The sequence below is a fragment of the Aegilops tauschii genome, chromosome 2 (assembly GCF_002575655.3).
Source record: "Aegilops tauschii subsp. strangulata cultivar AL8/78 chromosome 2, Aet v6.0, whole genome shotgun sequence".
NCBI lineage: Eukaryota > Viridiplantae > Streptophyta > Magnoliopsida > Poales > Poaceae > Aegilops > Aegilops tauschii.
The window spans coordinates 12,789,859-12,861,947 of record NC_053036.3 but is presented as its reverse complement, the minus strand read 5'-3'; the positions used below and the strand labels follow the sequence as shown (position 1 = coordinate 12,861,947).

At 45.2% G+C, this 72,089-nt stretch overlaps 1 protein-coding gene, 2 long non-coding RNA genes and 1 pseudogene across 4 annotated transcripts; 3 read left to right on the top strand and 1 right to left on the bottom strand.

Annotated features, from left to right (window-relative positions):
* The first annotated feature begins 16,646 nt into the window (after positions 1 to 16,646).
* Positions 16,647 to 18,296, top strand: LOC120974353 (uncharacterized). 2 transcript variants are annotated; one of them, XR_005769754.2, is made up of 3 exons: positions 16,647 to 16,950; positions 17,063 to 17,186; positions 17,996 to 18,296. It is a non-coding gene; the product is annotated as an uncharacterized lncRNA (long non-coding RNA). The 2 variants fall into 2 exon arrangements; XR_005769753.2 differs by having other exon boundaries at positions 16,653 to 16,751.
* An 11,805-nt stretch (positions 18,297 to 30,101) lies between these two features.
* LOC109752469 (uncharacterized) lies at positions 30,102 to 32,577 on the bottom strand. The gene is made up of 4 exons (XR_005770231.3): positions 32,209 to 32,577; positions 31,729 to 31,772; positions 30,958 to 31,078; positions 30,102 to 30,466 (listed from the first exon to the last, which is right to left on the bottom strand). It is a non-coding gene; the product is annotated as an uncharacterized lncRNA (long non-coding RNA).
* Positions 32,578 to 35,483: 2,906 nt separating this feature from the next.
* On the top strand, positions 35,484 to 38,161 carry LOC141041914 (protein FAR1-RELATED SEQUENCE 5-like; annotated as a pseudogene).
* Positions 38,162 to 42,228: 4,067 nt separating this feature from the next.
* On the top strand, positions 42,229 to 46,682 carry LOC109752467 (anthranilate O-methyltransferase 2). Its single transcript, XM_020311357.4, has 4 exons — positions 42,229 to 42,384; positions 42,482 to 42,901; positions 45,415 to 45,684; positions 45,999 to 46,682. Exons 1-4 carry the CDS (start codon positions 42,310 to 42,312, stop codon positions 46,368 to 46,370), a joined length of 1,137 nt encoding a protein of 378 aa, XP_020166946.1. The 5' UTR covers positions 42,229 to 42,309; the 3' UTR covers positions 46,371 to 46,682.
* Positions 46,683 to 72,089: the final 25,407 nt, after the last annotated feature.

Genomic DNA, 72,089 nt, shown 5'->3' with positions numbered 1-72,089 from the left:
CCAGTTTATAAGCCCGTCCCTCTATGCCTTGTTGAGCTTCTCTTAAAGTGAAAATTGATGCCCTTAGGGAATTTCACCTAAATTCACAGTAAATTGAAATTTACTCTGAATTTAGGTTTAATTTTCTCTATAAGCGCATCTATGTTCATTTTTTTATATTTATAAAATAAATAAACCTTAATAAAATAAATAAAACTAAATAAACCTTAATAAAATAAAATAAACTATAGTAACTACAATAAATAAACCTTAATAAATTAAGTAAAAATAGCAGCAGTAAAATAAATAAACATAGCAGCAGTAAAATAAATAAAAATAAAATAATTAAAGTAAAATACATAAGTAATTAGAAATAAAATAAATAAGTTTTTTGTTGTAAGTAGAAACAAAACAAAAAAATAAAGCAAAAGGGAAAAAAAACACGAGCCATCAACTCCATAACCGCCATATCTGGGATAGAGAAGGGCGATCCCTAGGAGTGGGATTCACATACAGTTGCCCGTAACATCTACCATTCGAGCCTAGCAGGTGGAACTCGGATCTGTCAACAGTGTCAAAGCGGCAAATAGCAGGCGGAGGAGAAGCCACCGATGTCATGCGTAGATCCCTTCTAGGTCTTGCGGATCGTGCTATTACAGCAATTTGGTTGGTTGATCCCAAAAAAAAAGGAATTTGGTTGGTTTTCTTGAAGCCCTAGCTTGTTGTGCCGTCCTATTCTCTCAATGCAATTTAGCAAATGCTACTACAGTACAGTAAAGGGCACAAAGAAAAAGCACGCCGTGAAGGAAAATACCTCCATATCAAAGCTGCTACTTATCTTGTTGGTTATCAGGATGTGGATATGTAGAATTTTCTCTAGCCACGGCAACAGACATGCATTCATCGAGGGGGTTCACTACAGAACAAAATAAATGCTGACGTTAGTTGTTGAGGGTACGTTTGACATCCCTGAGAGACTAGATAATGAAAAGATGAATTGTCAAACCTGGATGAACAAAGACGCTACCAAGTGGATGAATCTGATGGCCTGTCCTCCCTTGAAGATCATGCGTCCTCCCTTGAAGGTGCCACCAGGGCCATGGACGCCTCATACACCGCCGCCGACGTGTTTTAGTGATGAGGTATCGTGCAGGATCTGACACAGGATCACCTTCAGGCAAGATGAATAGGTCTTCAGGGGCACGACGGCCGGCCACAGCAGGCCCCTGCCATGGACGGCGCCGCCTGAGCCACAGCCGCTCGCCAGCTCGCCTCTGGAGCAGTCCAAGCTTATCCGCGAGCTCGTCCACTAGTGCCCGTCGCCGCCACGACGTCCTGCAGGCTAGAGAACGGCGGTTCGCCGTTCTTATCCACGGCCACCGTTGGAACCGACTCCGGCCGCCTATATAAGGAGCCCCCGAGTCCGTCCAGTCCCTCAGGTGACCTCAAGCCACCCCACCTAGCACCCCCATAGCAGGCAATCGACCAGGGAGGGTCTTCTTCCCCATCTCCGGCCAGTACAGCCGTCGCCGCCCTCCGGTCCATTCAGTCGCAACCAGAGCCCCCCGTCCGTATAGCACCACCATCCTCCTCCCCTCGACCGTGCGGGGAACCACCGTAGGCCAAAGCCCCAAACCTCCCGAAGCTGTTGTCCGCCACGGAGCTCGCCGCCGGCGACTCCCTCCATCCCCGCCACCTCCTCGACCACCGGGAGGACCGCCCCGGCCTGGCGGATCCATCCCCGCCCTCAGGACCCCGCGAGGAGCCGCCATTCACCGGCGTTGATCGCCGGAGCCCCGCCTCTGTTCGGCCAGAGGAGGAAGGAGGCGGGGGCGACTGGTCAAACCTGACCAGTGGGCCCAAGGGACCCACTGTCAGTGACCCACGAGTCGGTCCACGCGGGTTAAGTGGAGGATCTGACACAGGATCACCTTCAGGCAAGATGAATAGGTCTTCAGGGGCACGACGGCAGCGGCGGCGCCATGGCCGGGACTGGTGACGACAGCGGCGGCGAGCGAGCGGGAGGGTGGCGGCGGCTGCGTGCGAGTGGGAGGCCGGAGGATCACCACTCATTGTGCTCGACATATCACTACAAGAAACCTGTTAATCCATGACGGATTTCTAATGACATTTTTGGAAACTCTCATCGATGACCTGGTAAAACCCCACAAGCCCGGTGAAAGCCCGCTAAAGCCCGTCTAACCGTTCCCGTATAAAAACTTAACCCTAAATTCCCTCCTCGGCCCCTGCATCGTGTCCCACAGCACGTCGCCACCCCTCGTCCCTCCCACAGCTCGTAAACCTTAATAAAATAAAATAAAATAAACTATAGTAACTACAATAAATAAACCTTAATAAATTAAGTAAAAATAGCAGCAGTAAACTAAATAAAAATAGCAGCAGTAAAATAAATAAAAATAAAATAATTAAAGTAAAATACATATGTAATTAGAAATAAAATAGATAAGTTTTTTGTTGTAAGTAGAAACAAAACAAAACAAATAAAGCAAAAGAGAAAAAAAAACAGAGGAAAAAAAGTATGCCACCTACCACGGCCTGAATACGACTAGAAACCCATCCATGGGCCAGGATTCAGTCCCGCAGAAGGCCCAGTAGGCCCACAGGCAAATAGTGACAGAATAGGCCCGTAAGCCTGCATTTGAGAGGAGCTCGAAGTGGTCAGCGCAACTGCGCTTATAAACCACTGTCGAAGCCTCTCGGCTAGCGAGGTGGGACTAAACATCCCACCGAATCGCGCCAGTTCCAGCACAAGGCCTTTGATCCCGGTTGGTGCCACCAACCAGGACTAAAGGGGGCATTGGTCCCGGTTCGTGGCACCAACCGGGACCAAAGGCCTTTAGTCCCGGTTGGTGCCACCAACCGGGACCAATGAGTTCCCTATATATACCCCATCGCCACAGCAGAGCACTCCAGAGTGCTCAGTTTTTTCTGGCCGGCGAGGGGAGGGCATTTGGGTGCTCTAGCTCACCTCCTATGCACATGAGGTGTTCGATGAAATGTCTGAGCCACACTAGTTAATCTTTGTCCTCTCGAAACTCGACCTCCGAGCTCCATTTTCCCCGAGATTTGTCTAGGTTTAGCGGTCCGTCACGTCCCGTCCCCGTCTTCACCGCCGTCGATCGCCCGCGCCGATCTCGTCGCCAGCACCACCGTGGTGAGCCTCTTGTTCTTATCTTCTTTCTGAAAGGAAAAAATTCTTACTTTAGATAGTTACTTGTCTAATTTTGTTACTTTTATTATTCCTTCTTATTACATAGTGCGATGGTTTTGGTATCCGCCCCCGTCGGCCCTCGTCCTGTCTATGATTCGGATGTGGTATATATTATCTTTTTATAACTATTTGGTTCATTTATTGTTTATGACAAATATACCGACCAACGTGGCATAGATTTTATTTATCTAGGAGGTGGTTGAACCAGAAATTCTAACCGACCCTATTGTCGAGAGGTTAAATTTAGTTGAAGAAGAAAACAATTACTTGAAGGAAAAAATAAAAAAAATTGAGGAGGAGAGATGATATTGGAGTTGCATGTTGCGGATGTCGTCGATGATCACAAGATCAAGATGGATGCAATGCGCTTGAAGATTAGAAAGATTAGAAAATATGCCATTCATACCGAGGCTTGGTATCATTATGCCGTTGGATCAATTGTTACCTTGGTTGCAATTATGATTGCATTTGTTTTCGCATTGAAATGTTTTACATAGTTTCAATGTATGGTTTAATTAATTAGATGCTCTGAGAGCTATATATATGTTGTTAGATGAGAACTATGTATGTACTTTGGTTCTAATGTGATGATGAACTTCTATTAATTTGGTCACTTAATTATCTATTCATGACGTTCTGTAATGGTTTTTGACACACTGAATTATATAATGCACGCAGATGAACCGGCAATGGATGTACGGTGACAGACACACCTCCGAGTACATTAAGGGCGTGCATGATTTTCTCGAAGTGGCTGAGGCAAACAAGCAGAATGGTTTTATGTGTTGTCCATGCCCTATATGTGGGAATACGAAGTCTTACTCTGACCGGAAAATCCTTCACACCCACCTGCTTTACAAGGGTTTCATGCCACACTATAATGTTTGGACAAGGCACGGAGAAATAGGGGTTATGATGGAAGACGGCGAAGAAGAAGAGGACGATGACAACTATGTGCCCCCTGAATACGGTGATGCTGCAACGGGGGAAGCTGCTGAAGATCAAGAGGAACCAGACGATGTGCCCAATGATGCTGCAAGGGGGGAAGCTGCTGAAGATCAAGAGGAACTAGTGCCCGATGATGATGATCTCCGCCGGGTCATAGTCGATGCAAGGACGCAATGGGAAAGTCAAAAGGAGAAGCTGAAGTTCGATCGCATGTTAGAGGATCACAAAAAAGGGTTGTACCCCAATTGCGAAGATGGCAACACAAAGCTCGGTACCGTACTGGAATTGCTGCAGTGGAAGGCAGAGAATGCTGTGCCTGACAAAGGATTTGAGAAGCTATTGAAAATATTGAAGAAGAAGCTTCCAAAGGATAACGAATTGCCCGACAGTACATACGCAGCAAAGAAGGTCGTATGCCTTCTAGGATTGGAGGTGCAGAAGATACATGCATGCCCTAATGACTGCATCCTCTACCGCGGTGCGTACAAGGATCTGAACGCATGCCCGGTATGCGGTGCATTGCGGTATAAGATCAGACGAGATGACCCTGGTGATGTTGACGGCCAGCCCCCCAGGAAGAGGGTTCCTGCCAAGGTGATGTGGTATGCTCCTATAATACCACGGTTGAAACGTCTGTTCAGAAACGAAGAGCATGCCAAGTTGATGCGATGGCATAGTGAGGACCGTAAGAAAGACGGGAAGTTGAGAGCACCCGCTGACGGGTCGCAGTGGAGAAAAATCGAGAGAAAGTACTGGGCTGAGTTTGCAGCTGACCCAAGGAACGTATGGTTTGGTTTAAGCGCGGATGGCATTAATCCTTTCGGGGAGCAGAGCAGCAATCACAGCACCTGGCTCGTGACTCTATGTATGTATAACCTTCCTCCTTGGATGTGCATGAAGCGGAAGTTCATTATGATGCCAGTTCTCATCCAAGGCCCTAAGCAACCCGGCAACGACATTGATGTGTACCTAAGGCCATTAGTTGAAGAACTTTTACAGCTGTGGAATGGAAACGGTGTACGTACGTGGGATGAGCACAAACAGGAGGAATTTAACCTGCACGCGTTGCTGTTTGTAACCATCAACGATTGGCCCGCTCTCAGTAACCTTTCAGGACAGACAAACAAGGGATACCACGCATGCACGCACTGTTTAGATGACACTGAAAGTATATACCTGGACAAAAGCAGGAAGAATGTGTACCTGGGCCATCGTCGATTTCTTCCGACCAACCATCAATGTCGAAAGAAAGGCAAGCATTTCAAAGGCGAGGCAGATCACCGGAAGAAGCCCCCCATGCGTACCGGTGATCACGTACTTGCTATGGTCAATGATTTACACGTAATCTTTGGAAAGGGTCCCGGCGGACTAGCTGTTCCGAATGACGCTGAGGGACACGCACCCATGTGGAAGAAGAAATCTATATTTTGGGACCTACCCTACTGGAAAGAGCTAGAGGTCCGCTCTTCAATCGACGTGATGCACGTGACGAAGAACCTTTGCGTGAACCTGCTAGGCTTCTTGGGCGTGTATGGGAAGACAAAAGATACACCTGAGGCACGGGAGGACCTGCAACGTTTGCACGAAAAAGACGGCATGCCTCCAAAGCAGTATGAAGGTCCTGTCAGCTACGCTCTTACGAAAGAAGAGAAAGAAATCTTCTTTGAATGCCTGCTCAGTATGAAGGTCCCGACTGGCTTCTCGTCGAATATAAAGGGAATAATAAATATGCCAGAGAAAAAGTTCCAGAACCTAAAGTCTCATGACTGCCACGTGATTATGACGCAACTGCTTCCGGTTGCATTGAGGGGGCTTCTACCGGAAAACGTCCGATTAGCCATTGTGAAGCTATGTGCATTCCTCGATGCAATCTCTCAGAAGGTGATCGATCCAGAAATCATACCAAGGCTAAGGAGTGATGTGGCGCAATGTCTTGTTAGTTTCGAGCTGGTGTTCCCACCATCCTTCTTCAATATCATGACGCACGTCCTAGTTCATCTAGTCGACGAGATTGTCATTCTGGGGCCCGTATTTCTACACAATATGTTCCCCTTTGAGAGGTTCATGGGAGTCCTAAAGAAATATGTCCGTAACCGCGCTAGGCCAGAAGGAAGCATCTTCATGGGCCATCAAACAGAGGATGTCATTGGGTTTTGTGTTGACTTCATTCCTGGCCTTAAGAAGATAGGTCTCCCTAAATCGCGGTATGAGGGGAGACTGACTGGAAAAGGCACGCTTGGAGGGGGGGACTCAACAATATGCAGGGACGGATATTCTTGGTCTCAAGCACACTACACAGTTCTACAGAACTCTACCTTGGTGACCCCGTATGTCGATGAACACAAGAACAGTCTGCGCTCCAAACACCCGGAGCAGTGTGACGACTAGATTACATGTGAACACATCAGGACTTTCAGCAGTTGGTTGGAAACACGTCTCAGAGGTGACACCACTGTTTGTGATGAGTTGTACTCGTTGTCCAGGGGACCATCTTCGACTGTATTGACTTACAAAGGATACGAGATAAATGGGAATACATTTTACACGATCGCCCAAGATCAAAAGAGCACCAACCAAAACAGCGGTGTCCGCTTTGATGCAGCAACCGAGAGGGGAAAGGACACATATTATGGTTACATAATGGACATATGGGAACTTGACTACTGACATGATTTTAAGGTCCCTTTGTTTAAGTGCAAATGGGTCAATCTGTCAGGAGGCGGGGTACAGGTAGACCCACAGTATGGAATGACAACAGTGGATCTGAACAATCTTGGGTACACTGACGAACCGTTCGTCCTAGCCAATGATGTGGCACAGGTTATCTATGTGAAGGACATGTCTACCAGACCGAGGAAAAGAAAAGATAAGGAAGCGAATACATCATACGATGAGCCAAAGCGGCACATAGTTCTTTCAGGAAAAAGGGACATTGTGGGAGTGGAGGGCAAGACAGACATGTCTGAAGATTATGAAAAGTTTCATGAAATTCCTGCCTTCAAAGTCAAGGCTGATCCAAGCATCCTGATAAACGATGAAGATTATCCATGGTTACGGCGCAATAAGCAAATGACACAAGCGAAGAAAAAGTGAAGACTTTCCCCCGCAACTATTATGATGATACCATGCCAACTTTGTAATAGACGAGTATGATACCATTGTCCATTTTATACAAGAAGTGCACCTAGTTTTTGCCGTAACCCTCTCAACTTTCTTGCACATGCTATGTGGATGAAATGATGATACCATGCCAACTTTGAACCTTTTCAGAGTTCATTTGAAATGGTTTTCAATTTTAGGGTATTATAGCTCAAAGTAATTAGTAAATGCATGAAAAATAACAGGCCAAAAATTAAAAATTATGCCACCTACTGGGCCACCACGGCCTGAATACGATTAGAAACCCATCCATGGGCCAGGATTCAGGCCCGCAAAAGGCCCAGTAGGCCCACAGGCATGTATAGAGAGGTTAGGCCCATAAGCCTGCTTTAGAGAGGAGCTCGACAGCTCAGGCGCACCGCACCTTATAAACATGTGCGGCTCTCTCTTAGCTAGCGAGGTGGGACTAAACTCACCACCACGCCGTTGTGCAAGGCCATTGGTCCCGGTTGGTGGCACGAACCGGGACCAATTCCACCCTTTGGTCCCTGTTGGTGCCACGAACCGGTACTAATGAGGCTGTGGCCCCACGAGCACCTTTAGTACCTGTTCGTGGCACGAACCGGTACTAGAGTTTCTTACTAAGCAGTTTTTTAGTCCCACCTCGCTAGCTGAGAGGCACTAGGAGCGGTTTATAAGCCCTGAGTGCAGAGACGATGAAGAAGAGGCGCAATGCTCACGTTGCTTAGCTTTAAGCCTTGAGGAATAAGGTAGACTGCATCGAGCTATGTGCAGTGCAGTCTACACTATTCTGAAAGGCTTGAAGCAAATCAACGAGCATTGCGCCTCTTTTTTATTTTTAATCATTAAAAGCAAAAAGAATTTTCATAAAAAACTTTTTTTGATAGAAACTTTAATAGCAAAAAGAATTATCATAAAGTAAAATAAATAAGTAATTAAAAACAAAATAAATAAGTTTTTTGTTGTAAGTAGAAACAAAACAAAATAAATATAGCAAAAAAGAAAACAAAAAAACTAAATACAGCAAAAAGAATTTTCATAAAGAACTAATGGCACTAATAGAAAGTTTATAATTTTTCTAAAACTAATGGCACTAACAGACAGTTTATAATTTTGCTGACCTAAAAGCAAAAAGAATTAAAAAATAAAGCAAAAAACAAAAGAAAATAAATAATGCAAAAAACAGAACCAAAAAACTGGAAAAAAAATTTAAAAAACTGCCACCTATTGGGCCACCACGGCCTGAATACGACTAGAAACCCAACCTGGGCCAGGATTCAGGCCCGCAGAAGGCCCAATAGGCCCACAGACAGCACAGTGTGACATTAGGCCCGTAAGCCTGCATTTGAGAGGAGCTCGAGAGGGCAGCCGCAGTGGGGCTTATAAACCACTCCGAGCCCTCTGAACTAGCGAGGTGGGACTAAACTTTTGGCCGCGGGCAGCGCAAGGCCTTTGGTCCCGGTTGGTGGCACCAACCGGGACCAATGCCCCCCCTTTAGTCCCGGTTGGTGCCACCAACCGGGACCAAAGGCCGCCGCTTCCCGCCCTTTGCGCTGCTGAAAAGGGACCTTTGGTCCCGATTGGTGGCACCAACCGGGACTAAAGGGTGGCATTGGTCCCGGTTGGTGCCACCAACCGGGACCAAAGGTGTGCCTATATAAGCCAACACTTGGGAAATTTTCAGATCCCTCGCCAGTTGCCCCCGACGCCGCCAGGCTACCCGTGCTCGCCGTCGCCGCCCGCTCCTCGTCGCCGTCGCCCCGCGCCCTTGCCTCGACGGTCGCCGCCCAGTGCTCGTCGCCGTCGCCCTGCCCCCACGCGCCGCCCCGCCTCGTGCTCCCCTGCTCGCGCGCGCCGCCTCGGCGCCCCGAGCCCCTTGCCCGGCCCGCGCGTGCTCGTCGGCGCCCTCGCCGCCCCCGCCCCGTCCCGCCCCCGCGCGCTGGCGCCCTCGCCGCCCCCGCCGTCGCCATCGTCCTAGCCGCCCCCGCTGTGAGAGCCGCCGCCCCGGCTCTGTTTTTTTGTTAGTTTAATTGTTTTTTGATCATATATATATAATGTATATGTGTATGTATGTGGCTATATGTTTTTGTTCATATGTGGCTATATGTTTTTTATTTTTATTAGTTTAATTTTTTTGTTCATATGTGATGTATATGTGTATGTGGCTATAATGTATATGTGAACCAAAAAAAATTGTATGTATGTAGATGTTCAAAATGTATGAATATATATGTCAAAAATGTTTTTTTGTTCATATATAGAAAGTTTTTATATATGACAATGGATATATATTCGATATATATGAGAAATGATGATCCATGGAAAAGTTTTATATATGCAAAAGTTACAATTTTAGAAAAGTTTTATATATCTAGCTAGGAAGGGAAGAAGAAGAAAAAGAAGGATAGGAAAGAAGAAAATAAGGAGACGAAAGAAAGAAGAAGAGGAGAGGAAGAAGAGGAGAAATAAATAAGAAGAGGAAAAAAGAAGAAAAAGAAGAGGAGAAGAAGAAAGGAATAGAGGAGGAGAAGAAGTTTCTTCTTCTCCTCTATTCCTTTCTTCTTCTCCTCTTTTTTTTGTCTTCTTCTTTTTCTTCAATCCTCTCCTCTATTCCTTTCTTCTTCTCCTCTTTTTATTTCTTCTTCGTTTTCTTATGTTTTATCGGGTCTGTCGTCGTCGATATATACCCCTCCCGATAACTTCAACACGAGGGGGGATAACTTCAACACGAGGGGGGGGTCGATATACCCCCTCCCCGATAACATTATTTTCCCGTGTATATATGTCGTCGTTGTCGATATAACCCCCTCCTGATAACTTCAACACGTGGGGGGGGGGGTCGATATACCCCCTCCCCGATAACATTATTTTCCCGTGTATGTATGTCGTCGTTGTCGATATTACCCCCTCCCGATAACTTCAACACGAGGGGGGTCGATATACCCCCTCCTCGATAACATTATTTTCCCGTGTATGTATGTCGTCCTTGTCGATATAACCCCCTCCCGATAACTTCCACACGTGGGGGGGGGGTCGATATACCCCCTCCCCAATAACATTATTTTCCCGTGTATGTATGTCGTCGTTGTCGATATATATAACTCCCTCCCAGATAACTTCGACATGATGGACGGTCGATATGTATAACCCCTCTCGACCGTGATAACTTATACCACGGGAGCACCTCCCGGCCCTCTCGCTCGACCAAAACTCTCGAGGACACCCAAACCCTAGAAAAAAACGATGTCGGTCTCCTACCCCCTCCCGCCGCGCCCCTACCCTTGAAGCGTTGCCTAGGCCACCCCAAACCCGGAATAAGCTAGGTCTACGTTTGCACTAATATATCCACCTGCTGTCATGTTTGTGTAATAATTGCCATGTTGTAATATTTGCAGAAACAATGGAGCACGGACGAGATGAGCAAGCAGAAGAGGTGTTGGGGGACATAATCTTAGCCGGAGGTGATATCTTGTCGTATCTTAACGACAATGATGGTCTAGAAGAACAGGGTGAAGAAGCAGGCTACGGTGATTGAAGAGTGGAGGAGGAAAGACATGATTATGATGGCTCCGGTGACCCAATGCTGGTGCAAGAAGGAGCCCGTGGTGACGGCTCCGGTGACCGAACAGAGTCCGGCCAGGTAAATATATTAGTTAAGCCTGTGCTGACTAGCTAATTGATGCATTCATTGTTTTGGTATGTACACATATTAATTAACACTCGTCTTTCTTCTTTTTTCTAGCCTCCGGATCGAGCACAACTTCGGTAAAGAGACGAGGCCCAAAGAGAAAGTTGCGCTCGGATGAAAGGTTTGAGATCACAGCAATCGCGCGCGACGGCCAACCGATTGAACCCCTCCGGACAAAGGATGCTTTTGCTGCTCAGTGCGGGGTTCTAGTTAGGGACAAGATCCCGATCAACATCCACCAATGGTATAAGCCTAAGAAGGAAGACCCTGAGGTGTCTTATGTCAATGATATGCAGAAAGATGATCTTTGGACTGAGCTGAAGGCAAATTTCACCCTACCGCCAGAGGAGGATCCGGAGAAGCCAGTTATAGAGCAATTAATCAAGTCTCATGCTCTTAAGAAGATGGCAGACCTATTCAGGAGGTGGAAGAATGAGCTGAAAACGTTTGTCGACAAAGAAGAGACACCAGAATTCATCGGCCGGTATGAGAAGAAAAAAGATCACTGGCCCGCATTTGTGGCCCACAAGACATCGGAAAAGAGTAAGAAGATGTCAGCGACAAACAAGAAGAATGCTGCGAAGAAGAAGCTTCACCATCGCACGGGGTCAGGTGGCTACCTCAAAGCCCGACCTAAGTGGGCCAAGGCTGAGAATGATCTGCTTGAAAAAGGGATCGAACCACAGACAATGAACTGGACAGACCGTTGCCGGACTTGGTTCTTCGGGGCTGGCGGAACCTTGGACCCTGTAACAGGGAGGTGCGTTTGGACGAACGAGCTTTTGAGAATACCAGTCAAGAAGATTCAGCAATATATCGATGCAGCGCAGCAAGGGACGTTCGTTCCAGACAGAGAGAACGACGAGCTCACAATGGCCCTCGGGAATCCTGAGCACCCTGGACGGACACGAGGCACGCCAGGCTCCGTTCCGTGGATGGCTGGTTTTCCGGACGCGGGCGGTTACAAAACCCAGGAGAGGAGGAAAAAAGTGGAGCAGATCCAAATTCAGAAGCTGCACGAAAGGGTTCAAGCGCTAGAGGAACGAGACGGCAATCGAGATGCCGAAACTGCCCCCGAAGCTACACCGCCATCTCAGCGGAGAAGCAGCGTGGCTTCCACCGAGCTGCTTCAGCTGGAGCATGCGGCTCCTGCTAGCTACCCCGTGGATGCTATCACGGAGTCTCAACATTGCCACCTTATGGCGGAATGGCAGAACTTCAAAGTCAAGGCGGCTGTTGGCTCTGTTTTACCTACTGAACCTGGCGCAACCTACCACTGCCGGCCGATTCCAGAAGGATATGCTAGGGTGATGGTGGATGAAATAACGGAGGGATTTGAGGAGCTCCAGCTTGACCACCCTACCGGTGAAGGGGAGACTCGGCTGGGTTCTGCTCTGAAGACTCCATGCCTATGGCGGAAGGAGCTCATCAAGCTTCCGAACTTGACGGCTCCGGCAAGTAAGGGCACTCCGCCTCCTCCTCCGCCTCCTCCTTCGGCGAGTGATCAGGGCACTCAGCCTCCTTCTCCGGCGCGTGGCGGCACTCTGCCTCCTTCTCCGCCAGCGCCGGCGCGCCAGAGCAGCCAGCCTCCTCCTTCTCCGCCTCGTCAGCAAGGGCGGAAGAGACCCGCCGCCGCTGCGGCTGCTCCGGCGCGTCGTAGTCCTTCTCCTCCGCCTCGTAAGCAAGGAGAAAAGACAGCCGCAGCCGCTCCGTCTGCTCTGCCGGCGTCTAGCAGTACAGCTGCAAGAGGCGGGAGGCAATACAGATTCGGTCCTTCTCTGAAGACTCCAGAGAAGTTACCATACGAGAGGACCGAGGAGGAGAACGCGAAGATCGTGCGAGCCGAAGTGAAGAACTTCTTTGAAGGGGTGAAAGCAACGAAACATCCACCTCCGGAGGAGAAGGTAGATCCGGTGAAAGCAAAGCACACTCTGGCTGCCCTGACAAAACCACCAAAGTCTCCGCCGAGAGGCAACTATGAGCGCGTTCTTGCAAATACATATGCCGAAGCGGAGCGGTCGGGAAGTACTGTCAGTGATAAAAGGATGAAAGAACGACGAGCTGGGAAAAAAATTGCCCAGCTCGGCGAACAAGCGAACCAATCGTGCCCCCCGCTCAAGGTGTTAAAAGACATCGTCGCTAATGATCCGAGTATGGTGCCCGGTTATAGCAATCTTGGAGATTACCTGCCCGACGATGTACATTATGAAATCATGGAGGTGGACGAACACAAATACCATTACGGGAAGCCTCTCATCAAAGATGAAAGATCTCTAAGCACGATGATGCGAAGACTACATGATTGGTACATGAAAACCTGCAGAGAGTCTGATGGGATGGATACTTTGACGCTGAGAGTTAAACCGGAGCATGACCTCGTTGGAATTGATCTGCTGAGTGTTCCATTTGAGGATTTCTTCCAGTTTACAATCAAAAGGCCCTCGATAAAACAACGATCACTTGCTACTGCCTGTAAGTAGTACTACTTCTGTCATTAAGTCTCTCTATATAGGTCAGCTCTTTCATTGCATGTATTTATAATTATCCTCACTATATTATGCAGATTGAAGATCGCCGAATTGAAGAAAAGACAAGTCGGTGATATTGGGTTCATTAACACAAATCTCATAGATGCATATACGGTTGAAAAACATCCCAAAGAAGCCGAGGCCAACTTGCTACAATCATTGGTATTAAATCAAAACAAAGATATAATACTCTTTCCTTACAACTTCAAGTGAGTGTTACTGTCTTGTGCATATTCGGTTTCCCTTATTAGTCCAGGTTATGGTAATGTAATTGATGACTTATGCATGCATGCGCAGCTTCCACTATATTCTCCTAGAGATTAAGCTTGAGCAGGGAGTAGTAACCGTCTTAGACTCGAGACGAAAAGATCCCCAGGACTATGCGAACATGACTCAAATGCTCGAGAAGTAAGTTAAATCGATCATTATCCACCATATCAGCAACTTTGTTCATTTCCTGATATCAAGTAATTGTTTTCTTTGTCTGGCAGGATTTGGAGAAAATTCACCTCAAAAGCTCCGGGACTGCCGAAGAAGCTGCAATTTAATCACCCGAAAGTAAGTACTATAGTAGCATGTTCCGCGCATCTCCTAATGATTCAAGCGCTAGTTTCATCAATACCATTTAGCATGCTTGCTTATCAGTTTGATTGACCTCTATTTCTTGTAAAGTGGTTGTGGCAGGAACCCGGAAATAATTACTGTGGATACTACGTTTGCGAGTCCATCCGCTACACGACCTGTAAGCGGGGCTATACTGAAGAACAATATGAAGTGCGTAAGCAATAGTATTCACAATTTTATTTTATTACCATCATTTGTGTTGAGTTTCATTTATTCATATATATATGTATTGACCCCCTTCTTCAAATTAGATGTTTCGGAAGCGGGATGAACTCCTAGCAGAAGATCGTATGCGAGGAATTCAACAGGAATTGGCGGTGTTCTTCCTTGACCACGTGATCGCCGAAAACGGAGAATACTATGTGGACCCTGTGTTCCTACAATTTAATTAGGAGATTGTATTGTAAGAGATGATTATTGCATATATGTAGCCGGTAGTGTCGGATAGATATACGAGAACTTGTTGTTCGACCAATATCTCGGAGAAGGAGAGGTGGTCGATATCACTTCTCTCTGTATGCATATGTTCATGACGATCTTCTGTTTCCTTCATTTGATTACTAGCTAGCGTGTCTACTCCTCTCCATACGTATATAGTACGTAGCGTCGACCAAGCACGGAGATAAGAGAGGACACTTCTCTCTATTAATTAGCTAGCTAACACAGTATATGAAACACCTAAATTAACCCCCCAAAACCCCTAAACCACCCCCTTTGAAAAAAAAACAAAAACCTCAGCTCCTGCCAGCTGCTGACGCGTGGATGCCTATTGGTCCCGGTTGGTGACACCAACCGGGACAAAAGGCCCTGCCCCTGCCTATTGGTCCCGGTTGGTGGCACCAACCGGGACCAAAGGCCCTCCTGCCTGGGCTCCCCGCACCGGCCACATGGACGGCCTTTAGTCCCGGTTTGTGTAAGAACCGGGACTAAAGGGCTAGGGCATTAGTAACGACCCTTTAGTCCCGGTTCCAGAATCGGGACTAAAGGCCCTTATGAACCGAGGTAAAAGCCCCTTTTCCTACTAGTGCAAGTACATTCACCCTTCCCATCTGAGCTATGGGCACCGGCGGAGGCGTCTTCTCGTGAGCGGAACGGCGGTGGCTTTCTCCAGCTCGACTCCGGCCAACACCGGAAGGGATGACGTCAGCCACCTGGTAATACCTTTTTGTACTTCTTCCACCTTCCAGAGCTCCTCCTGCTGCTTGCTCGTGCGTGTGTGCGCGGGCTCCTGCTTGTGCCGGTGGCTGGGGAAGAGGAGTAACTGGGGCTACCGCTGCACTCGTGCGCTGCTACGGCCACTTCTTGCGTCTGCTATTGGAAGAAGACGGGGGTGCGGGTGTGGAGGAGATGGGTGCACGTGATGCTGCTTCTTGTATGTGGTTAACTGATTATGCATGTACTGCTCATGGACAATTTTTTAACTGCTGAAATCCATGAATTATGTGATATATTTGACATTTATTAAGACGCTATTTTGAAATATAGCATACTATTAGCACGCTATAACTTGTGTACCATCTAGAGAAGGGCGGCGCTATATCTTGTAGCGCGCTATTTTTTTAATTGATGGGACGACATGATCCGTTGAAAAACTTGTGGTCATCGAATTTGAGACACTAGACTTACTTGCATGCTATGTATGGATGATTTGTGTTATTTTCTTTCTGAACTTTGATGAAGCCGGTATGCATTAATTTCATCCGCTAAGTCGAAACATGACATGAAATATATCCAGGCATCGTTGGATGACATTCTCTGGCATCCGTGCCCGCGGACGGATGCGGGAGAAAATTTACTGATCGATGTTGGAGATGCCCTTAGATCTCTTAGATGCCCCACTACCATTGTCCGTCCGTCCTTTTTTTTGCGGGATAAAAACTTGTATTACTCTATTACCAAATCTTTACAATCATCGATTGCTATCTCCAGAACCTCAGTAGGATCCGAGCCAATCCAAGTCATTGTTCTACCTTGAACTCGGCCAAAAGAAGCTAAACTATCACTAGCCTTATTCTGCGAGCGAGAAACATGCGTAATACAAGTATTACGAAGACTTAACAAATATCTAATCTAATTCACTAGAGAAGCATGGATTGAACTATCAACACCGACACATGTCATCATAGACACCGCCACCAGGGAATCCAACTCGACTACGATGGGAAGATCTGTCCGCTGAATCGCTGAAGAAAGCCCCTCCGTACAAGCACAAAGCTCCGATTCCAAAGCGTCCCTGCAGGAAAACACCGTCCGTCCTTTGACCCCGATCAGACAGCTTGGTGGGCATAGGGTCAGCTCCCCACGGGCCGCGCGATCTTCTCCACACTTTTCTGTATTGTTTCAAGAGAGAAGAGATGCAGATCGAAATGGGTCCCATGGTTATATGGGACTGGAGCAGGAGCACCGGCAGAGATTGGTTGGATATTTTATCTGCGTCCCCATCCCAGAGGGTCACATCGACTTCTTTGTGAGTCCGGTCGTGAGACGTGTGGGACTATTGCTCACCGTGTCCGCCGCCCATCGGCTATCCACAAGTTAAGACCCAGCGGCAAGTAGTGCATGCCCATTCACCCTCACATCAACCGCGTCCGCACCGCTGCGTTGACGAGCCACGTCGCTCCTCCTCCTCCTGGTTAGTGCGCTCGCCATTGCTCAACCTCCCCTCAGTCTATTATCACTGCTAGCTTCGATCCACAGCTTGCTACGTGCTAGTGTCTAGAGACACCCCTATTCAACCCAAACTAGTATCTGTTCCTCTTCATGCTGCACTTCGGGATCTGATTTGTGTGCAAGAGCTCGGGTAATCTGTTGTGCATCTAGCAGGGCGCGTGGTAAGACACCTGCAGGGAGCAGCAGGGGTTCGAGATGTTTTTCTAATTTATTTTTTGTTCAGAGGAGAAGTTAATTAAGTCCCCAATGAAATTCGTGTTTTCCTTTTTGTAGCAGGAAGATGAGTCATGCGAGTGTTCTGCCAAGGCATCTCTCGTATGATTTGTTAGGAGAAATTACTAATGGTTTCTCCAAAGACCGGGAGCTTGGTAGGGGCAGCTACGCCACAGTCTATCTGGTACAATTAATTAGTACTCCTCAATTGTAGAATTAATTCTCCAAGGAGTATGTTATTTCCAGTTACATTTCATACTCTACAACTGTAGATGGACGGAAGGTGGTGGTGCAAAACTTCTGAATTGAGACAATCCATATTATACAAAACCAACGAATCATTATTTAGATTTGTTTTTTCAGAAACCTCTCGTAAATGGTGGTGTTTCCTTTTGGATAAAAGGTGCATTTTATTGGTTCAAAATAGAGTATTAAAACAATACAAACACAATAAGCACACACTCAACATCTGCATAGCTATTAGGATGCACATAGCCAACACATAAAAAACACGCCGGCATATAACAAGGTCATATAAGGTTTTTTTCATAACAAAGTCATGTAAGACAAAAGTTATATGTAGGCGAATGAAAAAGAAAGGGAAATCATAACTGGCGAAGAGGGCGACCCTGACGAAGGCCCTCCACACCATCGAGGGAACGCCACCTTAAATGGCTGCATGCTTTCATTGTCTGGCATTTCATGGCGAACTCTTGTTTTTTTAGCGGTGGGACTCCTACCACTTGGCTGTAGAGTGTGCTTGTGACCATTTGTGTTAAAACTGATATATTATTTATAAAATAGCATTTTTGAAAGTTTTAGTTTTTTAATTCACCCTGAAAACATTCTTTTTTTACTTTCTCACGGAACAGTTTTATCATAAGTGGATGGCATTTTTATTATTAGAGGATTACATTTTGATTATTGAGAGAATGTCAGTTCTGTTTTCAACGACGTGACAGTTTTATTAATTAGAAGATGGCATTTTTATAGGGTGTGAGGTGTTCAACAGGGTGTGAATAAAGATGGGAAAAGATTGCTGTGAAGGCATGAACCTCTCTGGCCGAGGCGATCGTTTGTAGTGGTGGGTGTCATCGCCTTCCCGCCACTGGTGACAGTCCACCTATAAGCAGCTTTTCAGCAGTGTGTGTCGGCATGCATGCCAAGAAATCAAAGTCAATCACCTCTCTGGCCGAAGCTCCACCTTACTGCAGTACGGTGTGTCATCTCTATGTAAACCACAACCTACATCTGTTTTAATTTAATACGACTATGTGTGTTTCAACTCTCCCTAGCTATCTTTTGTTTTGAGAACTGCTGATTTTAGAAGCCCGACGAATCGAGATAGGATTGTTGTAGAGACATGGCAACATAATCATACATGAAGGGGAGTAGCTGATACCTAAAAGATTGGACCTAGATGTTTGATGAAAAGTTGAACGACTAGAATATAAACACAAAAGACCGGGGAACTTTCTTACAGAACCGATAGATAGGCAGGCCAGGGAACTTTCTTACAGAAGCGATAGATAGGCATAGGCTGGATAAGTTACGGGAGAAGGCCTCCCCTCCCGATCCAGATCCCTCCGCCTGAGCCTCCCCTTCCGATCTAGATCCCTCCGCCTCCGCCTCCCCTCCCCTCTGCCTCCCCTCCCGCCGTCGCCGGATCTCGGCCGGGCAAAGGCCGTGCGGGGGAATGATGGCGGCGGCGGGGCGTCCCTCCGTCGCGGCTTGGAGGCGTGGCTGTGATGGTGGATCTTGGGCGGGCGCCTCCGGACAACGTGTGTGTGGCCATGGCGCCGGTCACGCAGCAATGTAACCTCCTCTATCTTTGGCTGTCTTCATCGTCGGTCCAAACGGATCTGATCGGCGGGTGTTGCCTTGCGGTGGCTTCCCGGCGGCGGGTCAAGTGGAGGAGGAGATGGTGGCCTAACTACTGAAGTGGGTGAGGATGCCACCATAGTTGGCGGCGCCCGTGGGTGTCGTTCTCCTCGTTGGACACGATGGTGGGGGCGTCCCTCGCTCTATCATTTCTGGGGGAGACCTCCGATCTGGAGGAGGCTACCATTGACGGCGGCGCCCATGGGCGTCGTAGCCCTCGTTGAGGGCCCTCTTGGATCGGATGATGGCGACGTCTTCGTCGTCACCCCTGTGGGGACATCATCTTTGGAGACATTCATCGGCTGGATGGACATGTGGACGGCTTAGTGGTTGGGCGTCGGTAGGTGGTGGAGCAGCGCTTCATCCTACACATCGATGGCGGCGGATCTCGGCGGCATGGCGCAGTGGAGACTCGGCGTCCGATGGGTGGCGATGGACTCATGCAGGAGGACGACGCTGTCTGGCGTCATGGTGGAATCGATGGCAGAGAGGCCTGGCAAGGTCGATGTGTCAGTATCTGATCTGAGGATGAATCGATGGATGAAGGAGGTGAAAGCCCTTGCTGCATGCGCATGTGTTGCCCACTGAAAGTGCGCCGGACCGGTGTGTAACCCAGTCCAGGTATTGTGGCTTGGATGGGGCATCCGACATTAGATTTTAGGTGTTGGTGCGATGTCTGTTTGGTATTAGGTTCGGACATTCGGCACCCCATCATCACAGGGATAGGAGTAGCGACAGGTATTGCCAAGATGATGGCTTCAGGCTTACTGATGTATTACCTTGTAAGGGCTTTGTGAATAATTAATAAAATGACTGCATGCATCGCCCAAATGCAGAGGCCAGGGTACATCCTTCTTTTCGGAAAAAACAACAACATTAAATAATGCAATTTTAAAGCATAAGTCGGGGAGCGGAAGGGGGCGCTGCGAGAGACGTCGAGCAAGGTTTTCTCTTCTGAGAAGGAGCAAGTTTATGTGCATGAAGGTGGAATGCTCTCAGTGGCACCCAAAAAAAGCAATCGAAGTAAAGGGGAAATAGAGATATTGCTGGGGTAATTTCCGCTGCTATGCTTGTTCTGTAAAACGAAAGTCAAAGTAATCCATTCATGGCTTGCTGCAAGAGACAAAATCATTCAAGAAAGAATTTACAACAAGAACGAAAGATGATTAATTTGTTGTTAGTAAGGGCCCCTCAAGCTCTCATCACATGACATCACTATAATTTTCTAAAACTTTTCTCTTACTTCACTTTTATTTATGTCTTCTTTTTTTTATAGTTTCTTCATATTTTTATTTTATTTTATTTTATTTCTATAAGATAAGTAGATGTAGACCCGTGCGGCCGGTGGGTGTGCAGCTGTAGTTGGGCACGACCGACGAGCATGCAGCTGTAGTTACACGCTGCCGGCTAACATGCAAGTGTAGTTACACACGATTATCGTGCATCTAACTCTAGTCTCTAGCTACAAACGGGCTAGCGATAGTTACACACGATTATGGTGCATCTAACTCTACCTACAAACTGGCTAGCGATGAATGTAAATCATACACCAAATGTGCTATACCGTAAAACTTTCTTTAAACAGGAATAATAGTTCATATTCCGAGCTCATCTTGGGGCGTACCAAACAATAACAGATGGTCATTTCATCATGTCGAGCGTGAATTTAGTTAATTCTCGTCTAGACAAGAATTAGCAAATCCATAGTATTTATTGGATGCAACTAGGTAGAATCACACGTGCATGAAAATGGAGAAACGAGAAAGGTAAATGTTTGGAGACGGTGTGCCGGCGGAAGCTTCGGCCGGTCCAGTCCACGCGCGCATGCGCGACCCACTCGCGAGCAACCACGTGGCGCGGTGGACCCGAGTTGACTAGTCCTCCTGCGTTATACCGCGGATCTCGCCTCATCCCCGTCTCGCAGCTCCGCGGATCTCGCCCCATCCTCGTCTCCTGCGCCCATCGTTGCAGCACGCAGCGCCGACGCCCGCATCTCCTGCCTACATCACTGCAACGCTTGAGGAGCTCACCGTCGGCCATGGAAGATCGAATCCCCGCGCGGCCATGGATGTAGATCTCACCCCGTTCGCCATTGGATGCAGCAAGGCCGTTGACCAATTCCATTCCCGCCGGTTGCAACTCCCACACGCATCGTGCTTCTGCCTCGCCGCCGGCGAGCCGGGCGGGCGATGGGCAACACCAGAGGCTTCTGCAGAAATCGTCGCACCCCCTCATGTTGCAACCGTTTACAAAAAAGCTTCATCCCCCTTAATGGAAAGCTTCAACCGGATGTTGAGAAAGCTACAAGCTGTCAGCGCCATCGCCAGAAAGCTACAACCGTTGACATGAAATGCTACAACCTTCAATGAAAAAAGCTTCAACCCAAACGACACAAAAAGCCTTACCCAAGCGCTGCTAAAAAGAAAATAGCTACAACCATTGATAGAAAAGCTTCAACTGTAGTTGGAAAAAGCTCCAACCATTGAGAGAAAGCTACAACTAGACACCATGCAAATTAGAAAAGTTGCAACCGCTAACAGAAATGCTTCAATTGTAACGGCATTTTGCTACGACCGTGTGACATTTTCAATGCCGGTTGTAGCTTTTGCAACGGCCGGTTGTAGCTTTTTCGTTTGTCGTCCATGGCTTACGGCTTCAGTTGAAGCTTTTTCCATTGTCGGATGAAGCTTTTTTCGTGGCCAGATGAAGCTTTTTTTGTCACCGGTTGTAACTTTTCTTTGGTCGTTCATAGTTTTCCGTCATACGATTTGAAACTTTTCCCATAGCTGGTTGAAGCTTTTTTCGTCACCGATTATAGCTTTTTTCGTTGTAGGTTGCAGCACTGGGCATCTCCCTGGGCGCTCGATTTTTTTGTTGCAAGCGGGGGATGAGCGCCGGCGAGCACACCGGTGAGCTCCAGTCGTCGCCATCGGAGCTACAACGGTTGCCACGGGAAGCTACAACTGCATGAGTGGGCTGTTGCATGGGCGAAGCCGGTGACGAGGACGGCCGCCGAGGGCTGGGACCGGTGACCAGGGCGGCCGGCGAAGATGGGCGGCGATCAGAGACGGGGAGGGCAGGCGAGGAGGTGGCGACGAGGGGGAAACGCGTGCAGCCGGCAGGACGGGGTTCCTTTTTCCGTCCGCGCTCGCGAGAGGAAGAAGACGACCTGATTTGGATAAAGATCCAACGGATCGGGACGGGCCGATCTGACAGCTAGGGTCGGACCGGCCGAAGCGTTCGGCCGGTGCGCCGGCGCCCAGCATCGCCCAACGAGAAAACACGTACACAGGATCACGGGTTTTCAAAGAAATTAAGTGCGTCGTGTGACAAGCGCGGAGAGTGGCTTCTTCATTAACTTTACGAAGCCGTCGGGCAGCTCCGTCATGTCGACACCGCTGCTGCCGTCTTCGGCCGATTGCGCAAAGTCGAATTCATGGACGATCGCCGCCAAGAAGCACTTGACGTGCAGTTCCTATGTCCGGCACCGAACGGCATCATCCTGATCGCCTTAGGGCCCGGGGCCGGCCCAACGTCCTCCGCCTCGCCGCCGGCAAGGAACCGCTCCGGCCAGAACTTGTCAGGATCTGTCCACGTCTTTCGGTTTCTTCCCATGTCACCTAGATTGAACACGACCTTCAGGCCGTCCGCTGGCACAGGGAAGGTCACGCCGCCGATTTCTTTGGCGCCCTCGCCATGGGCGCTGCGCAAGATGAACGGCACCGGCGGGTGCATGCGGAGGGTCTCTAGCACCACGGCGTTCAGATACGGCATGCTGCCGCTGCGAAGGCTCTTGCTGGAGAGTATCCCGCCAGAGGCGTTTGCCTCACCGTCAATCTCGCGGCGCAGCTTGTCCTGGACCTCCGGCTGGTCGATGAGGTGGGCAAGGGTCCACTCGATGCACGTTGCAGTTGACCCCGTGGCTGCGCCAAGGAACTCGAACACAAGGGCCACCAGCTCGCCACGTCGAGGAGCCACCCACACCTCAGTTTTTTTTTCTTCTGAAAACTCAGAGGAGAACTGCAGCGGACACCCAGTCCTTTGAGCCGACTATAGGGCCCCTTATGTACAGTCCTTTGAATCGGTAGGGAACCCATCAGAGCTAGCTACTTTATTACTCTGTCTCATAATACAAGAGTGTTTTGACACTAGTGTACATAGTATCAAAAATGTTGTTATAGTATGGGATGGAGGGGTAGTAGCCATGCCCAAAACAATAGCTTTAGGTTCTTCTTGTAAGGTAAACATATAGACAAGGAAATTTCCAGCAGGCTCACTTCTAGTCACTCCTCTTGTGTCAAGAGCTATGTAGATTGCTCTGACACGCTTGTTCTGATTAAGAACGGTAAAACTGGACTACTTCCCAGCCCTCTCACGCCCCTAGCCGTTTCGTTCGTCTGATCTCCTAGTTCGCTCGTTTGTGGTAGTTCGATGTAATTCTAAGTTACAAACTGGGCTAGCTTTCCTTGAGGGACGCTACTTCAGTAGAAAAATAGGAGATCGGGGGGTTAACTAGGCTCTGGACTGCACCAAATAATGGAGAAACCACCATAATAACCTATTGCTTACAGTAAAAAAAATCATAGAACGCGACGATATTTTTTGTTGCATCTATTTGTATGCAGTTACTAATGAATATGAATGTATCCAAGCAAAATACAATACACATGAAATAAAGTCTTGTCATATAATATTTAGCATGCCATGAGTACCGTACTTGAAGGAACATAATGGTGCAACGTAGGGCAGCTCCAATCCTGACCTGCAAACTGGACATCACATCCGTCCGCGGACAACGGGGCCATTCCACGGACAATGATGCAGGAGCTGGACATCCAACGCTACTCGCATACATTCCAAACCACATTTCAACTAACCAGATGAAAATCATCGAACACGGTGGATTTCATTTAAAGTTCGGATAGAAAATTGCACAAATCATTCATACATAGCATGCAAATAGCATGCAAATAAGTCTAGTACAACAATCATGTTGAATTATTTATGTTAGGTTGACCGTGGAGTTGAACTATATATGTTGGGTTTTTATCATCGACTAACTATCAATGTTGGAGTTTTGGACATATGGTAAGGACAAATAGGGGTGTGCATTAGGTGGACAGATTGATAATGGGGTGGACAAATGGTGGCTCATCTTTGGAGGCACCCTAAGAGGCCCATATATGTTGAATGCGGGCACGCATGCAGGTTTCTCCATGTGTATATATGTATCAGAGCATGCATGGTAAAGGCGTGTGTGGGCATGCATAACAGGTAGATTACAACCAATGATCCGATCAATTGTAACTCCACCTAACTACACGACGGGGTGTCATCTAATTGGGTCCAGAGAAAACACCCCCTCGTCATCCTCCCATGGAGGCTTGGGGGGCTAACCCTAGCCAGCCACTAGACTTCCCACGCGGTGTCGCCGCTGCCTCCGACATCTGCTGCGGTGGCGGTGGGGGGGGGGGGGGGGGGGGGGGATCCTCCAACCGTCTCCTGCCCGGACGAAGGGCCATTGGAGCCTGAACAGGACCTTGTGGTCATGGCTGTAGGTGTTCATGGTGGCCCTTGTGCCAATGGTTCGGTGGTCGGTGGTGTGCGTGGCCTCTCGTCGCAGTCATGAATCGGGATGCTATGGTCTTCCCGTCGGTGTGGTGATGAGAGGAGCCTTCGGTGTCGCTTTTGGTGGCATCCATGGTCCAGCCGACATAGTTGACCTGATCTTGATCTGCTTAGCTTGGTGGTTGTGATCCAGTTCGAGTGGGTTTGGTAGTGGTTGATGCAAACTAGGGTGCAATGACCTCCTTCAGCTTCCCGGCGGCAACCTTGGCAGGCCTCGGCACCCTCGCAAGGCTACGGGCACTGCGACGGTTTGGATCTAGGTCTCCAGATCTGGCAATGGCTACCCCAAGGTTGCAAACTATGGACAACGGCTTGATGGAAAGGAATGGCTGTATAGCGGCGATGGTTGCGCATCGCATGTAGCTATTGGCATCGTGGAGATGTGGTGGCGACAACACATTACTGACTTTGATGGTGGTGCAATGTCTGCCCTGACTTGTTTATACCTGGCAATGGCAATGTTTTCACGTCATACCTTATTGAAGGCATTCCTGAGATATGCTTGGATTGGTTCTTCAGGGTGAAAGCCGAGAATCTAGCCTTGCGTTGCTGGATACAGTGACGTCGGCGCTTGAGCGTCCCTCCCTTCCTGAAGATGTTGTTCTTAAAAAACTTCGTCGTTCTTGTGGTGTTATGAGATGATTTTTGCGGATATGTTCATGGTTGTAATTTGCCAACTGCGGATAAGATTGCTTTTGTTTTTTCTTCTTTTTTCCTCCCCTATGAATAGATTTGATCTTATATGAATTTGCTATCTGCCAGCGAGTGTTCTTCTGTGTGTGCGTTGGTGTTGAATGCGTGCATCCTAACTAACAAAGGTCGGGTGTGTACTCATTGTGTTTGTATCTTCTTGATGCTTCATTTTGAGCAATAAAAGCCATCATTTACCAAAAAAATGTATTTAAACCACGTCCTTCCTCTGTTGTAACCATCAATTAAAGTCATGAGGGAAAGGATTCAGTGGCCGGCCGGCGCAACCACGCAATCTCCCACATTTTGATCTATTCATTTTCAATCATGGCAGTACAACGAACATAAAAAATAATAAAAATTACATGCAGATTCGTAGACCACCTAGCAACGATTACAAGCACTAAAGCAAGCCCAAAACGCACAGCCGTCATTGCCCCTCCATCGCCGGAGTCGGGGCAAAACTGGTTGTAGTAGACAGTCGGAAAGTCGTCATGCTAAGGCCCCATAGGACCAATGCACCAGAACAAAAACCGCCGCCGATGAAGAATAACATAGATCAGAAGGACCCAACCTGAAGACACACGAACGTAGATGAACAAAGACAAGATCCGAGCAAATCCACCAAAGATAGATCCGCCGGAGACACACCTCCACACGCCCACCAACGGTGCTAGACCCACCGCCGAAACAGAGGCTAGGCGGGGAGACATTTATTCCATCTTCAAAGAGCCGCCGTCATCTCGTCTTTCTGAGCAGGACACAAACCCTAACAAAAGTGAAAGAAACGACTAAAAACGGAGCCCTCCCGCCAGCCCTTGCCGAGATCCCTGCGCCCCCATGGCCCTAGGGCCACCGGAGACGAGGCAGACCTACCGCGGCTCCGACGAGAGGTAGGAACCCTTGCTCTTTTTATTGGAACAACAGTAGGCAGGTATTGCATTGTACCCGTCGTCTCGTCTTTCTGAGCAGGACACAAACCCTAACAAAGTGAAGTTTTTCTGAGCTCTTCTTTAAAGGAAATGAAACTGACTAGGGTACCAATTGTTTACTTGTCCTTCGTTTAATAGGCTTATATGTGAAATTCGTGAGAGCACAACATGAGATTAAGCACGAACGTAAAACTCGTAATGATGAACTGCAGAATAATTAAGCCGTTCATAGCATGGACTCCCCTCTAGATCCCTCCTGATCCCCTCTGCCTCCACTCCCCTATGCCTCCCCTCCTGCCGCAGCCGGATCCCAGCTGGGCAAAGGCCGTGCGGGGGATGATGGTGGCGGCAGGGCGTCCCTCCGTCATGGCTTGGAGGCGTGGCGGTGAGGGTGGATCTTCAGCGGGCGTCTCGGGCCGATGTCTGTGTGGCCAAGGCGCCGGTCACGCAGCGATGCGACCTCCTCTACCTTTGGCTGTCTTCATCATCGGTCCAACGGGATCTGGTCGGTTGGTGTTGCCTCGCGGTGGCATCCCGACGGCCGATCAAGTGGACGAGGAGATGGTGGCCAAGCTGCTGAAGTGGGCGAGGATGCCACCATCGTCGGCGCCCGTGGGTGTCATGTTCCTCGTTAGAGGGGATGGTGGGGGCGTCCTTCGCTCCATTGTTTCCGAGGGAAACCTCAATCTTGAGGACGCTACTATTGACGGCGGCGCCCATGGGCGTCATAGCCTCGTTGGAGGCGTTCATGGGGCCTCCTGCATTGGAAAATGGCGACGTCTTCGTCGTCACCCCTGTGGGGGCATCATCTTTGGAGACATTCATCGGCTGGACGGGCATGACGGACGGCTTGGTGGTTGGGCGTCGGTAGGAAGTGGAGCGGTGCTTCATCCTACACATCGATGGCAGCGGATCTCGGCAGCGTTGCGCAGTGCAGACTCGGCCTTCGATGGGTGGCGATGGACTAGTGCCGGAGGACGACGATGTCTGGCGTCGTGGTGGTGTCGATGGCAGAGAGGCCTAGCAAGGTCGATGCGTCAGTATCTGATCTAAGGATGGATCAATGAATGAAGGAGGTGACGGCCCTTGCAGCGTGCGCATGTGGTGCCCACTGAAAGTTTGCCGGACCGGTGTCTAACCCAGTCCAGGTATTGTGGCTTGGACGGGGCATCTGACATTAGATGTTAGGTGTTGGTGCGATGTGTGTTTGGTATTAGGCTCGGACATTCGGCACCCCTTCATCACGGGATAGGAGTAGCGACTGGTGTTGCGAAGATGGTGGCGACAGACTTACTGATGTATGATCTTATAAGGGCTTTGTGAATAATTAATAAAATAGCTGCATGCCTGGACCAGACGAGGAGGCCAGGGTACATCCTCATTTTCTTAAAAAACATATTAGAAACAAACAAGGTGAATATATAGAACTGTTGCACGCCGTGCGTAGTAGAAGTAACCAGTAGATATAAGAACGATCGCTCATGTGTCATTGAGGGCGACACCAGGGCGCCCCCAACCCTAGCCACCCGGATCCCATATGTCACCACTTCACCACTGACGACGGCAACTCACTTCTTCCTCTTCCTCTCCAACATCCATGGATTTGATGAGTCAATCGTACTGGTTCTTCATCTCGTTCTCACGGGCCCGGTACTTGGGATGCCGCCAGCGCTGATCTGCTGCTGCAAAGCTGCCCGTGAGCTGCCGCTCCGGGAGAGGCGACCGGAGCTCCGCCACCTCGTCGATCTGCCCCAACACTACTTGCCCGTCCACGTGCTCGCGCTAGGCCTCCGCTAGTGGCGTGCTGCACTTGGCTCCCACGGTGCTGCCGGCAATGGGCCAGCCTTCCGCACATGCGATGGCCGCCAGCGGCGCTACGGCCTGCGGCTTGGTGGTGGTGATCTAGATCCGATCGGCCGGATGGTGGTGACTGCAAAATGCAGGGACTTCCTATGGCTCCACAATGGCGATGATCAACAAAGGATTTTTGGGAGGTTCGTCTCTTGATCCGGTGGTTGTTTTCGGCGGTGAGATACAAATTATGGACGATGACTTGACGCAGAGGAATGGTTGTACAGTGGCGGTGGTCACATCGCATGTAGTCGTGAGATTTTGGAAAAGTGGTGGCGATAACACATGTGTGATTTCGATGGTGGTGCTACTCGAGCACCTGGCCTTGAGCTTCGGGGCGAAATCCTAGGTCAACCGAGAGTGGTTATGTCTGGCAATGGCGATGTTCTTTTTATGTAGTTACCTTGTTGAAGGCATTGCTTGAATATGCTCGGACTGCTTCTACAGGGTGAAAACCTAGATTCTGACTTTATGGTTGGATACGGTGACGGTGACACTTGAGTGTCTCTCCCGTCCTGGAGGCGTTGCTGTTGAAGAACCTCGCCATCCATGTGATGTTATGAGATAGTTGGTGCGGATATGGTTGTTGTTATAGTTTGTCGATCGCACATCAGATCGCTTTGGATTTTTCCCCCTCGCCTACGCATAGCTTCGATCTTATATGACTTCTAGTTGTGGGCGTGTTTTTTGCGTGCGTGTGAGTTGGTGTAGGCTGTGTGCATCCTAGCTATGCAGAGGCCAGATGTATGCTCATTGTGTTATGTATCTTCTTGATGCTTCATTTTGAGCTAATAATATTCATCCTTTGTCGAAAAATAATTAGTTATAACAAGGAAATCTCCTGCTTTTGTTCTCCATCCATTCACCTATTTTTTTCTTTCTTTGTTTTAGGTCGTATTTCTTCTATTACTCAAAAAAAGAAAAAGAAAAAGTCGTATTTCTTCTAGCCTTGTGCCTCAATTATGTTTTTACAATGATCGTTCAGTCACATGAGTCATGTCTTGGCAGGCTCTCTAGGTGCTTTTTCTTAGAATATCTCCGGATGCTTTTATACATCGTTTACAATGAAGCAAAGGCTCAGAGCGCCTTAGCCTACAATACCAGCCCCTCATTCTATATTCAATGGACAGGATTCACTCAAGTCCAAAAAGGCCCAGCTTTAGTAGTTTCAGCGGAGAGACGAGGCGGGGCGAGGCGTTTTCGCTGGGGCGGCATCCAGTTCTCCCGCGCGGCCGCGACGGAGGCGAGGGTTTGGCAGGGGAGCCGCCCTCCCCGAGCTTGCGCGCGACGTCGAACCCGGCCGTCGCGGCGCGGAGCTGCTCGTAGGTGAAGGCCCGGCTGCTCGGGAGGACTGGGACGCCTGCTGCAACACGCGGCCGCCCTCCCCCTTGCCGCGGATGTGGCGGACTGCGATGGCGACGCAGAGGTAGAGCAGGAGCACGGGCAGCAGCGACGCGGCGGCGACGAGCGCGGTGGTGAGCACGTGGCCTCGCGCCACCGCTGCCAGCACCGCCGCCGCTCTTGACCCGGTGCTGGTGGGCATGCGGGTGCGGGGGAGGAGGGGGCTCGTGGTCACCGAGCCGGGACGTGGCCGGCGGCAGGAGCACGGCGGCCAGGAGAAGGAGGAGCAGCAGTCGCCGTTTCGCCGGAGGTAATTCTGATTTTAGTCGAATTTTACTGCAGCCAAGCTCAAACCGTGAGCACCTAATTATTCAGAAGTTGAGATGATGCTTTCACTAGTAGTAATGCTTTGACATTTTTATGGGACTAGTGGTTGGGGCGCGCCTTTGCGCGCCTCTTGAGGCATTCTTATGCGCCCCTATCTTTTCTCAGCACATTGGGCCGCCTTATTTGGTCATCAATGTCGCTCCAGAGCGATTTTAGTTAGAAATATTAGTTTAAATGTTAGACCGATCAATCCAGAAACAAAGATAAGGCCATCTGCGTATGTTGTAAGAGTTCAGTATCATGCTTGATCAACCATATTTAGAAACTGAATCGCGCTTAGAATGTAATTTAAAAATCTTACAAAGATTCATTAGGCCCCTTCTCACTTCTAGAGACAAGTTATAAGTGTACCACATAATAAGATTCAATCATACTAAAATGGTTCAGTCTTACAAAATTTTCGCATCATATGTATTCTTGGCAGTACCAATTTACCTGCTATTTTCAATCATGATAGTGGACAAACAAGGAAGGCTTGAACATATGATCTCGAAGATTTTCTATGAGAACCTGAAGGACCCAAAATATAACATCAGCTAGTTAATCAAAGAGGCCTGAATAGAATATGTCATGGGTGGCCTTGAGAAACTGGAAAAGGCTATCTGCAAATCTATTTCCCCATCGACCCCTTCCACAGCAGTTGCTATAGCACTGCCTTGTTCTGCTACCTTTTCCATTCTTGAAATTGCATCACAGAGGAATGGCAGTGTCCAACATGGCAATGACCACACTACAGGAAGATTCCTAACTTTGCCTGTACATGAAAGCCATATGAGCAAAAACAAATCAAAAAGACAAGATAGAAGAGGTTCATAAGAATGACAACAGATGTCAGTATAAAACATGCTGGAAATTTCTTAACAGGACATTTTTTTGTACTTCGAATTACATTATTCCTCTTGCAGTTATTGTCTTTGATTATTAGCCAAGACGTTAACATTACTCATCATGATATGTCCCCAGTTCAAATTGACTCACATGATTTATTTTCTCAAATATACAGTATCGTATCATAGGTTTATGGTCACTGTAACTTCGATTATTGAGGAAATACAGTCCTAGGATTATGAGAGCATGCTAACTTGAACTGTTTAATGTGTTCATGCTAACTTGAACTGGCTCTCACCCATTATCAGACATGAGCTATCGATTAGTGCACAAAACTAATTAAGAATGATCTTACTGAAGGTAAGACTGTCAAGGGATACTACTAATTTGGGTAATGAAGAAAAATAACAAGTAGACCTTGGACCATCTTCTGCGGTGCCTCAGTGGACGATGAGCTGGACATCACAAAAACTGGTCCCACGTCAACATTCGATTCATCAGGCCTGAGACCCTCTGCTATCACTCGATCCGATATGACCTGCAAAAAAACACACAAATCCTTCATAAAACACACGGCTCATCAATAGAATACCTGATGCTGATCATTAATCCATTCAAATTCCTACAGAAAACCCCCAAACCTAAATTGTTTTACTTTTTGTTATATGTTTTGTTTAAACCCAGTCACTCTTTCCAGTTTGTCCTAAATACCGAAGCATGCTTGTCTCATACTTAGTATCCCAAGAAAAATTCAAGAGTAAGATTAGTCTTGATTTAGCCAAGAATCAAATGACATAAATATCAACATGTTCACTTTGAAACTCAAGGTAATGGGTGCAAAGGAGGCTAACGCAGATCATAATGAAAAGATGCATGAGAAGGACCTCTTGACATATATGAGGATATACCATAGGTTGCAAACAAAGTAGGAATGGACTGATAGTTTCTACAATCATCCTCAAAGAGGAACAAACTTGGTAGAGTAAACAATGAATTTATGATCTTTAGTCTTTACAACCTTAAAATATATTGATCTAAATATTCATAGACTGAAAGCCAAGTAGATTCCCTGAGACAAAATAAATAAAACATAGTAGGCGCAGTGAGTGGACAAACACATTAGCATGGTCAAAAGGAACATCAACATTTTAACATGCCTACTGTAATATCATGCAAACAAGAAATCACCTCAGATACTTATCCCTTTTCAGGAGAAGAAATGCATCAAACACCTGAGTTGTACAAACAAAAATACGAAATTAGCAACAACCGGTACTTCATTCACAATCACAACCTGCATCATTAACTCTTGCTAGTCCTTAGAGCTAAAAGTACATATATTAGATTGGGAAGATCACATTGAGTTAATCCAAAATAATCAATGAACTATAAGAAAACAAATTCCTTGGGCAAAATGTACAGATAGTTTTAGAACTGACCAACAACCAACTAATGGGAAATCTAAGATTATGACATGGTTTCAGAAGAAAATTTCTGTACAACAACCTTCTAGTACATGAAAAAGTTCCTAACATGTTAAGGTTTTCTTGTATGCTCTTCCACTAATATGCCTTTCTGGACATACTAATGAGAAAATTCAGAGGGAAAACACCGCAAACCACAAGCTCACTTTTGTTTTGGTTTTCTTAGTGTTGCACATGTTCGTACCATGCATGCACAACAATTCCAAACATGTTACCAATCAAGATCACTTGTGTTGTCATCTCTTCCTGAAACTCACACTGATGGCTCGCCTCCTCAGCTACACATGCCATGTCAGGTTTCAGTGAGTACATGTAAATGAAGAAAAGGCCAAGAGCAAAGAAATAAGTGAACAGATGGCATTTCTTGAAGACACTTTTAACAAGGAACATGAAGGTATAGATGTAGAAAGAAGTTTTGGGTCTATCCTCACAAATAACCTGCAACAATTATTTAGAGTTGTTGTTTTTAGCAAGCACTATATCATTGGTCCAACTTTTCAAATTTTCTTTTGCATCTGTATCAGCCACCAAAGAACAATCCGAAAAGGTAACATGAATGCACACCAGGCAATAAATCATGAATTGCACAGAAAAATAAATGAGGGAACAACTTTTGTGCATGCATTCATGAGTGGAGCAAAGAATGTCCATTGCTCCATAGTTATCCGCAGAACCTAAGAAGCATGAACTGGAAACCAATCTGGCAGGTTCTGAAACCAGATGTCGATAGGACACACTGTAATCCTTGTAAAAGAACAAATCTTATTTTCTGCTACCCAATTTGATGCTATATTTGTCTCCTGACCAACGGTGGAAAAGAGCAAGGTACCCAATAAAGCATGGAAGGCAAAGAAAAACTACTTTGCAGGGACCAAGGACATGCCTAGAATCTATATCTATCCATCTCCTTGATAGTAAGAACGCAAGAGCAGAATACGCTATCAACCAAGACAAAGCACCAGAAATATATTCTCTACGAACGACCAAGTAAACAGACAAACAGATGAGAGCTCACCCTGCATAGACGCGAATGGCAGAGCCATGAGAACGACAACCGCAAGGCCCACAAATGAGTATCAGATAACATCACAAGTGCCATGGATCTGTAAAGCATAACACCTATTAAAAAAGTAAGAAATTCTAGGAAATGGCAACAGAGAATTAATAAAAATAAACTGCCAGCTTTCAGCAGCTAAAGGTCCATCCTAAATATATCATTATCTAACCACATGAGTAATTGCTAGGATGTTTCACACACAACTTGAGATAAAATCATACCTACCCTACCTTTACTACATGCTCTCACTTCACTGCTTCATATACTGGACACTAAACTATTCAAAGATCTAGCATAAATATTGGCATTCAATAGTATGCATCTCAGATTTGATTGCAAATAATTTTATCTTCCATCTCTTTAATGGATTTTCAACAACAAAGTCATATCCTGTTATATGCCTCAAAAAGCAAAAATGAACAAATAATTTTCTGAACGCAAGCACATTCAGATTAGAAAAAAGAAATGATGCATCGTATAACAGTATCAATGTGCTTCAATATCACTGAAAAAAATACCTTCCATCGCTTGATTTCCCCAGCAGTGAAAGCCATTCAAGATACAATATGTCTGAATCAACCAAATCATAGCAATAATCCAGTTCAATGTGGGAATATACCCGCGGAGAAGAAGAACATCCAAATATAAATGACAATCTCAAATTATCCAAATATCTTTCTTGAAACACATAAACTGAACAGGAAATCTAATCCCACCTCTCACGGAGTCACATGAAGTGGAGCAACCAATCCATATATAGAAGTATTGGACAACAAAGAGCAAACTATTAGCATTACTCAGTAGATACATGGTACATCCTTGATAACCGAAGTTTCATCAGTATAACCTGTACATCAATAGGAACAAAATACAGAGTAGCTCTCAGTAACTCATAGAAACAAATCAACCGGTGAAAGCAAGAAACACTAAAATATCTGTGCAAAGGTGTAACTAAACAGAATTACTCTGGGTGAAATAAGAAGATGCATTACTAATACAGATAGCACATTCATCATGTCATTTTTACAAATCATGGTGGGCATGCTTCCAAAACATTAGTAGTGATGCTTCAAAAGAGAATCACTAAAGCATCTAATTAGTCTCGCCAACGCAGTAGACAGCGAGATAGAAAAATGCCGGATAAGAGACGGCGAAAAGTTCCAGGGAATCATTCACAAGGATCGACAAAGTAAATGGGTATTAAAGTTGCAATTGTAGTTCAATGCAAACAAATTTTAAAAAATTTAGTGTTTAAGTACACTTCAGGGCTCTTGCCACTAATTTTCAGCATGCAAGAACTTACATCACCATCAGTCATGGCACCCCAATGAGTATCAAGAATTCGATTCATGGAGAAGCTTTCATAAGATTCACTGGATAAACATGGCCCTAGTAATAGCAACATAATAGTATATAAAACCAGCAACCTATCACTTGCCTTGTCGTGATAAGGAGATATGTGGAAGAAATTCAACAGGGGGTATTTAAAGAGGACAACGACTACAGGTACCGCAACAAAACTCTGCTACAAACTTGCAGGTCGAACGCGTCGCCATTGACGTCGTCTCCTTGTAGCTGGGCAGCTAAACCCCGTCCTTCTCTTCAAAGTTATCAGGCCTCGCTTGGCAAACTGGCCAGCCATCCGTCCCATCTACTGTGCAAACAACAGGGAGCAGATCGGATGAGATCTCACAAATAAAATGACCAATTCGATTTGGGCAATCGGCTTGTACCTTGACGACGGGGACCTGGCCGCCGAACATGAGGACATTGCCCATCTGGAGCAGGAGACGGAAGGTGTCACGGATGTTGTTGGCGTTGAACTCCTTGAACCTCCCGGCGCAGTCCCGCCCTGGAGAACGAAGGCCTGGCGGCCGGAGTAGCAGCGCCGGGCGACGGCCACGAGGCGCGCCCTTGGTCTCGCCGAGATGGACCGCCGGGGGATTGCGCGCTTGCCTCGGGGGGAGGGTGTATCTTGGGGACGGCTGCAGCGGCGAGACGGCGGCAGGTAGGAGGAGGAGGAGGGGCGTCAGCGAGGCGGCGGCGCTCGAGAGGGAGGAGGAGGCGCTCGAGGCGAAGGGAGGCGGAAGACGTGGGGTGAGAGGGTTTCCCTAGAGAACTTTTCCACTCTTTTCCTTTTTTTTATCCCTTTTACTTTTCTAGCCAACCCACGCATTCGACGTGGCAAGCGCTAGGAGGCGCCATTCACGCGACTGTTAATGGGTTTAATTACATGGTTCTGCAAGTTGTAGTAATTCTTTTGACCAGTCCAGATCACACACACCAGATATAATACATGGTTGTGCAAGTTCAGATCACACACCACACACGCACACACCAGATATTAGTGCAATATTAGTATTAGTAATTGTTTCAAGTTTGCATCTAGAATATTAGTTGGTGTTGTGCAATTTAGTCAGCTGATTATATGTGTTGGCGATGGCAGATAAATTGGGTGGTGTGCAATGTCACAATCTGATAAGGGGATGCCTCAAGTTGGCATGTTCTTTAAAAGTTCACAGGAGGCTTGGCTGTTTTGGAGAGCATATGGTGGTCGTGTTGGCTTTCATGTGAGGAAAAGGTACAACAATGTGAGCAAATTTGATGGTAAGGTAACCTCTTGCAGATTTGTTTGTGCCAATGAAGGTCATCGCAAAAAGGGGCAAAGAGAATTCATTCAGAAGTGCTTTAGAGCTCAAACAAGAACTGATTGCAAAGCTCGGATGAGTCTTACATTGGATCGAGAGTCCGAAAACTTGGAAATCACTGATGTAGTTCTTGAACATAATCACCTCCTTCACTTGCCACAAACCCGCCACCTGATGGTTTCCCAAAGGAAATTTTCAGAATTTCAAGCTTTTGAAATCCAAGCCGCGGATGATTCTGGAATTAGGCCTCAAGCTGCATATGAGCCGAAAGTCATCTTTTGATCCCGAGCTCATATGCTCCCGCATGAATAGTAAAATCAAAAAAATATCAAAAAAATTCAAAAAATTCCAATTTTTTTGAGAGAAACATTGACAAAAGTTCTAAGTGCCTGCAAAAATTCATCATGAAATCACATTCCTGTAAGGCGTGGCAAAAAAAAAAACAAATTCAGTGCTTCAAAATGCTTTTGAAAGTAGCTTTTTTAGAGTACTGTTTTTGGTTTTTTCGCCATGCCTTCTAGGAATGTGATTTCACGACGAATTTTTGCAGGCACTTAGAACTTTTGTCAATGTTTCTCCCAAAAAAAATTTGGAATTTTTTGAATTTTTTCGATATTTTTTTGATTTTACTGTTCATGCAGGAGCATATGAGCTCGGGATCAATTCCTCCGCGTCCCATATGAGCTTGCTACTCGTCAAGTTGGTGGACCACTTAATCTCGGCTACACTCCTTGTGATCACAGAAATCATTTGCAAAGCAAGAGGCAGAGGGAGTTGGCTTTTTGTCAGGCGGGCAGCATGTTAAAGTATTTTCAAGACAAAATTGTTGAAAGTCCATCATTTCAATATGCTTTGCAACTAGATTGTGAGGAGAATATATCAAACATTTTCTGGGCCGATGCTAAAATGATGTTAGGCTATGCACACTTTGGCGATGTTGTCACATTTGACACTACTTTTGGCACAAACAAGGAATATAGGCCATTTGGTGTTTTTCTTGGGCTCAATCAGTTTAGGGAGACTACAGTTTTTGGTGTTGCACTGATGTTTGACGAAACATTAGCCTCATTCAAATGGCTCTTTAAAACGTTCCTAGGTGCGCATAATGGAAGGCAACCAAGAACTATTTATACCGATCAAGATTATGCAATGGGTAGAGCTGTAGAGGATGTGTTCACAGAAGCATACCATTGACTGTGTACATTTCATATAATGCAAAATGCTGTCAAACATCTATCTCCGATTAAGGATGAAGAGAAAGAGGAGGGTGAAGACAAAGATGAAGACGAAGAATCACATATTCTCACTGATTTTAGTGCTTGTATGTATGGCTATGAGGACAAGGAAGAGTTTGAAGAAGCATTTGCCAACATGAGGTTAAAGATGCATAAGGAAACTTGGTTCGATAGTATCTACAAGGTAAAAGAAAAGTGGGCTGAATGTTTTATGAGAGACGTCTTCAGTTTGGGAGTGAGAAGCACACAATTAAGTGAGAGCTTCAACAATTCATTGAAGAACCATTTGAAATTTGATTTTCATATTGTTAGATTTTTAAAGCATTTTGAAAGGATAGTGGAACAAAAAAGAAACAAAGAGCTGGAATATGAATTTGAAGCAAGAAAAACGAAAAGATGAGCACCCCTATGTTGGTACAAGCAAGCAAAGTGTACACTCCAAATTTTTTTGAAGCTTTCCAAAGTGAGTATGAAAGATCCATGGCTGCATGTAGTAAAGTATTGGATGGAAACAAATATGTTGTTGCTATTGGTAGTTTGCATGGTGATTCACCTTTTGAGGATGAGCGCATAGTGATAGGTGATCCTTTTAACCAAACAACAACATGCACTTGTGGAATGTTTGAAAGGGCAGGAGTGTTGTGTGGACATGGATTGAAAGTTCTTGATTTGATGAACATAAAAACACTACCAACACATTATGTCTTGAAGAGATGGACTAGGGAAGCACGCAAAGGAAGTATATTGGATAGGCAAGGAAGGAATGTGGTAGAAAATCCAAAACTGGAAGCTATGCTTGGGTACAAGGAACTATCTCATAAATTTCATAGTATGGCATTTAAAATAGCCTACTCTACAGAATGTTGTGTGCTATTAGAAAATGCACTTGATTGCGTTGGTCCACAGTTGGAGGAAAAACTCAATGCATCTACTAGTGCTATGAATGAACCAAGTAATGACCAAGAAAATGCTGACCCAAATGTGCAGCAAAGAGATGACTTGCTAAGAGTTGCTAAACTGAAGAAAAAGGAGGTTCAGCCCAAAAATTTCAAAGAGAAAGAAAAATTGGCTTGATAGGTTGCACAAGGCCAAGCGCAAGGCAACTAAACCTGTTGTTTCGACCAAGAAAGGACCAAAAGTATATTCTAATCTGAAGATAATAATTTCTTTTGTCATTTGTTAATACACTAAAAGGTTGAGCTTTCATTGCAGCAAAAAAGGAAAAATGCAGATGTACATCCCCAAGTGGAAGTGAAGAATGATCGCAACAAGAGAAGCGCAAATGCGGGAAATGAACAGTACATTGCCATTGAGAGCTTTACTCAGCTCCTCACAGCTCCCCTACTTGTGAAGATGATGGTTTTATGGTGGAAATTTGTTCTAATATCTAGATGTTGGTTAGATAATACTTTGGGGGTTAACTATAGTTATCTAGTGGTATTTTGGTGGCTAACTATAGTCTTTTGTGTCCTAAGTGTACAAGTGAAATGGCCTATTATGTAACATACTTGGATGGTTATTCATCAGTAGTACTTGTTGCTACAGAATTTGAATGATATGGTTCAGACTATCAATGTCAAGTGCTTGAATATTTGTGCTACAGAGTTGTAAGAATGCTAAGTGCTTGCAAATTTCAAGGTTATGATGTTCAGGGTTTCTTTCTTTGTTTGCTTCAGACATTTGATATGTAGTGCTTGCAATTTTCAATGTTGTACGTATTATACAATGAAGTTAATTGCTTGCAATTTTCAATGTTATACTGTCATATTTTCCCTTGTATAATGGGATTACTTTTCATTTCATATTATGTTCAACATCAGATATTTTCTGTGTGAAAATATTAAGGCTGGAGAGTGTCCAGCGCCTCACACCTGAAAACTACCAAGGCCAGGCCCTTTTTTGCCTTGAGTGAATCCTGTCCATTGAATGTAGAATGGAGGGCTGATATAGTGGGCTAAGGCGCTGTGTGCCTTTGCTTCACAAAGGCACCGAAGCTGCGTCCCCCCTGCAGCGGCCTTGTGCCTCAATTATGTTTTTACAATGATCGTTCAGTCACATGAGTCATGTCTTGGCAGGCTCTCTAGGTGCTTTTTCTTAGAATATCTCCGGATGCTTCTATACATCGTTTAAAGCGATCCCGAGTGTGGCGTCCCCAGCAGCGGCCCTAAATGGCCTAGGTGCGACGCGCGACTGCCGCCAGTCAGCGTACCAACATACATTTGGTTTTTGTGATTTCCAGGTTGTCAGATTAGTTGACTTTGATAGTAATATTTATTTTTTTCATATTTTTTTACTTTTTTATTTAATTTTAAATTTACTTTATTTTTCTATTTCAATAATTTTAATGGAAGTATTTTTTAGTGAAGAAAAAGAGAAAATATTAAACAATACATATTTTACTCTTTACGATATAAAAATGAAATGGTGAAGAAATTAAAAAAGACAAAAAACAAGAGAAAATGCTAGACATAAACCAAGAAACCACACTGAAAACCATACACAAAAAACAGAAGGGCATAAAAAATCAGAACTGGAAAATTTTTGCAGAAAAAAAACTGATGTAAATGGGCCACCCCACTCCCTCCGCGACTATAGGTGAGTGTTACTTCTAACTCGCGACAGATGTGATGGGACCTCCTATATGGCCAAAATCACTAATTAAGGCTCTTTGCACAGGTTTCTCCCACACTCTTAGGTTGCGACAAGTGTCACACCGCATGTATACCACTTCATAGATTCGTTTATTTAAAGTTTTATCTCTCAAACTGTGCGTCCGAAGCTCGAATTGTTTTCTCCATTGGATTCCTCCCATGTTGATAGATTTCGATCAACTTTTGTTATGAAAAAACAGTAAGAAAAAACCGAACCGTGCCAGGGAAAACGCGAATGGAAATCCGTGCCTCTACGAGAAGTAAATTCGTGTCGGGGACAGCATGTTTTTTGCTTTTCTATTTTTTCCTTTCGTGTGAGGCACGGCCGTGCCACTTGCGAAAGCAAATCTGTGCCTCCACAAGAAGTAAATATGTATCTCTTGCGGAAGAAAAAAAAAGAAAATGTGCTTTTTCACATCAAATTTTTTATTCGAGTTTTTTTGTCCGAAACCAAAGAAAAGTAAGGGCAAAACCCGAATAGTTGAAAAAAATAAAAAGTCATATAAAAGCTGAAAATGCATGTAGAAAATAAAAAAAATAAAATTTGAAGGGAACGCCAAAGCGCGAAACGTGACGGTGGTTGAGAGTGCGCCAAGTGACACGCTCTCAGCCCGCCCCAACTGACCCTTGGGGAAGCTTCGGAAGGAGCGCTCCTTGATTAGTTGCTCTGCTATATGAGGCGTAACGCGCTAGGGAACATGCCAGCGCGCCCCTATTGGGCCGGTCAATGAGCGGGGCTGGACACTGTAATTTTTTATTTTGTTTTCTTGTTTATTTTGCTTCTTTAATCTGTTTTGTAATTTAAAAAAATATAAATTTTAAAAAAGTGAATTTTGGAAAAAATGTTCTAGAAATCATAAAATGTTCATGGTTTCAAAAATGTTCATGATTTTGAAAAAAATGTTCGCTTATTGAACTAATGTTCATGAATTCAAAAAATATTCGTGTATTTTAAGAAATGTTCATAGATTTAAAAAAATCACCGATTCAAAACATATGTTTGTGTATTAAAGAAAGTTGATAATTTAAAAAAACATGTTCATGAATATTTAGATAAAAATGTTCAGAAATTTCCAAATCTTCTGGACATGTATGAAAAATCAAAGTTTTCTAAGTTTTTATAAAAAAACAGGAAATGTTCGCAAATTCAAAATAATACTCATGATTCAAAAAAATGTAAGTGTAAAACAAAAAAAATTCTGAATTTCAAATTTTGGTCAGGATTCGCCTATGCAAAAAAACTTGTTCACGAGTTCCAAAACATGTATGAATTTGAGAATGTTCATTCAGAAAATGTTCATGAATGTGTAAAAACAATTCATGGATTAAGTTTTTTTGAAATTTCAAAATAATGATTAATTATTTTTGAATTTATAAGCAAAATTTGAATTAAAAAAGTTCACCCTGATTTGAAGAAATATTCGGATGTAGCTTATACTGGAATGTCTTTCTTTTTTTGCGTGAAAACTTCTGATCTATTCATTTTCAATCATGGCAGTACAAGAACATCAGAAATAACAAAATTTACATCCAGATCCGTAGATCACCTAGCGACGACTACAAGCACTGAAGCAAGCCGAAGGTGCGCCGCCGTCATTGCTCCACCCTCGCCGGAGCCGGGCAAAACTTGTTGAAGTAGACAGTCAAAAATCGTCGTGCCCCGTAGGACCAGCAGAGCAGAACAATAAAGTTTATACTGGAATCTCTAAAAAGTCTTATGTTTACGAACGGAGGATGCATCATGTGAGAAAGACCTATCAGTTTGCTCACGCAAATTGTTCCATCATATGACCGGTCGAGGCCACGGCAACGCCATTATCTAACACCAATCCAACAAAGCACAAGTCCCAAGGGACACTTATACGAGGCCCCGGACTGCCCGGGCCATGGAGAGAGAACGCTTCGTGGACTGTAGCTACAGTGGAGCACTGAAGGCTGGCTCGGGGTGTAGGAAATTCCTATCTACTGCACTGTCGACATGTACCGTAATCACATGCTTCCTCCCTTCCGATTTAGTATAATGCTCAATTAGAAATCTCATCAACCAAGGTAAGTAAGTGTTTTTAGTTTACAAAAGTACTCAATTAATGCGTTTGTTTTTTTCTCAAAAAATGGTGTTTATTAGCACATTAATTGCAATGCATGCATGCGTGAGCAATAAATAATCAAAAACATTTACATTCATAGGTTTTCTTTTTAATTTTGTATGCAACTATTTAGTGCACCTCAAAATTTGAACATATGATGGGCAGCAATAAAATTGAGACTTATAAAACCGAATTTTTTTTTAGATAAAGCCCTGTAACCACCGGAAGGGAGGAAGTATGAGAACATGCATGGTGTTGGTGAGCCGAACATGCGTTCCAGCTCATGATTCTAATTAACTACACGATCGGAGATGCATTCCAGATTTCCAGCTCGTCCGAACATGCCTCATGATTCTCACCGATTCGGTCACACGTCCGAACATTATGCATCACAACGAAGGCAAGCACGCAAGCCCAGGCTTTCGTCAAACAGGCACGTGCGACGATTCACGCGTGATTGCATACCAGTTGCCCTCTGAACAGATCCAGAATTATTTAATTGCTCATAATTAACCACTACGAAACAGCGTAACTGGCTTGCCTCTCTATACAAAGAAGAGCTCGAACGTTCTGGATTACAGAGAAACACCACCGGCGATCAACGAGCATGAAGGTAGAGGACGTCCTCCACATGGCTACCGGCGACGGAGAGAATAGCTACGCCGCCAACTCCAGGATCCCAGTTTGTATCCAAACTAGCATCCTGCACTCGTTTCTTTCTTTCTTTCTTTCATGTAATCAAGCTATGCGTAGCACCTCTTTATACATGCTTTTCGCAGATGAAGGCCATGCTGAAGAACAGGCCATTGCTTCAAAGGACCGTGGAAGAGGTATACACCTCGCTCTCCCCTGCGAGCACCATGGTCGTCGCTGACCTCGGCTGCTCATCGGGCCCAAACGCGCTATTCATCGTCGCCGAGGTTACCGGCATGATCTCTGACTACAACCAGAACACAAACGAAGAACAACACGGCGTGGAGCTGCAGTTTCTCCTGAATGACTTGCCCAAGAACGATTTCAACCTCATCTTCCAGTCGCTTGATCAGTTCCACACTGTCACTAGGAAAGGGGAGGGCGATGAGGCGGCGACGCCACCGTACTACGTCGTCGGGCTACCGGGATCGTTCTACAACAGGCTTTGTCCTAGCCAGAGCGTCCATCTTTTCCACTCGTCCTACAGCCTCCATTGGCTCTCCAAGGTACACGCATGATTGCACACTTGTCATACTAAATTATGTTCGAGGTCTTTTACAGTACCCCGAAGTTAATATAAGCCGTCTATTTTCCTTAATCCAACAGTCCTTATGAGTTGGTACTCCGGAACTAGTCCCACGGAGTACTACCTCGAAACCCGGTGGAGTACTTCCATCTGAGGGGCAAAAGGGTATTCCCGCAGGTCTGTTTATGTTTTTCCATGAGGTTATTTTGGTGTCATTTAAAAAAAAATCCTCCCGATTTGACTACTCCCCACCCGTCCCCTCCACCTTCGATGCCGGCTAGCGGCGGAGGTAGCGCCCACGACGGACGTTGTTCTCGTTCCACTCGTCCGGTTGTCCCTTCCTTTTCTATCTCCAGCACCGGACTCTCCCTCCACCATGCGGCCAACGTAGCAGCGAAGACAGGCAGGGAAGACGTCCATTATTGGGCACTCCATGAGAGAGGCATGCACGCCTCCCGCTCGCGTCGTCCTTCCCCCTTCTCCACCTTGGGTGGTCGAGGAGATGCATGCACGCGAGAGCCGTCGGGGCGGGGTCAGGCGTCTCCATGAAGGCGGCAACAGGTAGAGGGTGATGGGGTAGGTAGATGCGAATCTGAGAGGCATGCACGCGAGGGCGGCGGGGCCGGCACCAGCGGCGGGCAAACCGTAATGGAGATCGTTGGGGCTGCAGTTGGCAGCGGCTCAAACGAAAAACCAGACGTGGGCCACAATCGGAGTGGTACAGTAAGGAAAGATCCAAAATACCTTTGGCTAACCTTTGGGAAATGACGAAGTTACCCTCCTATATGGACGGTCAGATCTGAATGGTACTCCAGTCGGTGCTTTCGGAGTACCAGGGTACAGTAAAAACCCTCTTATGTTCCAGCCTAAAATAAATATCAGATTGCAACAAAACAGTACTCATCCACACTTGATCATACACTTATATTCAAGCATCATCCAGTGTTTATCATTCCAGTTTTCTCTCTACGAGAAAGCATAGCAAAGGTTATCCATAATACCATAAAAAGAAGGGACCTAGCTTAGTTAACAGGGCCATACTTTTAAACTTCCAAAAACTATGTACAAAATGACCATGTTATACTGGAAGGAGTAAGTTGCATGAAAATAACTGACTTGCCAAGTAAGGAATAACTACTGTGGTAATGCGGTTTAATTGGGTTCTAAATTTGGAGTCCATCTTATAGTAAGTGAAACTTGTATGGCTTCTTTGGTTCGTAGAGAAAGTAGAGGAAAAGTATAGAAACAGAAAACTTTCTTTATGAGTACTATTCATTCGCTTGGTTAGAAGGAATGGACCAAAGGAGAAGTGGAGGAAATTCTACTCTTATCCCATTTTCAAAGAAAAAAATGCCAAAATTTTACAATCCACATGGACCTCTTTTTTATGATCTCTTGCTTGGCACGACTCCAAAAGTGTAATAGGAAAACACAGGAATAAGATAAGAATGGATGTGCAAAATGGATGATTGGAAAACACATACATTTTGCAAGACACATTCGGTTCACGGAAATAGGAGAAACACATGTATCCTTACAAACTTGTCTAAACCAAATTCAAACCAAATAAAATAGCATAATTATAATGCTATATGCTCTAAGGATCTTAGTCCCGTTCTTTGTGCGTAGGAATTTGAAAAAGAAGTCGACATTGATTTTAAAATTCCCATGCTTTTCCTTTGAAACATAGACCAAAGGCGCATAATACTATCCTAATTATACTTTAGTGTGTGGTTTGACTCTGATGAGACCGTGTTTAGTAGGATTGTTGTGTTTTCCCTATTCCTGTGAACAAACAAGCAAATTTACAGAATTGATTTATTTTCCAACTCTTAGGTCTGTACCTGCAATTCTATCTTATTCTTGTATTTGTCCAATTCCTATGTTGTCCTTCAAACCAAATAAGTTGGTAAAGAATTTTACATACCCATCGGTTATTTGGATTCAACAATGCTTTCTAGATGTCTGCATCTGGAAGAACGGAAAACATTCAGATGAGTGTAACATGTTACACCATCCATTGGAGCCTGTTACATGCGCCATGCATGATTGCTTATTTATGCTTGTTCCTCTTTCCCTCTCTCATCTCTTACATATAGACCAACTATCATTGCCACCGACACACTAATCCTTTCGAACAAAAACTTGGTTAATTCACCATGCTCTAATGTATCAAACCAAGCTTTTTCCTCCCCATTGGAGATGGTCTTAGAACATGATTATGTACACGCAAAACATTATGATAATATAGTCATATATACTGTATCAAATTAGTAAATAGTATTCATACTACTGCAAATTATTATTAGTTTTACGAATGGTGATGTATGTCCCTCATTTTTTACATGTAACAGTATACATTCTCTACGATATTTTTCTGTAGATTGACTAGTCCCACTCTAAAATCTGGTGCTTATAATCATGCACAGTTTATCCCATTTTGATATCAGATTCACTAAATAATGTCTCGTTTGATTGTACTAAATGTCTTAGGTGCCCGAGGAACTCTCAAGTGGCGAGTATGTAAACGAAGGAAACATCCATATTGGAAAGACTACTCCACATTCAATAGTAAATCTATTCAGAGAACAATTTCAAATTGACTTTGAGTTGTTCCTTACACTGCGCTCAAAAGAATTGATAAGTGGTGGGCAAATGTTTTTGATGCTTCTGGGACGAAAGAGCGAAGAAATGCTAACACATGGTGAAATTGGCACCATGTGGGATTTGCTTTCTGAATCTCTCCAGTCACTTGTCCTCAAGGTATAGTTGGCATGCCTGTGTTATTTTCAAGTTTAATATTTGGTTATGATTAGACACTAAATCTTCTGAGCATAGATCGTTCCTATTCACCCTAAAATACATAGTAGTGGTTTTGTTCTTGTGAATCTCGATCTCTCGTAGAATTGACACTAAAGCTTTTTCGTATTTTGCTTTTCATAAATAACCATATGTAATGTAAAAATGCATTTAGCTTGTGCTGAAACGCATGATCTGGGAACAATGGCTATGATATTCTATATTTTTTTGACATAAATTCTGTATCAAGTCTTACTGTGGTTACTGGTCCATTGCAGGGTCGCGTAGAAAAAGGGAAACTTGACTCATTCAACCTGCCACTCTACGCCCCATCAGTGGAGGAGGTGAAGGCAGTGGTCAACCGCACAGAGCTCTTCGAAATTGAGCATGTGGGGATGGTCGAAGTCAACTGGGACCCTCAAGATGATGATTCCGACGACGAGCACATGGTGCTTGACACTGCCAGAAGTGGGAGAAACCTCTCCATGACCATCAGATCCGTGTTAGAGCCACTTATTGCTGGCCACTTCGGCGAGGGCATTATTGATGAGCTGTTTGCGGTGTATGCCTGCATCGTTGCAAAACATCTTGAGAAACGGAATGCCAAGTTGCCCAGCATCGTGGTTTCTCTGAAGAAGGCCATGCATTAAAACCTGAACTAGCGACATGTACGTGCGCGAACGGTTTATATGCCAATATGTATGAATAATGCCTAAATTATATGTTCTACAGGTGTTGTAACTATTACGATAAGCCCTCAGATTCGAATGTATTACAACTTCTTAACGGAGGATATTAAGCACGAAATACTTAGTAACTGTCCATGTAATATGTTATATATTCTAAAATACATGTGCAGGTCATGTGTGAGGCTGCCACGTACAATTTCTGACGGATCTCATCATGGATCCCCTCATTATTAAGTGTATCTGGATATATGTAGTATTGGTGGAGACTTCAATATCATTGGACATAATGGTGAAAAGACTTCAAAAATGCATCATTATCATTTTACTGATTTGTTCAATTCTACTATTCATACTCTTGCTCTAAGGGAGTTCTATATTAGTGGAATCATCTATACATGGAATAATAAGCAAGCCCATCCTACTCTCGAGAAAGTAGACAGGATCCTTATGTCTGGTGAGTGGGAGGATTTATTTCCTATAGTTAATGGGAGAAATGTGGTTAGATGTGTATCTGATAAAAATGCTCTAATATTACACTCTGGGAACAATGTCATGACATCACCTAAAATCAATGAATTTATATTTTACTTGAGCTGGGTTAAGAATGATGAGTTTCTTCTTTTGGGTAGTAAAATTTGGAACAAGCGTGTAAGATACGAGGATCCCATTGATATCATTAACATATTGGAGTTCGAATAAGTTTGGGCACTCCAAAAAGAGGAGAAAAGAGCTTCAAGAGGAGTTGGAAGTTTTGGATCCCATTGATATCATTAACCTATGTCTCCTGAATTGTTTAGTAGGAGGACTGCTATTTGTGTGGAAATAAATGAGATTTTGGTTGATGAGGAATGTGTTGGTTACAACAATTTCATGATAGATGTTTGTTGTAAGGTGACCAAAACACTTCCTATTTCCATAATATTGCTAATGCAAACAAGAGATAGTGCTCTCTCTCTCTCTCTCTCTCTCTCTCTCTCTCTCTCTCTCTGTGTGTGTGTGTGTGTGTGTGTCTGTGTGTGTGTGTTTGCGCATGTGTGGTGGTAATACAATTGAAGGGACAGAAAAGCTCCTGGGTCATGCTATTGAATACTATAAAGAATTATTTGGACAACTTGCAAATGATGAAAAGTTGTCTATAGAAGATAATGAACTATTCACTAAACCTTTTACGTGGAAGAGCCTAGGAATGCATTGTTCTGAATGGAAAGCAATAGAGCTCCTGGTCCTAATAACTTTCCAATTGATTTCTTTTTCAATGTTTATTGCAGCTAGTGAAAGTTGACATTAAAAAATGTTCATTGATTCTATGATGGAAAATTTAATGCTTAGAGGATTAACTCACTACAGGAATCAGGAACTTTGCCATCAGCCATGGCGGACGGCAAAGACCTTTGCCGTCAGCCAGCTGACGGCAACACGTCCGGCTGAACAGGCTACGGCAAAGGCTTCTTGCCGTCTGCTGGTGGACGACAAAGATACAAAGGTCTTTGCCGTCTGCCAGCTGACGGCAAAGAGCCTGGACGGCGCACTTGCTAGCTTAGGTCCGTTAAGGGGTTAACGACGTTCATTGTCGTCGGCTGGCGGACGACAAAGACCTTTGTATCTTTGCCGTCAGCCAGCTGACGACAAATAGCACTGAATCATTGCCGTCGGCCGGCGGACGGCCAAGCGTGCCATGTGGCAGCACCTGGGGGGTTGGCCTATTTGGTAGCTTTGCCGTCAGCTGGCTGGCGGCAAATATTCGACGTTCTTTGCGGTCTGCTCGCGGACGGCAAAGCTTCCAAATAGGCAGCTTACTGCCCCAGGTTGAACAGGTAGCTGACGTGTGGCATTTTTGCCGTCCGCTAGCTGATGGCAAAGCTCTTTGCCGTCCGCCAGCTGACGGCAAAGAGTCTATATAGCCCCTTTTTTTATGTTTTTCTTGAAACCATTCAATTTGACAGAATTTCACACACACACACACACACACACACACACACACACACATATACACACACACACACACACACACACACACACACACATATGAAAATACTTTCGACAAGCATACCAACACATATAGATACCAAATCATATCCCTGCCATATGGATATGATCATCCAACACATATACATAGCAAATGGTTTCATCCAACACATATACATAGCCAACATATCCAACAACAAGCATACAATGGTTTCGTCCATACATACATATATAGGTAGCAAGTTTGACATTGTTCATCATACAAAATCAAAACAAGAAGGAAGCATAAAGAGAAGGGTACACTCCATCAACGCAAGCTTCCTCTTCTAAAGCAAATCTGCAAATTGGGAAAGAAGCAAGTTAGAAGAAGAAGACTATCTAGAAAAAGAAGAAGAAGAAGAAGAAGAAGAGGAAGAAAAGGAAGAGGGATAAAACTGAAGAGTGGCTGAACAGGATGTATAGGAAGAGGAGACTCTGGGCAGCATCATATCTTTCGGGTGGCTTTTTTCTTGGTATGCGTAGTAACCAGAGGAGCGAAAGCCTCAACTCCTCCCTTCACCTTCACCTCGACTATGGTATGACCATAGTTGATTTGGTAGTGCATTATGAGAACTGCATAGTTCGCCTCCGTGAGAATGAGGCGCATGATGACTGCGAGGCTTATCACAAAGTACCACCCGTGGTTACTGAATATAAGGACATTGAGGAGCATGCTACCAAAGTATTCACTCCTACTAATTTCTACATTCTTCGAAATGATTTGAAGAAAATGGGAGAACTGGAGATTTTTGAGACGCTAGTGGGAATTGAGCGTCAGACCTTTATCGTGACATGGCAGAATAACCACAAGTTCAGGTATAATGTTGTGTATGAACCAGGTAACTCAGAAGAAACTGTATCATGCACATGTCGCAGGATGGTTCGGAAAGGGCTGCCTTGCAAACACATTCTCTTTGTTCTGCATCATCTTAAATTGTCTGAAATACCAAAGTGTTGTGTCCTTCATCGACTGTCGAAAGATGCGAGAGATGGGTTGCCAGTGCAGCGCAAGAGTGATCTTTTTGGTTGGGGTTGGTCTGGGCTAGAGGAGAGAGAACGGTACAGTCAAGTGAGCATAAAATCTGCAGAAGCTGCACATGTTGCAGCAAATGATCCCTTCTTGTTTGATGAATTGATGAAGTGCCTAGAAGATATAATAGCAAGGAAGAAGATCCTGGAAGAGGAACTCATAGGACGCAGAAGGTGTGCTCTAATTGCGAAGCAAGCAATTCAAGCGGAAGAAGGTGCAGTAGGTATACGTGATCCTGAGAAAGTTTTGACGAAAAATGGTAGACCAAAAGATTTTAGAGAGAAGCAAAGTGGTCCGTTGTGCAGTCTTTGTCATTTCCCACGTCGTAACAAGGCGACATGTAGTCTAAACGAGAAGTAAGTTTTACATTCTTATTTAAGTTATGTTGTTTGTTTGGTTCTACCGACTATATTTTCTCACACGGTTCTTTATATTTCGTTTAGGAACCGGGCGTAGAGAAGTGACTTCGATCGTGGGAAGAAGAAAACTGGTTGCACGAGTCATGTCAAAAGTTGTTATTTATTTATGTGAACATGTGTGCGGCGCCAGAAAACTTAATAAGCATTTTGTTTGTTTATGTTTCTCAAAATAATTGTGTGAACACCTATCGTATGTATTGAATTATGATTGTCAAAATATATGTGAACATCTATCCTATGTACTGAATTAATTGCCATGTTTTCTGTAATGTTTCGTGTGAAGGAGTTCACAGTTTTAACATACTGTATTCTCATATTTTGTTTGTTTACTGTACTGTATATGTGCTGTTTAAAGGAAAAAAATGAAAAAAATGCCTGACCAGCAGCTGGACCGCCAGTAGGTATAATTTTCCACCCAAATCAAGCACAACAGTGCGACTCGGGCGGTCAAATCGACCACTACGGGCCCAGCAGCAGGGTCCAATGGGGCTGGATGGATATGTAACGGAGGAGTTCGATAAGTACGCCGCGCCCGGCTATTTAAGCTGGTCGACCCCCCCCCCCCCCCTTCCCCCCGCTTCCGAGGTGGGACTAAACCAGTGAGCAGGTGCCGCGCGCGCGGGTCAAGGGCGATTTTTCGCCGGCCCACGAACAAGGCAGTGCATGCCCCATGCACGCCCGCACATGTGAGGTTTAGTCCCACCTCGGAAGCGGGCAGGCGCCTCGACCAGCTTAAATATCCGGGTGCGGCATACACATCGAACTCCTCTGTTACATATCCTTCCAGCCCCGTTTGTTCCTGCTGCTGGGCCAGTAGTGGGCCAATTTGACCGTCCGAGTCGCCCTGTTGGGCTTGATTTGGGTGGGAAAATATACCTACTACCGGTCCAGCTGCTGGTTGGGCATTTCTTTACTATGTCAGCACATGTTTTTCCTTTAAACAGAAATCTGTAGGCATAAATTTCACAAAGGCATAATCACTTCAAATAGAAAATCAGTAGCGATGCATAATCAATTTTAACAGTAGCAAAAATTGACTCAATCACCAAACAGGCATAATTACAATAATAAATTTGTCCCAATCACCAAATAGCCATAATAATCTACGTGGGAAAAAGGAGATTGTGGCATTATTACAATAACTAGCAAAAGAGCCCGTGCGTTGCAACGGGAGAAAAAACACAATACACACTCTTAACCGAACAACCATCACTCAAGACCACAATAGGTCCATCTCCTTTATTTTAGCGATGCATCATATTTGTGTTGCCGCTTATCCTTCTTCTCACTCGCCGGCGGTGGCCTTAGTGTTCACACAAACCAAAACGTATTAGAATGTGGTTAATCCTAAGACGTCTCTCTCTCCCTCTCTCCTCCCTCTCCCTCTCTCTCGCTTTCTCTCACACTCGCGATGAGAAATCTGTTGTTTTCCCCTACGACGTATTCAGAGGTATGCATGTGTAGTTCTTGATGTTTCTTTTCCCTATATGATTATAGTGGGTGTTTATTTGCAATTCGGATCGCCGCCTGTATGAAAGAAAAATAGATCGTGCGCTATAGTTATAAGTTTGCTTACAAAACAATATTTAAAAAATATTTAACAGGTAAAATTAACATCATATACAGATTTCACACATTTTTCTAATCAAATTTCATATATAACATATTAAAATCGGAGTTACGGTTTAAAAGATACGTATAATTTAGAAAACCATTTGTTTGAATTAAATATTTTACAAAATAATATTTATAAATACTTAACAGGTTAAAATAATCTTATATTCATATTCTACATATTTTTCTAATCAAATTTCCTATATAACATGTTTAAATCGGAGTTACGGTTTTAAAGATATGGATGGTTTAGAAAAGCATTTGTTTGACTTAAATATGATCCGCGGATGGAATACCTAAAAACTCAGGGAGATTTTTGAAAAACTATAAAATAACATTTCTGCGTAACTTAAATCTGGACTGCTGGTTGATTTCATGAAAACGCAGGTTTTTTTTTGTAAATTGGCGCGACGGACGGGCAGAAACCCTACCTGCTTTATTATTAGGTAGAGATAAAAGAGATGGTACGAACCACCGAATAGGCATAATCATCTACGTGGCTAATACCGACGAGCAAATCCGTACAATTTTTCTGCTGTGGCCTTGGTGGTCAGAGAGGAATAAGTTACGGCATGGTGAGAGAAGGGAAACACCGGCTGCATTTGCTGCCCAACTGACGAACCTGACAAGAGAATGGATGGAAGCAGATCCTGCACCGGTCCGTTCATGATGTCCAGAAACTTATTTATTTTTTCTATTTTTTTCTTCGAAATGGGAGGACAACACCACTCTTTGCGACGGTTGATGCACACAGTCGTATTTTGCTGATTGTTCAACAATGCTACGCAAAGCCAGGCATCGATGTCGAACAAATCAGATGCAATAGATGTGTATCATTAATGTATGATAATTTGAGTTCTTATGTCGATGGATGGTAAGTACCTGCAGAATTATATCTTTTGACTCATCGGGAGGTAGTAACATTACTCTCTCAATCTTAGCTTCTAGTTCCTCTAGTTCGCGGACAATATCCTCTATGCTGGGCCTTTTTCTTCGGTCCTTGTCCACACATCTTAATGCTATTTCAAGACATGTACGCACTCCAAAGATGTCTGTACTTTGGTGTTGTCTGCAACATTCTCTTCCCGTTTTCACTTACCTGAATGCAAAATTGATGGGGATAACTAAATTTCCCTTGGGAAATAATGCACCTAGATTGTGTGCAAAAATAAGCAGGTATGATGTGGAAATGTCCAATGTATGTTCCCTATATAGAGAAAGGATAATTTTACGTACCAGCTCGATAAAGTGTCTGGGAGACATTTCATAACACTTGAAGTAGGTCTTATCTCCGGCCATCATTTTTATAATTATGACACCCAAACTGAACACATCAAACTTGTTCGATAAAATTTGACTGTCTATGTATTCCGGTGGCATGTACCCGCTGCACGATATCATAAGCGTAACATATTGACACGGTTAGTGCAATTACAAAAGAAATATTTTTATAAGCTTATAAGAATAAATGGCCGGCTTGAACCATGCATGATCCGTCGACTTACAATGTTCCTCTTCTCATCTCTGTTTGATACTCCTCTTTTGTCGAGGCAAGACAAACCAAACCCAGAAATTTTGGGTGTCATGTCCTTATCCAGCAATATATTAGAAGGATTTAAGTCCAGATGGAAAATTAATTTTTCCTGTGCACTGTGAAGGTGATTTAAGCCCTCACAAATCCCTCGAATGATTTTATAACATGTGGGCCAATCGAGTATGCAAGATTCATCTGCCACTAAAAGAAAAAAAGAAAAGAGAAAAAAGGGTGCACTCCTCAGAACCATTCATCTTCGTCATGCAAACTAGTAGTAACTCATACCAAATTGTTGGTCATGATATAATTACCTTCAATATGTTTATCGAGGCTTCCCCCCTGAATATACTCTAAGCAGAGAAGTCGCTCTTTCATTGCCCCAAAAACAAGATCCCCATTGTGTTCAACGCATCTACGGTGTGCTTCGTAGCAGTAGCCAATTAGCTTTACGATATTTTTGTGATGGACCTTGTTTAGGTTACGGAGTTCATTGCGAAAATCGTCATCACCAAGTCCTTGCAAGGGATGAAGCTTCTTCACTGCAATCTGTTCCCCATTATGCACCGCCTGTTAAAATAACTTGTTAGCACGAGTCACGACTGTGCTAGGCAGCGGTGGTTTTAGTTATTATCGGCAAACTGGAGATAGAAAATATAATAGGTCAGAATTATACCTTGAAAACATCTCCATACCCGCCACTGCCGACTTTGTGATCATCTGAGAAGTTGTTTGTAATGGCTTCAAGCTAATGGAGTCTAAAACACGTGATGTTCATCGCCCCCACCAAGGCTTAACCGATATGATGATCTTAATCTTCCAGAAGAAGAAGAGCAGCATGAGCTGAGAGAATATGCGTGACATTCAAAAATAGTAGCTATCCTCTCCAGTCTCCATTCCTTTGCTCTCCAGATCCAGGAGCAGCGCGTGGAATCTGGCAAGTATGAAGCAATGGCTGCCTAAAACTTTGCAGACGGCCAGCTATTAACTATTATTCCTTAGCAAAGACTGAAACTATACCAACCTATCGAGCTATATTGGAAAACTTGTTTGATCCTCACATAGGAAGGCAGCCAACTATTTCCCGTTCCTGCCTAGCATATTTTATCTTGGTTGCATTTCAATGAAATGGAACCGGGGAACCCATTTCTGCCTTAAAACGCTTGCAACATTGGGGATGGAATCCGGGAGCCACTCCCTGGTCGACGATCCAAACGAAATTAAGCATTAAGGAAGATGACTAACCTGGCGGAAGGTTGAAGGAGATCAATCAACTTGTTGTTTGCTCTTTGAAGATGTGGATCACACCGCGCAGCAGCAACCAAAGTTTAAAGACCCGGCCAGCGGGCAGGTAAGGTAAACGCCTTTTTGGTTGCACGAAAGAAAACTTATACTAGTAATATACTGCTAACCAAACAACGTTGACTTGGGCCCAATCATATAGAGAGGGGGCTGGCTGTATTTGAGTGGAAGGTGCATGTGAGGGTGATATGCTTAGCCAATAAGATCATCTCTGGGTAGAATACGGTTCAAAACTTCCAAGGAGGAAAACTACACCATGCTTATCACGGGGGTAATACTATTGTAGCATCAGAAACTAGGACAAGTTTACTTCTTTTTATTTGAACAAAATAGAATTAGTCATTCATGCTGCATGCTTATCTGATTGCTGCTCGTTCCTTACCAATTATTGAAGCACAATTGCTGATAGGGACTAATTACAAGTTTAATCTTCGTTGAATTGGTAAGGCATGACAAAATCAATTCTCAAACAAAGCCAACATGGCCCTATGGATGTAACCACTTGTAAAATATAATGATTTACCTACCATAGACCCAGACACAGCTGTTTCAACCCATTGGTTGCCTTGTGATTGAAGTTTTGGAAGAAATCACGGCTGTCGAGGTGTAGCAGCCTTGGAAGGGTGAGGACAAACTGAAAGAGACGGGCTCGGAAGGAGAAGGAGGTGAAAGACAACGAAATGTTTAGCCAAAACCGACGAAGAAAACTAGATGAATCCCTAATAATAATAATAAATCCATATAAGTTGATAGAAAACTCATTAATTTCTAACCAGATGACCGACACGTCGGCACAGTGGTGGGGGCACATGGATGGGCACCCCTGAGTGACGATTAGGTGTTGTAGCGGGCGCGGCTGATGCAACACGGCGGTGGACCTATCGAATCATGAGGATCTGGCACGGTGCACCGGACGATGACTGGATCTCCTGGGGTGACATCTCTGGACGATAAGACCATCTCCAACTGAAGATCATTCAAAAGGTAGAAGTAGAAAATGAGGTGACCCTCCGATGGTTGTACTCTGATATTATTATCTCCAGCCACCATCATCCCATGCTATTAAATGCCTCTATGTAATATGTGCTGCTGACTGGTACTCCCAAGCTATATTGTGTTTGAACAAGTTGCAGCTTTGAAAAATGAACGAATAATACAAACAAATTTCTATTCTTTATGCAGTCGTGACTTATGAATCAACTATGGAACAGTTCTTCCGGGTGTTCAAAAGGGGAGATGGAACAGGTTCTGATCTGGCAGTTGTAACCATGAGTATTAGCGAAGCTCAACTGGAAAGTTTTGGATGCAAAAGAAAATGAATACAAGGATTCTGCTTTGGTGTAAATACGTTTTATGACCAATGAATACAATGATTTATATCGCCTTGTCTGTATGCAGGTTTTTTCTTACCAAGGTTGCAACGGAACTCGACTCATATTAAGTCAACAGTTGATTTAACTGAATGCTCTCTATTCTTTGTTATAGATTAGAAGGATGCATGGTTTCACTAGCTGATGACCGGATTCAAAGACAACGAAAGAATTTTAGAGCTTCGGTAAGTATTATCGAACCTTTACAGACAAATTTTGGAATACAAGGATCCTACTTTTAGAATTCCCGTATGCTGAACAAGGGAACCTCGTATCATGACAGGGATTATGTGGGTGGTCTCACATTTTCCTTTTAGCTTTTTCAAAAGCTGAAATCTATTGTTTCCTGTCTCACCAACGCGAGACCTATGAGGGACCAAACAGCGCCAAATGAGCGGTACCAAATCGATGGTGGGAGAATTCGATGATGCACAAGTCGTTCATGAGAATGGAGACACTAATGGAGAAGCACATGATCTCACCAGAGCTTCTGTGTCTCTCAAGGTCAGCTTGAGCCGAGGTCGTCTCGTAACAGGAACAGGAAGAATAGCAAACAAGCACACAAGCAGGAATAGGAATATTGGCTGTCACTATCCTCTGGTTAGCAATCAACTATGGAGCTGGCAACTCACAAGCCAGCAAGTCAACCTCTGTCAGATCTTCGGCCCAGTTTATGGACCGTGGTCTAGTCCAGCAGCCTCTTTTCGATCCAAGAGTCGCATGAGAAGAAAGCTTCCGGTTAGTTTCAGTTCGTGTTAGTTAAATAGAACGGCTTGATGCCACACGCAACATTATTTGTGTCCCAAGCAACATACTGACAATTTAATAAAGTGTGGTACTACTCAAGAAAAAAAATCAAATCATGGCCGCGTTACCGGTTCCCGCCGCTGTGGCACTGACCTTTGAGACGCGCGTCCTCCATCACAGGCACATCGGACTTGAAGATGAACTCTACCCTGATAAAGGAGCATCAGCGCCCAGTTTCATTTCATATGAAATTTATCAGACAACCCGATCCAAGATCAGTTCAAGGGGAACTCTACCACCAAGCTTTTAAGCCGCGACCAACTCTGCCGAGCGACCTTTCGAAACAGGCTTTCGCCCCGCTTTATATATAAAGCAACAACCGAACAAAGTACACGACGGAATGATACAAGGTGGAGGGGCATCCCTCTTACAAAGCCGATCCTAGGATAACCGGATCATGCAGAGCGCAAGCAACTACAGAACTGAAAAATCACATAGAAAGAAATGATAACAACGCTACACTACGCCCTAGTACACCTATGCTCCACAACAACGCCCTCGGGAGGAAAAACGGCGCAAAGTGTCGCCACTGTCGAGCCCAGAACGGTCAAAGATTTTCACCCGAAGCAAAGACACGGAGATGAGCACCACGACGACGTCTTCAAGAAGCATGCGGCGCTCACAAGCGTCGCCATCGTCGTCGACAAAGCGCGGAGTTTTCACTCGGTCGCTCCTCAGGGTCGGTAGGCCACCCGGACAAGCGTGACGAGCACAGATCTCCAGATTCGGATCCGGGCGCCTCAACATGGAGCGCGCCCAGGCCACCCGCCGCTAACGCCCTCTCGCCGCTCACACGACCAAGAGACGTAGCCACCACCGCGGCCATGGAGTCCGGCCCCGGCCTCCAAGCCCCGAGACAACGCCAACCGCCCACTTCACAATGCCCAAACCGTGGTAGGTAAAGCCCGGCATCAGTCACTAGGCTAGGGTTGGCACCACCACAGTAGGGGCGCCCACGCCTATAGTCCCCTCCAGTCCCGGTGGACCAAGGGGGACATAGCCTAGTGACTGCCGACGACCATCGTTGAGAAAGCTCAGACGACGCCAAACTGCAACCTGAGACACCGATCTGGCAGCCGGCCCACCGCTGTCCTGTCCACCACATCCACGGACCGACACCGACGCTACAACGAGAAGATGACTCCCCAACCAAGCCGCAAGCACCCACCATGGCTTGACCGGTGGTGACCTGAAGCCGAGAAGCCTGACTCCAAGGCGACAACGCGCCGGACCTCGCTCAGGGAGGACCCAACCCCAGGAAGGAGGACCATGTCAAACTCCATACCCGGCAGTCAGTCCGTGTCGCCGGCCCGCTGCCGGCACACGAAATCAGGCGAGGTGGGAGCTGCCCCACCAAGAGGGGAGCCGCTCATGGCGGCCGGCAACTCTGGCCGCCGAGCAGCCGCGCGAAAGCCAGCTCCGCCTCCCCAACGCCTCCCCATGCCAAGATCAGCCACCACCAGTCCAAGTCACGGCCTCCCGAGCGACCTCCCGAGCCTGCTTATTGCTTTTTTTTTTTGAATTTCAGCATACAAAACTACAACTCAGCAAAGAAACATAAAGCAGCCCAAGCTGCCCGCCCAACATCAATCCATGCGCAGTACATCCTACAGCACACTTCTCTAAACTGCAGCGCAAGCGCGCCTTCATTCTTTTTGGGTACCAACTTTATACCAGATCCAAATCAAATTTTAATCAACAATCCTGGCTTTCCGTAGATAGAAAGATATATCAAAGATCTAAACCTCTCAGCGAATTGATTTGAATGGGAAGCTAAAGCAGACGCTCATACATACACACGTATACTCATCTCTATGAACGACACACGCACATACTAAGCATCTCCGAGTGACTGAGCTGGCATATTGCTTTTGAGGTTGACAAAGTCGTCACACACGTCTTCGTAGTCGACGGAAACATCTCCTCCCACTCAACGCACATCGTCAAAATGCCTGAAATAAATCTACGAAAATACGAGTACAAATGTCAAATCTAGAACATGAACCCTGGTACGCTAGAGATACGATTCTCCTGCTAACTATCCTATCACAGGTTGTATTACGAAAAAGTTGGATTGTTGTGTTGTGCCCATGCCATGGGCAACACTAGGATAAAAAGAAAAGGAATATAATTACCAAAAAGAGAGATGGATTAGAAACAATGTAATTACCAAAAGAAATGGCCCCCAAAAAAGCAAAGTACAATGGTAATCATCAACCCCATGCATTTCTTTAACAAACCGGTGGAAGAAACAAAGCATGATCTGATGGTTCTGGGATATACCCACTCCGTCCCATAATATATAAGCGTTTTTTACACTGCACTAGTGTAAAAACGCTCTTATATTATGGGACGGAGGGAGTAATAGTTCAAGGCAAAAATGCGGACTGTCTAAAACATAGGATTGTTGACTTGACACCGATCCGTGTAAACCTTGTGTTTCCTTTTTGTAAGCTCTTACTCTGATTTCTACCTAGGGCTGGTACTGGATACACAATTCATGTATTTTTCTTCATTTGTACATATGTACTTTATTGAATTAATATATTTTTTCTGAGGGGGGGGGGGGTGGGTGGGTTGAATTAATATATGGAAATACCGTAGAATAATTGTACAAATGCCATAGAACAATTGTACATATGTGTTTTCTATTGAATTAATATATGAAAATACTATAGAACAATTGTTATATGGCTCTGGGTTTCAAAAATAAAAATACAAGGTGGGTGGTGAAGAAGCAAACAGTACATAATAGTGCAGGTCCATCCCCCGAGATCTGTCCTAAACCGCCGGCCCCAACAAGCGCCTGCAGAATATCAGAAGCAGGGCATTACCTACGCATGGTAACATGATGCCCATCGGGTGATTGAAGCAATTGATAGCCACCCGTCGCCGTTGTGGTGCCTGCCATGGTATCTGCCATGGTATAATGCACCTTGGACGATTAGTGTCAAGGCCCATCCTCCAACACCTCAGGTTCCTAATTAAGGAAGAGACCACAAAATGAGCAATGAGCCCTCTTCATCGTTGTATGAACATGATTTTGAACGCATCAATGTGAAAATAGTTCAATTAGTTTGTAATGTACCAGATCAGACTGGGAGCCTGCTGATGATACGTTGCTGCCACGTGGTGAGTCCGGTAACTCATCAACGGAACCAATCATCTAGTACTTTTTTGTATTGGAATTAAACCAAGCATTTGTGTTATTGGGGTGAAGCCTCCATTTCAATCGATCGATAACCAAATTTAATAACGGCCACTAGATAGGGGGGACCAGTAGGGCCCCCCCCCCCCCTAACAGGACGGAGACAGGGGGACCAGCAGGGGGCCTTGGCCCCCCTTTTTGAATAATTTGATTTGGATTGCTTACCACATGTGTCACATGGTGGCCCTGCTTTCTGCAATTCTCCTTGTTGCTCAGCCTGATCCGTTGTGATGGCTCAGACAATGAAGCTTCTCCCGGACAGGTGTCATGCTCTGCATTGGACAGTCGCTCGTCGGCCTCTGTAATTTCGTCGCCCCGGTCAGAATCCTCTTTTTTGGACAGTCGCTCCTCGGCCTGTGTAATTTCGTCGCCCGGGTAAGAATCCTGTGCATTTGTCTCCGCCTCGGTGGCTTTCGCCAATTCTTGCTCAGACGGTGAACCATCTCCCGGATCACTGGTGATGGGTGACTCTGAATGCTCTGTATCGGCGGCAGTTGCCACCGCACCACTGTTGATGGGTGCATGAGGAAGCGCCAATTTTTGCTCTGATGCAGCACTCTCCTCCGCATTTTCGCCGGGACCAGTGGTCACCAGCTTCTGCAAGGACGACCCGCACGTCGAAGCAGCACTGCAGGTCGCCATGGCGTGCGTCGAGGAGGAATTCTGCCAACGGTGAGGATGAAGAGGCCAACGACAGCTCTGGCCTCGCGCCTGCCATGGCCACGGCCTTGTCCAGGTCCATGTCAGCGGCCACAGCCGAGGCGCACGGGTCGACCGTGACCACTCGGGTCTAGCAGAGGAGACAAGGGGAGTGCTGGCCGATGAGCGTCGTATGCTCCTGCTGCCTACATGCACTAGTAGAAAAAGGGCCTAATGTGAAGCACATTAGTCTCGGTTTGTAACTGAACCGGCACTAATGTGCTCATTAGTGCCGGTTCCAACGGCTAGCCGGGCGGCGATCATTAGTACCGGTTCGTGGCGAACCTTTAGTACTGGTTCATGCCACAAACGGTACAAAAGACATGGTGGCAGGCTTGTGTCAGGCTGGGGCCCCACCAGCACCTTTAGTACCGGTTGGTTATACGAACCGGGACTAAAGGTGCATCTCTAGTCCCGGTTCGTATAACCAACCGGTACTAAAGGTCATCCTATATAAACCCCTTCATCGAGCCCGAGCGCTCTGTTCTTCCCCTTTCCCCTCTCTTCTGTTTTCTTTCTCTTCCTCTCGAGCTCACACTCCATTTTTGCCAAAATTTGTGAAGATTTGAAGGCACCCCATCCATCCAAGTGATCACAAAGGTTAGCAACTTTGTTATTTCATCTCTCATTGCTAGATTAGCTCTTGCAATGCTCTATAAGTATAGTGATTTGTGGGTTTTATTATGGGGGAGGAATTATATGTGGTAGTATTGGATTTATATGCAATTTGAGGTCAAAATAACTCTTAGTTTGCATATGTAGGTGTGGTTTACTTAGTGCCTTCCCGTCTCCGTCCTAACCACCGTCGATCGCCCGCATCGTCCCATCGCGGGCACCACTTTGTGGTGAGCCTCTTGTTCTTATCTTTTTTATATAAAAAGTCATGTTTGTGTGATTTAGATATATAGTTACTCATATAATTATCTTACCTGTACGTTGTTTGTTATACATAGTGCCATGATCAGAATGAAGAAGATAACGGCTCCCAATATCTGAACAATACCGGGGAGGGTGATATGATATTCGATCGAGATGACCGAATTGATGAAGCCCAGAACTATGATTATGATGACGAAAAAAATGTTGATCGTGAAATAACAAAGTCCGCCGTATATGTATATTAATGAATCAATATTTCTTCTTTCAGCCCTCCGGATCGAGCAAATCTTCTACAGGCAGCAGGACAGTGCGAGATCCAGCCAAAAAGTTGAAGGAGGGTGTAAAGTACAACATCGATGCCATCAAAGCTAATGGCGAACCAAGCGAGCCTAAGAACATTGCGAACAAATTCGTTCGTCAGTGCGGAGTTCATGTGCAGGACCAACTCCTGATCTCCATTCAAGAATGGAAAGAGCCAGCAAAGCCACATCCAGATATTACTTTTGTCGAGCAAAGAGCAAAACATCGGCTTTGGGAATCTCTCATGGAACATTTTACCCTACCAGATGCTTTCACATATGCAGATGTGCAGAAAATCAAGGACGCTGCTCTTAGGAAGATGGCAATTGCATTCAGCGCCAACAAGAAAAAATATGAGCCAAGTACATCGATGGAGGAAAGAAGACTCCAGAATTCAAGGGAACACTGGAGAAGCAAATAGATCACTGGTCCGCTTTCGTGAAATTCAAGGAATCGAAATTATCTAAGGAACGGTCGGGAATAAACGAGGTCAATACCGCAAAAAAGGAGCATTTCCATAGGCTCGAGCCAGGTGGCTACGCGGTGGCCTGGCCTAAGTGGGATAAATCTGAGCATATATCAAGTGTGTATAGAGGTGCCCCCTGCCCCCGTATATAAAGGAGCAAGGGGGAGGCCGGCTGCCCTAGGCGCGCCAAGGAGAGGGGGGGAGTCCTCCTAGTAGGAGTAGGACTCCCCTTTCCTAGTCCAACTAAGAAAATAGGGGGGAAGGAAAGAGAGGGAGAGGGAGAGGGAAAGAGGGGCTGCGCCCCCCTCTCCTAGTCCAACTAGTTCTCTCCCCTCAAGGCCCACTAAGGCCCACTACTTCCCCGGGGGGTTCCGGTAACCCTCCGGCACTCCGGTTTAATCCGAAACTTCTCCGGAACACTTCCGGTGTCCGAATATAGTCGTCCAATATATCAAACTTTATGTCTCGACCATTTCGAGACTCCTCGTCATGTCCGTGATCACATCCGGGACTCCGAACAACCTTCGGTACATCAAAACATACAAACTCATAATATAACTGTCATCGTAACGTTAAGCGTGCGGACCCTACGGGTTCGAGAACTATGTAGACATGACCGAGACACGTCTCCGGTCAATAACCAATAGCGGAACCTGGATGCTCATATTGGTTCCCACATATTCTACGAAGATCTTTATCGGTCAAACCGCATAACAACATACGTTGTTCCCTTTGTCATCGGTATGTTACTTGCCCAAGATTCGATCGTTGGTATCTCGATACCTAGTTCAATCTCGTTACCGGCAAGTCTCTTTACTCGTTCCGTAATACATCATCCCGCAACTAACTCATTAGTCACAATGCTTGCAAGGCTTATAGTGATGTGCATTACCGAGTGGGCCCAGAGATACCTCTCCGACTATCGGAGTGACAAATCCTAATCTCGAAATATGCCAACCCAACAAGTACCTTTGGAGACACCTGTAGAGCACCTTTATAATCACCCATTTACGTTGTGACGTTTGGTAGCACACAAAGTGTTCCCCCGGTAAACGGGAGTTGCATAATCTCATAGTCATAGGAACATGTATAAGTCATGAAGAAAGCAATAGCAACATACTAAACGATCGGGTGCTAAGCTAACGGAATGGGTCAGGTCAATCACGTCATTCTCCTAATGAGGTGATCTCGTTAATCAAATGACAACTCATGTCTATGGCTAGGAAACATAACCATCTTTGATTAACGAGCTAGTCAAGTAGAGGCATACTAGTGACACATTGTTTGTCTATGTATTCACACATGTATTATGTTTCCGGTTAATACAATTCTAGCATGAATAATAAACATTTATCATGATATAAGGAAATAAATAATACTTTATTATTGCCTCTAGGGCATATTTCCTTCAGTCTCCCACTTGCACTAGAGTCAATAATCTAGATTACATAGTAATGATTCTTACACCCATGGAGTCTTGGTGCTGATCATGTTTTGCTCGTGGAACAGGCTTAGTCAACGGGTCTGCAACATTCAGATCCGTATGTATCTTGCAAATTTCTATGTCTCCCACCTGGACTAAATCCCGGATGGAATTGAAGCGTCTTTTGATGTGCTTAGTTCTCTTGTGAAATCTGGATTCCTTTGCTAAGGCAATTGCACCAGTATTGTCACAAAAGATTTTCATTGGTCCCGATGCACTAGGTATGACACCTAGATCGGATATGAACTCCTTCATCCAGACTCCTTCATTTGCTGCTTCCGAAGCAGCTATGTATTCCGCTTCACACGTAGATCCCGCCACGACACTTTGCTTAGAACTGCACCAACTAACAGCTCCACCGTTCAATGTAATACGTATCCGGTTTGCGATTTAGAATCGTCCGGATCAGTGTCAAAGCTTGCATCAACGTAACCACTTACGATGAGCTCTTTGTCACCTCCATAAACGAGAAACATATCCTTAGTCCTTTTCAGGTATTTCAGGATGTTCTTGACCGCTCTCCAGTGATCCACTCCTGGATTACTTTGGTACCTCCCTGCTAAACTTATAGCAAGGCACACATCAGGTCTGGTACACAACATTGCATACATGATAGAGCCTATGGCTGAAGCATAGGGAACATCTTTCATCTTCTCTCTATCTTCTGCAGTGGTCGGGCATTGAGTCTTACTCAATCTCACACCTTGTAGTACAGGCAAGAACCCTTTCTTTGCTTGATCCATTTTAAACTTCTTCAAAACTTTGTCAAGGTATGTGCTTTGTGAAAGTCCTATTAAGCGTCTTGATCTATCTCTATAGATCTTAATGCCTAATATATATGCAGCTTCACCGAGGTCTTTCATTGAAAAACTCTTATTCAAGTATCCCTTTATGCTATCCAGAAATTCTATATCATTTCCAATCAGTAATATGTCATCCACATATAATATCAGAAATGCTACTGAGCTCCCACTCACTTTCTTGTAAATACAGGCTTCTCCAAAAGTCTGTATAAAACCAAATGCTTTGATCACACTATCAAAGCGTTTATTCCAACTCCGAGAGGCTTGCACCAGTCCATAGATGGATCGCTGGAGCTTGCACACTTTGTTAGTTCCCTTTGGATCAACAAAACCTTCCGGTTGCATCATATACAACTCTTCTTCCAAAAATCCATTCAGGAATGCAGTTTTGACATCCATTTGCCAAATTTCATAATCATAAAATGCGGCAATTGCTAACATGATTCGGACAGACTTAAGCATCGCTACGGGTGAGAAGGTCTCATCATAGTCAATTCCTTGAACTTGTCGAAAACCTTTCGCAACAAGTCGAGCTTTATAGACAGTAACATTACCATCAGCGACAGTCTTCTTCTTGAAGATCCATTTATTTTCAATGGCTTGCCGACCATCGGGCAAGTCAACCAAAGTCCATACTTTGTTCTCATACATGGATCCCATCTCGGATTTCATGGCTTCAAGCCATTTTGCGGAATCTGGGCTCACCATCGCTTCTTCATAGTTCGTAGGTTTGTCATGGTCTAGTAACATAACCTCCAGAACAGGATTACCGTACCACTCTGGTGCGGATCTTGATCTAGTTGACCTACGAGGTTCAGTAATAACTTGATCTGAAGTTTCATGATCATTATCATTAACTTCCTCACTAATTGGTGTAGGTGTCGCAGAAACTGATTTCTGTGATGATCTACTTTCCAATAAGGGAGCAGGTACAGTTACCTCATCAAGTTCTACTTTCCTCCCACTCACTTCTTTCGAGAGAAACTCCTTCTCTAGAAAGGATCCATTCTTAGCAACGAATATCTTGCCTTCGGATCTGTGATAGAAGGTGTACCCAACAGTCTCCTTTGGGTATCCTATGAAGACACATTTCTCCGATTTGGGTTCGAGCTTATCATGTTGAAGTTTCTTTACATAAGCTTCGCAACCCCAAACTTTAAGATACGACAACTTTGGTTTCTTGCCAAACCATAGTTCATAAGGTGTCGCTTCAACGGATTTCGATGGTGCCCTATTTAGAGTGAATGCAGCCGTCTTTGAAGCATAACCCCAAAACGATAGCGGTAAATCAGTAAGAGACATCATAGATCGCACCATATCTAATAAAGTACGATTACGACGTTCGGACACACCATTACGCTGTGGTGTTCCGGGTGGCGTGAGTTGCGAAACTATTCCGCATTATTTTAAATGTAGGCCAAACTCGTACTCAAATATTCTCCTCCACGATCAGATCGTAGGAATTTTATTTTCTTGTTACGATGATTTTCAACTTCACTCTGAAATTCTTTGAACTTTTCAAATGTTTCAGACTTATGTTTCATTAAGTAGATATACCCATATCTGCTCAAATCATCTGTGAATGTGAGAAAATAACGATATCCGCCACAAGCCTCAATATTCATCGGACCACATACATCTGTATGTATGATTTCCAACAAATCTGTTGCTCTCTCCATAGTTCCGGAGAACGGTGTTTTTGTCATCTTGCCCATGAGGCACGGTTCGCAAGTACCAAGTGATTCATAATCAAGTGATTCCAAAAGTCCATCAGCATGGAGTTTCTTCATGCGCTTTACACCGATATGACCTAAACGGCAGTGCCACAAATAAGTTGCACTGTCATTATCAACTCTGCATCTTTTGGCTTCGACATTATGAATATGTGTGTCACTACTATCGAGATTCATTAAAAATAGACCACTCTTCAAGGGTGCATGACCATAAAAGATATTATTCATATAAATAGAACAACCATTATCCTCTGATTTAAATGAATAACCGTCTCGCATTAAACAAGATCCAGATATAATGTTCATGCTCAACGCTGGCACCAAATAACAATTATTTAGGTCTAAAACTAATCCCGAAGGTAGATGTAGAGGTAGCGTGCCGACGGTGATCACATCGACTTTGGAACCATTTCCCACGCGCATCGTCACCTCGTCCTTAGCCAATCTTCGCTTAATCCGTAGCCCCTGTTTCGAGTTGCAAATATTAGCAACAGAACCAGTATCAAATACCCAGGTGCTACTGCGAGCATTAGTAAGGTACACATCAATAACATGTATATCACATATACCTTTGTTAACCTTGCCATCCTTCTTATCCGCCAAATACTTGGGGCAGTTCCGCTTCCAGTGACCAGTCTGCTTGCAGTAGAAGCACTCAGTTTCAGGCTTAGGTCCAGACTTGGGTTTCTTCTCCTGAACAGCAACTTGCTTGCTGTTCTTCTTGAAGTTCCCCTTCTTCTTTCCTTTGCCCTTTTTCTTGAAACTAGTGGTTTTACTAACCATCAACACTTGATGCTCCTTTTTGATTTCTACCTCCGCTGCCTTTAGCATTGCGAAGAGCTCGGGAATTGTCTTATTCATCCCTTGCATGTTATAGTTCATCACGAAGCTCTTGTAGCTTGGTGGCAGTGATTGAAGAATTCTGTCAATGACGCTATCATCCGGAAGATTATCTCCCAGTTGAATCAAGTGATTATTATACCCAGACATTTTGAGTATATGCTCACTGACAGAACTATTCTCTTCCATCTTGCAGCTGTAGAACTTATTGGAGACTTCATATCTCTCAATCCGGGCATTTGCTTGAAATATTAACTTCAACTCCTGGAACATCTCATATGCTCCATAAGGTTCAAAACGTCGTTGAAGACCCGGTTCTAAGCCGTATAGCATGGCACACTGAACTATCGAGTAGTCATCAGCTTTGCTCTGCCAGACGTTCATAACTTCTGGTGTTGCTCTTGCAGGAGGCCTGGCACCTAGTGGTGCTTCCAGGACGTAATTCTTCTGTGCAGCAATGAGGATAATCCTCAAGTTACGGACCCAGTCCGTGTAATTGCTACTATCATCTTTCAACTTAGCTTTCTCAAGGAACGCATTAAAATTCAACGGAACAACAGCACGGGCCATTTATCTACAATTAACATAGACAAGCAAGATACTATCAGGTACTAAGTTCATGATAAATTTAAGTTCAATTAATCATATTACTTAAGAACTCCCACTTAGATAGATATCCCTCTAATCATCTAAGTGATTACGTGATCCAAATCAACTAAACCATGTCCGATCATCATGTGAGATGGAGTAGTTTCAATGGTGAACATCACTATGTTGATCATATCTACTATATGATTCACGCTCAACCTTTCGGTCTCCGTGTTCCGAGGCCATATCTGCATATGCTAGGGTCGTCAAGTTTAACCTGAGTATTCCGCGTGTGCAACTGTTTTGCACCCGTTGTATTTAAACGTAGAGCCTATCACACCCGATCATCACGTGGTGTCTCAGCGCGAAGAACTTTCGCAACGGTGCATACTCAGGGAGAACACTTTTATCTTGAAATTTTAGTGAGACATCATCTTATAATGCTACCGTCAATCAAAGCAAGATAAGATGCATAAAGGATTAACATCACATGCAATCAATATAAGTGATATGATATGGCCATCATCATTTTGTGCTTGTGATCTCCATCTCCGAAGCACCGTGCTTGTGATCTCCATCTCCGAAGCACCGTCATGATCACCATCGTCACCGGCGCGACACCTTGTTCTCCATCGTAGTATCGTTGTCGTCTCGCCAACTTATTGCTTTTACTACTATCGCTACCGCTTAGTGATAAAGTAAAACTATTACATGGCAATTGCATTTCATACAATAAAGCGACAACCATATGGCTCCTGCCAGTTGCCGATAACTCGGTTACAAAACATGATCATCTCATACAACAAATTATATCACATCATGTCTTGACCATATCACATCACAACATGCCCCGCAAAAACAAGTTAGACGTCCTCTATTTTGTTGTTGCAAGTTTTACGTGGCTGCTACGGGCTTAGCAAGAACCGTTCTTACCTACGCATCAAAACCACAACGATAGTTTGTCAAGTTGGTGTTGTTTTAACCTTCGCAAGGACCGGGCGTAGCCACACTCGGTTCAACTAAAGTGAGAGAGACAGACACCCGCCGGTCACCTTTAAGCAACGAGTGCTCGCAACGGTGAAACCAGTCTCACGTAAGCGTACGCGTAATGTCGGTCCGGGCCGCTTCATCTCACAATACCGCTGAACCAAAGTATGACATGCTGGTAAGCAGTATGACTTATATCGCCCACAACTCACTTGTGTTCTACTCGTGCATAGCATCAACGCATAAAACCTGGCTCTGATACCATTGTTGGGGAACGTAGTAATTTCAAAAAATTTCTACGCACACGCAAGAACATGGTGATGCATAGCAACGAGAGGGGAGAGTGTTGTCCACGTACCCTCGTAGACCGACAGCGGAAGCGTTATCACAACGTGGTTGATGTAGTCGTACGTCTTCACGATCCGACCGATCAAGTACCGAACGCACGGCACCTCCGAGTTCAGCACACGTTCAGCTCGATGACGTCCCTCGAACTCCGATCCAGCCGAGTGTTGAGGGAGAGTTTCGTCAGCACGACGGCGTGGTGACGATGATGATGTTCCACCGACGCAGGGCTTCGCCTAAGCTCCGCGACGGTATTATTGAGGTGTAATATGGTGGAGGGGGGCACCGCACACGGCTAAAATATCGTATATCAAGTGTGTATAGAGGTGCCCCCTGCCCCCGTATATAAAGGAGCAAGGGGGAGGCCGGCTGCCCTAGGCGCGCCAAGGAGAGGGGGGGAGTCCTCCTTGTAGGAGTAGGACTCCCCTTTCCTAGTCCAACTAGGAAAATAGGGGGGAAGGAAAGAGAGGGAGAGGGAGAGGGAATACTTCCCCGGGGGGTTCCGGTAACCCTCCGGCACTCCGGTTTAATCCGAAACTTCTCCGGAACACTTCCGGTGTCCGAATATAGTCGTCCAATATATCAATCTTTATGTCTCGACCATTTCGAGACTCCTCGTCATGTCCGTGATCACATCCGGGACTCCGAACAACCTTCGGTACATCAAAACATACAAACTCATAATATAACTGTCATCGTAACGTTAAGCGTGCGGACCCTACGGGTTCGAGAACTATGTAGACATGACCGAGACACGTCTCCGGTCAATAACCAATAGCGGAACCTGGATGCTCATATTGGTTCCCACATATTCTACGAAGATCTTTATCGGTCAAACCGCATAACAACATACGTTGTTCCCTTTGTCACCGGTATGTTACTTGCCCGAGATTCGATCGTCGGTATCTCGATACCTAGTTCAATCTCGTTACCAGCAAGTCTCTTTACTCGTTCCGTAATACATCATCCCGCAACTAACTCATTAGTCACAATGCTTGCAAGGCTTATAGTGCATTACCGAGTGGGCCCAGAGATACCTCTCCGACTATCGGAGTGACAAATCCTAATCTCGAAATACGCCAACCCAACAAGTACCTTTGGAGACACCTGTAGAGCACCTTTATAATCACCCATTTACGTTGTGAAGTTTGGTAGCACACAAAGTGTTCCTCCGGTAAACGGGAGTTGCATAATCTCATAGTCATAGGAACATGTATAAGTCATGAAGAAAGCAATAGCAACATACTAAACGATCGGGTGCTAAGCTAACGGAATGGGTCAGGTCAATCACGTCATTCTCCTAATGAGGTGATCTCGTTAATCAAATGACAACTCATGTCTATGGCTAGGAAACATAACCATCTTTGATTAACGAGCTAGTCAAGTAGAGGCATACTAGTGACACACTGTTTGTCTATGTATTCACACATGTATTATGTTTCCGGTTAATACAATTCTAGCATGAATAATAAACATTTATCATGATATAAGGAAATAAATAATACTTTATTATTGCCTCTAGGGCATATTTCCTTCAAGACGGTGAACCATCTCCCGGATCACTGGCGATGGGTGACTCTGAACGCTCTGTATCGGCGGCAGTTGCCACCGCACCACTGTTGATGGGTGCAAGAGGAAGCGCCAATTTTTGCTCCGATGCAGCACTCTCCTCCGCATTTTCTCCGGGACCAGTGGTCACCAGCTTCTGCAAGGACGACCCGCACGTCGAAGCAGCACTGCAGGTCGCCATGGCATGCGTCGAGGAGGAATTCTGCCAACGGTGAGGATGAAGAGGCCAACGGCAGCTCTGGCCTCGCGCCTGCGAGGGCCACGGCCTTGTCCAGGTCCATGTCAGCGGCCACAGCCGAGGCGCACGGGTCGACCGCGACCACTCGGATCTAGCGGAGGAGACAAGAGGGAGACAAGGGGAGTGCTGGCCGATGAGCGTCGTATGCTCCTGCTGCCTACATGCACTAGTAGAAAAAGGGCCTAATGTGAAGCACATTAGTCCCGGTTTGTAACTGAACCGGCACTAATGTGCTCATTAGTGCCGGTTCCAACGGCTAGCCGGGCGGCGATCATTAGTACCAGTTCGTGGCGAACCTTTAGTACTGGTTCGTGCCACGAACGGTACAAAAGACGTGGTGGCAGGCTTGTGTCAGGCTGGGGCCCCACCAGCACCTTTAGTACCGGTTGGTTATACGAATCGGGACTAAAGGTGCATCTCTAGTCCCGGTTCGTATAACCAACTGGTACTAAAGGTCATCCTATATAAACCCCTTCATCGAGCCCGAGCGCTCTGTTCTTCCCCTTTCCCCTCTCCTCTGTTTTCTTTCTCTTCCTCTCGAGCTCACACTCCATTTTTGCCAAAATTTGTGAAGATTTGAAGGCACCCCATCCATCCAAGTGATCACAAAGGTTAGCAACTTTGTCATTTCATCTCTCATTGCTAGATTAGCTCTTGCAATGCTCTATAAGTATAGTGATTTGTGGGTTTTATTATGGGGGAGGAATTATATGTGGTAGTATTGGATTTATATGCAATTTGAGGTCAAAATAACTCTTAGTTTGCATATGTAGGTGTGGTTTACTTAGTGCCTTCCCGTCTCCGTCCTAACCACCGTCGATCGCCCGCATCGTCCCATCGCGGGCACCACCTTGTGGTGAGCCTCTTGTTCTTATCTTTTTTATATAAAAAGTCATGTTTGTGTGATTTAGATATATAGTTACTCGTATAATTATCTTACCTGTACGTTGTTTGTTATACATAGTGCCATGATCAGAATGAAGAAGATGACGGCTCCCAATATCTGAACAATACCGGGGAGGATGATATGATATTCGATCGAGACGACCGAATTGATGAAGCCAAGAACTATGATTATGATGATGAAAAAAATGTTGATCGTGAAATAACAAAGACCGCCGTATATATATATATATATATATATATATATATATATATATATATATATATATATATATATTTCTGCCCTCCGGATCGAGCAAATCTTCTACAGGCAGCAGGACAGTGCGAGGCCCAGCCAAAAAGTTGAAGGAGGGTGTAAAGTACAACATCGATGCCATCAAACCTAATGGCGAACCAAGCGAGCCTAAGAACATTGCGAACAAATTCGTTCGTCAGTGCGGAGTTCTTGTGAAGGACCAACTCCTGATCTCCATTCAAGAATGGAAAGAGCCAGCAAAGCCACGTCCAGATATTACTTTTGTCGACCAAAGAGCAAAAGATCGGCTTTGGGAATCTCTCATGG

What these genes read in the sequence shown, in the direction of transcription:
- LOC109752467 (XM_020311357.4), top strand. Translation starts at nt 42,310, where the DNA reads ATGAAGGTAGAGGACGTCCTCCACATGGCTACCGGCGACGGAGAGAAT. An exon ending in CCGCCAACTCCAGGATCCCA is followed by an intron (nt 42,385 to 42,481) that starts GTTTGTATCCAA and finishes TGCTTTTCGCAG; the next exon opens with ATGAAGGCCATGCTGAAGAA. An exon ending in TCCAGTCACTTGTCCTCAAG is followed by an intron (nt 45,685 to 45,998) that starts GTATAGTTGGCA and finishes GGTCCATTGCAG; the next exon opens with GGTCGCGTAGAAAAAGGGAA.